Source organism: Zootoca vivipara, chromosome 12, assembly GCF_965207765.1.
Source record: "Zootoca vivipara chromosome 12, rZooViv2.hap1.1, whole genome shotgun sequence".
NCBI lineage: Eukaryota > Metazoa > Chordata > Lepidosauria > Squamata > Lacertidae > Zootoca > Zootoca vivipara.
In genome coordinates, this window is record NC_142595.1 from 46,934,085 (window position 1) to 47,004,905 (window position 70,821).

At 41.8% G+C, this 70,821-nt stretch overlaps 6 protein-coding genes across 6 annotated transcripts; 3 read left to right on the forward strand and 3 right to left on the reverse strand.

Annotated features, from left to right (window-relative positions):
• The first annotated feature begins 2,391 nt into the window (after positions 1 to 2,391).
• LOC148684125 (vomeronasal type-2 receptor 26-like) lies at positions 2,392 to 4,467 on the forward strand. The gene is made up of 3 exons (XM_088655559.1): positions 2,392 to 2,622; positions 3,218 to 3,344; positions 3,566 to 4,467. Exons 1-3 carry the CDS (start codon positions 2,392 to 2,394, stop codon positions 4,465 to 4,467), a joined length of 1,260 nt encoding a protein of 419 aa, XP_088511685.1.
• A 2,488-nt stretch (positions 4,468 to 6,955) lies between these two features.
• LOC118078103 (vomeronasal type-2 receptor 26-like) lies at positions 6,956 to 46,574 on the forward strand. Its single transcript, XM_035101827.3, has 9 exons — positions 6,956 to 7,098; positions 7,859 to 8,150; positions 8,851 to 9,705; positions 10,193 to 10,505; positions 41,674 to 41,848; positions 42,492 to 42,783; positions 44,571 to 44,801; positions 45,325 to 45,451; positions 45,673 to 46,574. Exons 1-9 carry the CDS (start codon positions 6,956 to 6,958, stop codon positions 46,572 to 46,574), a joined length of 3,330 nt encoding a protein of 1,109 aa, XP_034957718.3.
• Positions 21,821 to 26,653, forward strand: LOC148684126 (uncharacterized). The gene has a single exon (XM_088655088.1). The coding sequence runs from the start codon at positions 22,855 to 22,857 to the stop codon at positions 25,807 to 25,809; it is 2,955 nt and encodes a 984-aa protein (XP_088511214.1). The 5' UTR covers positions 21,821 to 22,854; the 3' UTR covers positions 25,810 to 26,653.
• Positions 31,616 to 35,691, reverse strand: LOC148684127 (vomeronasal type-2 receptor 26-like). The gene is made up of 4 exons (XM_088655089.1): positions 35,407 to 35,691; positions 33,389 to 33,619; positions 32,739 to 32,865; positions 31,616 to 32,517 (listed from the first exon to the last, which is right to left on the reverse strand). The coding sequence occupies exons 1-4, from the start codon at positions 35,566 to 35,568 to the stop codon at positions 31,616 to 31,618; spliced, it is 1,422 nt and encodes a 473-aa protein (XP_088511215.1). The 5' UTR covers positions 35,569 to 35,691.
• A 6,119-nt stretch (positions 46,575 to 52,693) lies between the features above and the next one.
• Positions 52,694 to 63,704, reverse strand: LOC118078104 (vomeronasal type-2 receptor 26-like). The gene is made up of 5 exons (XM_088656067.1): positions 63,414 to 63,704; positions 59,772 to 59,993; positions 58,075 to 58,201; positions 57,678 to 57,872; positions 52,694 to 53,404 (listed from the first exon to the last, which is right to left on the reverse strand). Exons 1-5 carry the CDS (start codon positions 63,702 to 63,704, stop codon positions 52,698 to 52,700), a joined length of 1,542 nt encoding a protein of 513 aa, XP_088512193.1. The 3' UTR covers positions 52,694 to 52,697.
• On the reverse strand, positions 61,514 to 62,439 carry LOC148684128 (vomeronasal type-2 receptor 26-like). Its single transcript, XM_088655784.1, has one exon. The coding sequence runs from the start codon at positions 62,366 to 62,368 to the stop codon at positions 61,514 to 61,516; it is 855 nt and encodes a 284-aa protein (XP_088511910.1). The 5' UTR covers positions 62,369 to 62,439.
• Positions 63,705 to 70,821: the final 7,117 nt, after the last annotated feature.

Genomic DNA, 70,821 nt, shown 5'->3' on the forward strand with positions numbered 1-70,821 from the left:
TGTTGTTTTCTGCTTTCTGGGAAAGCTCAAAGGACAAACAAGTGGTGTTTCAATACTATGCCTCAGATTTCCTGAATTATATTTGAGCTGAAGAGGGAGGTTTAAATTACAGTGGAACCTCGGTTTATGAACACCTCGGTTTACGAACGCCGCGGACCCATCTGGAACGGATTAATCCACTTTCCATTACTTTCAATGGGAAAGTTCGCTTCAGTTTATGAACGCTTCAGTTTATGAACAGACTTCCCGAACCAATTGTGTTCATAAACTGAGGTACAACTGTACCTCAGAAACCTTAAAATAAAATAATATAATTTTACTACAATCTAAATGAATCAGAGGAAGAAATGACGACTATTGTTGCATGCTCATTTAATGCATTGTAGAGTTCTCCTCTGAAATTATACATGCACTCTCCTTTCAGTTTGGTGACAAAGTTCTATCAGCACATCCTGGCCTTGGCATTTGCTGTGAAAGAGATAAATGAGAATCCCAGGATCTTGCCTAATGTCACACTTGGGTTCCATATATATGACAGCTACAACAATGCAAAGATGACCTACCATAGCACTCTTGAACTCCTCTTCAAATCTCGTAAGTTTGTCCCCAACTACAAATGTGGCACCCAAAAAAATCTCATAAGCATCATTGGGGGATTTGGCTTTGATACCTCTTTCCAAATGGCTGAGATCATAGGCCACTACAAGATCCCACAGGTAAGGTCTACCCATGCGGTTTTGGGATTCCCCCCCCCATGAAATTTTACTCTTGCCATTCTAGGAGTAATTTTGTTTTCCAAATCACAGAAGGGATATGACAGACATTGGACATGGGTTTTAAACCCTGCAGAGGTGCACTCCATGTGGAAATTACAATTCAAGCAGTTGAAGTTAATCGGTGTTATAGGCAGGTGCTTGTACTTGAAGACCTGCCAAGAAAACCTAATCGCACTAAGTGCTTGCAACTCCAATACAGGACTGCTTCCTAATAATAATTTTAAAAGAATGATGGATGAGAACTCACAGAAAGTGTATAATATTACCATAACTTGGATCCCACTCTCATAATATCATAATTGATTGCTTCAATGAGTATTTGTTGTATCAAAAGACCTATATACACAAAAAAATAATCTAAAACTAGTTCCACAGTATTTGTTAATTTCTTCCAGCTCATCTATGGCTCATTTCCTCCAGAGAAAAGTCTCTCGAGTCTTACCCGTTCCTTTTACTTCATGGTTCCCAACTCAGCTCTTCAGTACACTGGGATTATTAGACTTCTTAAACATTTTGGATGGACGTGGGTTGGGCTCCTTGTAGACGATGGAAGCAGTGGAGAATCCTTCTTGCATGACATAGGGATCTTGCTTAGACAGAATGGAATTTGTTCGGCTTTCATAGAGAGAATCCCAGAGGAATTTCGTTCAGATAGTATTGATGAAATGTATCAGACGTACTTGAGATTGTATGCACCGTTCACAGATAATACAGTCAGTACATTTATAATGTATGGAGAATCTGTGGTAATCGCATTGCTGACAACTGTTATAGTCATGCGAAATCCTGCAAATGAAGGACTTAGATCAATTAGAAAAGTGTGGATTATGACATCTGAGATTGATTTCATATTATTTGACTTTCAAAGGGGTTGGGACCTTCAACATTTCGAAGGTGCCATTTGCTTCACAATTCACTCAAATGATCCTCTGGGGTTCAAGGAATATCTTCAGAGTAGAAAACCTTATTGTAACTTGAGAGATGGATTTCTCATGGACTTCTGGGAGAAAGCATTTGCCTGTAAACTTCCAAAATCCCATGTCTCAATAGAAGGCAGTGAAACCTGCACTGGGGAAGAGACTCTGGAGAGCCTTCCTGGGCCTCAGTTTGAAATGCGGATGACAGCCCACAGCTACAGTATCTATAATGCTGTCTATGTTGTGGCCCATGCTCTTCATATAATGTACGCCTATCTATCCAACTACAAAACAATGGTGAGCAGCAAAAGGTTTGAACTTCCAGAAGTGCTGCCTTGGCAGGTAATGTGTGTGGACTGTATTCTTCCTGCTACTGTCTCCGAAATTTCCAATTGCCATAATGTAATATCCCACTTTTTTATATTTTGTATTTCTTAGATGATACTATCTAAACCATATCAGGTAGGAATGGTTGTTCTAGGTTTATTACTTTTGTGAACCCCACATAATTTTGGGTTGGTTACATTTTCCACTGAGCTGAAAGGAGGTTATATTTTTCTGCATACTTAATCCTTTTTGTTATCGGTGGAGGAATATAGAAGTTCATTCAGTCCTTTGGGTATCTAATGACATATATCTCCTGCAAAAGAAGCTCCATTAGTTTCTGGTCTCCTTGTATGTTCTTCTCTTTCCACTAGATGCACTCATATCTTCAAGACATTTCCTTTAATAACTCTGCTGGAGAGACGGTGTTCTTTAATGAAAAAGGGGAATGGGGTGGTGGATTTGACATAATGAACATGATCATGTTTCCAAACAATTCTTTCCTTCGGATGAAAGTTGGAAGGGTGGAGGATCCTAGAGCTCTGGAAGACAACGGATTCATGATCAATGAAGATCTCATTGTTTGGCACAGGAGCTTTCACAAGGTGTGGAATCTAGACATTTTTGGGGATGGAGAGTGAGGGAAGTGGCTTCACAGCTGGATGTGTTGATTGGTTTTCAAGCATAGCCTTTCATTGAATAGTTGTGCTGCATGTCTGTCCATGCTTTGAATGCAAAAGACGTAGACTGCTAGCTGATGTGGACAACAGTGCAATAGAAGATCAAATGGTGTGGCTGAATAGAAAGCATTATCCCAGGCAAAGGTCATGGGGCTGATTGACTGGCCTTTAAAAAAAGAAAAAAAGATGATTGGCACTTGCATGATGCAAAAATAAAAATAAAAACACACATCACCATTAATTTCCTCTGTAAGGGTAGTTGCTTCCCCTTTCTGTGTGCAATGAGAACTGACACCTAGGAAGGAAGGAAGGAAGGAAGGAAGGAAGGAAGGAAGGAAGGAAGGAAGGAAGGAAGGAAGGAAGGAAGGAAGGGAGAGAGGGAGGGAGGGAGGGAGGGAGACAATTTTGCTGCTGTTGTTAAACAAATGTAGTTGTTGTTGTTTAATTTGATGATTAGTGCTTGAACAATGTAAAAATAAAATATAAACTCCCCGTGCAATCCTTTCCTGTTTAAGAGCAGGTGCCTCCCCTTTCTCTGTGTAATGAACACTGCCAGCCTGGTTATCAGAAGAAAACGAAGGACGGAGAACAATTTTGCTGCTATGATTGCCTTCCATGTCCAGAAGGGAAGGTTTCAAAACAGATGGGTAAGTGATTTGTTGCCTCAATTTCCCCATTATGCAGGAGTCAGATGATTGGCAATTTGCAAGTGGTAAATAAGAACAGTGTGTAAATAAGTTTCTGCCTTCCGGGATTGCTCAAGAGGACTTTCAATAAAGTGGCAGTCTAATATGTATATCCAGATTAGGCAGTAAACTCCATTGCATCAAGCATGATCAACTTCTGCCTCTTTCCATGTTTCTTTCAGATATTGATGACTGTTTCAGATGCCCAGAGGAAGAGCATGCAAGCAAAGACAGAAATGATTGCATCCCTAAGACAATAATCTTTCTATCTTACCAAGAGCGTTTAGGGATTAGTTCAGCCGTGATTGCTGTTTCCTTTTCCCTGATCTCAGCCTGGGTGTTGGGAACTTTTATTAAGCACAGAGACACTCCTATAGTCAAAGCCAACAACCGGGACCTCACGTACATGCTGCTCATCTCCCTCCTGCTCTGCTTCCTCTCTACATTGCTCTTTCTTGGAAGACCTAACACAGTGACCTGCCTCCTCCGACAACCAACTTTTGGCATTGTCTTCTCAATGGCTGTTTCTTGTGTGTTGGCCAAAACCATCACCGTGGTTGTAGCTTTCATGGCTACCAAACCAGGGTCCAAGCTGAGGAAATGGGTTGGGAAAAAACTGAGCAACTCCATTGTCCTTTCCTGCACTGTTATCCAAGCAAGTCTTTGTACTGTATGGCTGACCACTGCTCCCTCATTCCCTGATTTAGACATGAACTCCGTAGCAGAGCAAATCATTGTGCAATGTAATGAAGGCTCTGTTGCAATGTTTTACTCCGTCCTGGGCTACTTGGGCCTCTTGGCTATTGCCAGCTTCATTGTGGCATTCTTAGCCCGCAAATTACCAGATATATTTAATGAAGCCAAGTTCATTACATTCAGCATGTTGCTCTTTTGCAGTGTTTGGTTGTCCTTTGTTCCAACCTATCTGAGCACCAAAGGGAAGGATATGGTAGTGGTGGAGATCTTCAGCATCCTGTCCTCCAGTGCTGGGTTATTGGGCTGCATCTTTGCCCCTAAATGCTACATCATAATGCTGAGGCCTCACATGAATTGCAGAGAGCAACTCATAACGAGAAAGAATTGAAGGATTTTGTTGTATTTTTGTAGCGGTGTAGGCGGTGAAGGTCCTGTGTGAGTGTCTGGAGGCAGTTGGAGGATGGATGGCGGCTAACAGATTGAGGTTGAATCCTGACAAGACAGCAATACTGTTTTGGGGGGACAGGGGGCGTTCAGGTGTGGCAGAAAAGTTTGTTTTTGCTAGGCAGTTTGGTTCAACAAGTATTTCCCCCCTGCCAGTAAATGGTGAAACGAATGGCAACTTATGATTGGCCAGGGTTTCCAGGAGAGGGAGCTGAAAAGGAGAGGATTTGGGGAGGCAGGATTTAGTTTGGATTGGAGTATGTTGAGATTGAGGTTGGGAGGATAGGTTAGGAGTCAGGTAGGGATATAGGGAGTGAGAGGAGAGAGAGTTGGTTCTGGGTAGAAACATCCACTCTGAGGAATATACCACAAGCTAAAGAAAGGAGTCTCTGAGCTTAGTGTGAAGGACAGTGTGTGGTTTCCTGTAAGAATAATTAGGCCAGGAATTAACCGGGGGGCTGAGGCTGAGCCAGGAGAAGTAGAAGCTGTGAGAATACAGTCTATTTTGGACCCATTCCAGTCAGGAGGGGAGAGATTCTTCACAAAAAGAGAAGACTCCCAAACCAGTGATCCCTTGGGTCTGTTACCTGAAGTACCCAAGAGTAGGGTTGTCTATGGGGTGTGTAACTGACAGGAAGTACCACCTTGTTTAAGAAGCAAAGAATTAAGTGCAACAACTGAGAAAGGACTGAAGTGAAATAACACTATAATCTGAAGTATCCTATGTTTTACCCACTCATGTTATAAACTTCCTTTGTTAAATAAAATATTTATTGTTTATTTGATCAAATCCTGCCTGAGACTCCAAATTATTAAGTTTTCCCTCACACAAGTCCCCCCACAAGTGGGGATTTTTGTGGAAAGTCATGGAAGTGGTGTTCTGTGAGGTGGGTGCGCTATATTTAAGTGAGGGAAGGTGTAATGGCGCCACGGGGAAAAATGTCATTGCTCCATCGCAGCAGGTGTGGGGGACTCCCGGGTCCTGAATGGGGCAACTGTGCCCCTGAAGGAGCAGGTTCGCAGTAGTGGGGTCATTTTGGATTCACATGTGTCCATGGAGGTGCAGGTCAATTCTATGTCCAGGGCAGCTGTATACCAGCTCCATCTGGTACGCAGGCTGAGACCCTACTTGCCCGCAGACTGTCTTGCCAGAGTTGCAATTTCAAAGACTGGCAATTTCAATGACTGGCAATGACTGGCAATTTCATTCTTTGTTTATTAATGTCTTATACCAACCAGCTAAATCAAACTGGGCTGACTTGTTATCATAAACTTTATCCAGCAGTGGTGGAAATGTAGTGAGCTGCTTCCCCGCTGATCTTCAGGCTTCATTCAGTGCAAAACACGAGATTTATAATCGCTACTAAGCATGACTCACCAGACACACACCTCAGTTGATGAGAAATGACAATTCCGTATTGTTGAGTTACAATATCTAATCAACTGAGGTACATCAGGTTTATACCTCCCCTTACAGTGATCACTCCCCCCCCCCTTTCTGCCCAGTGCTTCATTTCTGAGCTGCTATTTATGACTGAATGGGTAGAATACAAGTTTAACAGCAGAGAACCTGGACTTCTAGAGGATGGAGTCATGGCAAAAAAGACAGTGCCAGGGATCTCTAAGGCCAGAACAATATGGGCAAGGACTATCACACAGCTCCTTCCCACCTTATAATTGTCCTTGAAAAAGGATCCAGGGAACATCAGTGGGAAGGGAAATAAGGACAAGGTCAGAATCTAGGCAGAGGCCTATCCCATGTAGTATTCTGTTCTATGAGTGCCCAACCAGAGGGCCCTGGCAAGCCCACAAAGAGACCATGAGCACAACCACATTCTCCATATCCCCACTGTAACAAATCTGCCACTGTGCATGCTCCTAAAAACAACAATAGAGAATTACTGTGGTCAGATCTCCAACAAAGAAACAACATGTTTGCTTCCAAAAGTGTCAGTTAAGAGAATCAGCTCTTAAGAAGTAATTATTCCCCCTGTAATTAACCAGAAGACTATAATCTCTTCCCCTGGTGCAAATTCCAGCTGCTTTCTAGAAGTCAGGAGAAAGAAATAAAAAAGCCATTCTGAAAGTGGTTATGAATACACTTTAGCCAAATTGAGAGGTTGGGGTAGGGGGCCAAAGGCAGGCAACTTTCTGTCAGTTTGTTTTCTGACAGTTTCTGATATTCTTCGTCTGCTCAGCCACATTTGATATCAGAGTGCTGGAAATGTCAGCTACTAATCAAGGCACACATTTGCAATCCTTCAGATCCCAAAATTTTGCTTGTCAAAATCACTTCAATAGCGGCTACATTGCCAGGGCCCAGCACTGTCCACGATACCCTGATCTAAAAAGAAGCCTAGGATGCTGTGGTTCTTTCTGATGCTGCTTTTCTTGCTTCCGTAGTGGGCAAAGCAGACACTATGAAATGCCCAATGACTGATTCCCTCCCTGTTCTACATGAATGGTATGAGGCAGGTGACCTTCACATTGGTGGGATTGCTTCGCATATCATCTACCCTCTCTATGAAGTCTCCTTCAGAGAACAGACATCCCAGCAGCTCTTTGACACTGCATTGTAAGCATCCTTTCCCTATCTACATCTTCTTGGCTTGTGTGGCTCACAAAGAACAATGCAATGAATCACCAGAAAGCACAGGATTAATAAATCCAAGCAAGGGGAGCCACGATTCAGGAAAGGTTTTTTTTAAACGTTATTAATAAAAGTTTGGATTTGGGTGGGTCTGTGTCTAGGAAATAAGAACAGTTATGAAAATGTTTTTTCAATGGATACATATTAGTGCTAAAATGTTGTGGTGGGAAATATTTTGCAGTGTGCTGAGTTTTATATGTTTGTAAGCTAGAAAAAAAGAACTCGACAGATCTCCATGTTGGGTTCATAATATACATTGGCAAATGTGTCCAATTCATATTCTCCAAGTTTCTCCTGTTTTGAGTCTTAATATTAGTTTCCCCCAAATTTGCACATCAATCTAATTTTCTGATTAGTACTCATAACAATTAATCAGCACCCACATCAGAATTTTGTACAAAAAAATCCATACTATACACATTTTGACAGGAAGCTCAAAGTACAAACAAGTGGAGTTTCAAAACAATACCCTCAGATTTCCTGAATTATATTTGAGCTGAAGTGGGAGGTTTAAATCACCTCAGAAACCTGACAACCCCTGACAATTATTTTACCTGACAATGAAATAATATAATTTTTATTACAATCTAAATGAGTTGGAGGAAGAAATGACCACTAGTGTTGCATGTACATTTAATGCATTGCAGAGTTTTCCTCTGAAATTATAAATGGACTCTCCTTTCAGTTTGGTGACAAAGTTATATCAGCACATCCTGGCCTTAGCATTTGCTGTGAAAGAGATAAATGAGAATCCCAGGATCTTGCCGAATGTCACACTTGGGTTCCATATCTATGACAGCTACAACAATGCAAAGATGACCTACCATAGCACTCTTGAACTCCTCTTCAAATCCTCTAAGTTTGTCCCCAACTACAAATGTGACAGCCAAAAAAATCTCCTAAGCATCATTGGAGGATTGGGCTCTGATACCTCTTTCCAAATGGCTGAGATCATAGGCCACTACAAGATTCCACAGGTATGGTCTACCCATGCCGCTTTGGGATTCCCCCCCCCCCCGCTGAATTTTACTAGAATTTTATTCTAGGAGTAATTCTGTTTTCCAAAACATGGAAGGGATATAGCAGACATTGGACATCGGCTTTAAACCCTGCAGGGGTGCACTCCATGTAGAAATTACAATTCAAGCAGTTGAAATTAATGGGTGTTATAGGCAGGTGCTTGTACTTGAAGACCTGCCAAGAAAACCTAACCCCATTAAGTGCTTGCAACTCCAATGCAGAACTGCTTCTTAATAATAATTAAAAAAGAATGATGGGTGAGTTTACCATAACTTGGATGCCACTCTCATAAGATCAATTGATTGCTTCAAAACATATTTGTTCTATCAAAAGACCTATATACACAAAAAATAATCTATAACTAGTTCTACAGTATTTCTTAATTTCTTATAGGCAGGTGCTTGTACTTGAAGACCTGTCAAGAAAACCTAACCCCATTAAGTGCTTGCAATTCAAATACAGGACTGCTTCTTAATAATAATTTTAAAAAAATGATGGATGAGAACTCACAGAAAGTGTATAATATTACCATAACATGGATCCCACTCTCATAAGATCAATTGATTGCTTCAAAAAATGTTTGTTGTATCAAAAGACCTATATACAAAAAAATAATAATCTATAACTAGTTGTACAGTATTTCTTAATTTCTTCCAGCTCATCTATGGCTCATTTCCTCCAGAGAAAAGTCTCTCAAGTCTTACCCGTTCCTTTTACTGCATGGTTCCCAACTCATCTCTTCAGTACACCGGGATTATCAGAATTCTTAAACATTTTGGATGGACGTGGGTTGGGCTCCTTGTAGACGATGGAAGCAGTGGAGAATCCTTCTTGCATGACATAGGGATCTTGCTTAGGCAGAATGGAATTTGTTCAGCTTTCATGGAGAGAATCCCAGAGGAATTTCATTCAGATAGTATTGATGGAATGTATGAGACGTACTTGAGATTGTTCACAGATAATACAGTCAGTACATTTATAATGTATGGAGAATCTGAGGAAATCGCATTGCTGACAACTATTATAGTCATGCGAGATCCTGCAAATGATGGACTTAGATCAATTAAAAAAGTGTGGATTATGACATCTGAGATTGATTTCATATTATTTGACTTTCAAAGGGGTTGGGACCTTCAACATTTCGAAGGTGCCATTTGCTTCACAATTCACTCAAATGATCCTCTGGGGTTCAAGGAATATCTTCAGAGTAGAAAACCTTATTGTAACTTGAGAGATGGATTTCTCATGGACTTCTGGGAGAAAGCATTTGCCTGTAAACTTCCAAAATCCCATGTCTCAATAGAAGGCAGTGAAACCTGCACTGGGGAAGAGACTCTGGAGAGCCTTCCTGGGCCTCAGTTTGAAATGCAGATGACTGCCCACAGCTACAGTATCTATAATGCTGTCTATGTTGTGGCCCATGCTCTTCACGTCATGTACTCTTATCGATCCAACTATAGATCAATTATGAGCAGCAAAAGGTTTGAACTTCCAGAAGTGCAGCCTTGGCAGGTAATGTGTGAACTGTATTCTTCCTGTTAGTTTGGTTCAATCCATCCATTGGTAACTACTATTAAGCATCTATTAGTAACCACAGTTGTATCTTACTTCATGATGGCTTTTGGAATCCCCGTTCCTCCTGTAATTAAGACTGAAAGGAACTTTACCTGCTACTGTCTCATGAATTTTCTAATTGCCATAATGTAATATCGCACTTTTTTATATTTTCTATTTCTTAGACGATACTATCTAAATGATATCAGGTACGAATGGTTGTTCTAGGTTTATTACTTTTGTGAACCCCACATAATTTTGGGTTGGTTGCCTTTTCCATTGAGCTGAAGGAAGGTTATATTTTTGTGAATACTTAATCCTTTTTGTTACCAGTGGAGGAATATAGAAGTTCATTCAGTCCTTTGGGTATCTAGTAACATATATCTCCTGTAAAAGAAGCTCCATTAGTTTCTGGTCTCCTTGTATGTTCTTCTCTTTCCACTAGATGCACTCATATCTTCGAGACATTTCCTTTAATAACTCTGCTGGAGAGACGGTGTTCTTTAATGAAAAAGGGGAATGGGGTGGTGGATTTGACATAATGAACATGATCATGTTTCCAAACAATTCTTTCCTTCGGATGAAAGTTGGAAGGGTGGAGGATCCTAGAGCTCTGGAAGACAACGGATTCATGATCAATGAAGATCTCATTGTATGGCACAGGAGCTTTAACAAGGTGTGGAATCTAGACACTTTTGGGGGATGGAGAGTGAGGGAAGTGGCTTCACAGCTGGATGTGTCGATTGGATTCTGTCGCGGTCACTCTGACCTGCACATCACCCCCGGACGTTTGACGGTCTATTGGTGATGTGCCTACGACAAACAAATACATTCAATCACTCACACACCTCAGACCAGGATATCTTAAAATAAAACAAGATAGTTTATTTGAATGTTCTTATGCGTGATGGTTACGGTACAAGCTTAAACGGGTTCAAATAACAGATTGTTCCTATACCGGCCTAATACCTCTAAATCTGAATTACCGGCCTATTACCTCTAAAAATAACTAATATTATCTATCACTATTCTCATCACACTGTATCCTGTCTATCTCCCTGTTCAACAACCACCTCAATATTAACCAGCTCTTATCTTCACACCAACTCTAACCTGACTGACTTCAACCAACAACTCCCTTCAACAACCCCAACTGACTCCAGGGTTGGGGTTTTTATATTCCCCCAGAGCCCTCCCCCTTGGGTTCTTAGGGTTCTAACAGGGTTAACCCTCTACAGCCTGGCTAATTTTTAAACTGATCGCCACATACCTCCCCCCTTTTTAGGTTTGAATCAGGAGGGGAACTTCCTAATGTAAGTCACCTCCTGATCAAACAACACAATTTAAAAATACCTACATACATTGGAATCTACATTAACTATTCCTTACCCTTTTCTCTCTCTGTTTTTTTTTTAACCACATCAGAACAGCAAACTTTATCATGCAACATGCAATGGAATATCTTGGTTACATGCAATAGCATACAATTCAATCGACATGCAATATCACTTTAAAGATGCAATTGTGTTTTAGTCCTTCAGTAGTCTCTGGCTTACGCGATAAAACATCAGCCACAATGTTCAGAAAGTCTTTTGGATCTTCAGGACGACTTAAAGTCTTGTTTTTCCTCTGGAAGGTGGATCTCTCGATGGTGCAGCAACTGACTTAGATGCAAGGCAGCTTTCAGTCTTCTCGGGTTGTGCTGTAGTTTTCTTCGGTACCACAGGATGATATCGCGCTTGACCATGCTAGTGTAGAGATGACTTGCTTCTGCGATACATCTGGTTCCTTCGCTGACTGACTCACTCGGCTGCATTAGGCTGCCCTCTCTGACACTCCGATCTCTCTCATGGATAACATCACCGTCAATTAGACAGACTGGTGGTTGTACTTTGAGTTTGCATCTAGGCTTTCTCTCTCTCTTAACATCTTTAGGGATAGCAGTATTCTTGGCGTGCCCATTAGCTTCCCTGGGTTTCTTTTCAGACTCTAGTCTGTGCAAAGTTTTTATCTCGGTTACATTGAAACTGTTCTCAGAGATGCTTTTCTTACCTTTAACTGACCCTTTTGGTGTGGTCAGTTTTCTCTTGAGGGCACCATTTCGATTTTCATTTCTCTCAATCTTACTTAAACTAAATTCTTCTTCAACTTGGTTAACAATAGTAGGACTTCTATGAGCAAGTTTGATCTTTTGATGCCTATACTCCAGCTTCTCATTTGGCACTGATTCTAGCTTTCTAAATTTCTCAGGACTGCCTTTACATTGTGCGCATATGGCCTTGTGAATAACACTTAAACTGCTCTCTTTCACGCGTTTTGTTTTCACTGCCCCAGGAACATGGTGTGTGAAAGTTTCCCTATCCATACACTTCTTTTGCAAGAGTTCAGCCTTAGACAAATCTAGGATTGAATCTGAAAGACTAGTGTCTGTGTCTGACTTAAAATCATTTGTGCTACTCAAATTATCTTTTCCATATTCTGACGCTTCTACTTGGTTCAGATGGGGCTTGTTTCTCTTATTTGAGTCCTGAGGTACTGTATCAACAGAAACCTCGGATGACTGAGGGCTTCTATGGTGCACATCCTCTTTGTTGTGCTCATCTGCTATTGTTGGGACATCACAATTTCTTGATACAACAGATTTTGTTTTATTGGGGTTTGAGCTATAAACTGCACTCCAGTTCCCCACTGTCTTCTTTGTCTCCCCCTTTAACTTTTCCACTTTATTTGGTGCTGTCCCACTGTATAGTAATCCCCTTTTTACTATAAAAGGATCAGGGCTCTCAGGGGTTAACACTTTTTTACTTGCAGCTGCCTCAAAACAAGAATATAAACTTGTATCAGCCTTTTGGCTCTCAGCAAACTTTGAGGGTTGACTAGAAACTAAAGGAATTAAAACTGCTTCAGAATTTTCCTCAGTAACTGTTTCATCAGATAAGTCAGTGCTGGCTAAATGTTGCTGTTCTTGTGCTCTAGTTATTACCAGTGCACTCTGTACATGGTCTATAAGATCCCAACCAATTAATGCTGCTGCTGGGATTTCTGGTGACACAGCCACTTGCCATTGACCTGACCAATTCTTAAATCTTAGCTGTACCGAAGCGACTGGCAAGGTTACAGGAGTTGAAGAGATTCCCTTCAGCGTGATTGTTTTTCCTGGGATATAAGCTTTTTTATTAACAACCTCAGTGTGCAATACAGTCACTTGCGAGCACGAATCCTTCAGAGCTATAAAGTTTCTACCCTCAATCCATATTTCTTCCCCTGTTCGATTTAATAAATTCTCATCCTTCTGAATGAGATAACATTCCACAACTCTGGCTATTGGTACTGTCTCCCCTGGTTGCGGCCTATCCGTGTTTTGCGTCGTCGTGGCAACTTCAGCATTAGCAGAGGTCGACTCCAAGGCTCTGACACAATATGTCTGCTTGGGAGACCCGCTATTATATATCTTATGTTTTCCTGGTTCATTTCTGCAAAAGGCTTGCCTGTGACCTTTTTTTCCACAACTCCAACAAATGATTTCAGGCTTTTCACCCCCACCAAATTTCATACGTTTTTCCTCAGCCACCTCAGACATTGTGGGTGCCTCATGTGAGGTATTTGGTCCTGAGGGGAAATTTTTCTTTATTGGTTCTGAGGTAAATTTTGTTTGCACAACTATGCAATGAAAGGCTATGCTTGGAATCTGTGGCGATCAGTTTAAAAATTAGCCAGGCTGTAGAGGGTTAACCCTGTTAGAACCCTAAGAACCCAAGGGGGAGGGCTCTGGGGGAATATAAAAAACCCCAACCCTGGAGTCAGTTGTGGTTGTTGAAGGGAGTTCTTGGTTGAAGTCAGTCAGGTTAGAGTTGGTGTGAAGATAAGAGCTGGTTAATATTGAGGTGGTTGTTGAACAGGGAGATAGACAGGATACAGTGTGATGAGAATAGTGACAGATAATATTAGTTATTTTTAGAGGTAATAGGCCGGTAATTCAGATTTAGAGGTATTAGGCCGGTATAGGAACAATCTGTTATTTGAACCCGTTTAAGCTTGTACCGTAACCATCACGCATAAGAACATTCAAATAAACTATCTTGTTTTATTTTAAGATATCCTGGTCTGAGGTGTGTGAGTGATTGAATGTATTTGTTTGTCGTAGGCACATCACCAATAGACCGTCAAACGTCCGGGGGTGATGTGCAGGTCAGAGTGACCGCGACATAAACTGGCGGCAGAGCGGTGGGATAGATAGATCAATAGATAGATAGATCAAAATAAGAGTTAGGCATAAACTGGTGGCAGCGTCGTGTTTCGAATCCAACACCCACACGCCTATTTGTTGAGAGACTGACAATTTTGAGTTTCTGACAAGAAGTGTCAGGATTTAAGAAAGATTGGAAGTGGAAGAAATTAAGTAAGAGCCTACAATCCAGTAAGAAAGGAAGGGCATACACCTGGAAGGGGAGAGGGTTAATTCTGAGAGAAATTAACTGGCCCTAGGGTGTAGTGCAGGAGTTCCTAATTGCTGAGAGATTGTAGAGGAGACGGACTTACTTTAATTTCAAAACTATTTTGGCTGAGAGGGTTTTATTTGGAGAGGTTGATAAAGTACGCTGGAAAAGGTTAAGAGGGAACCTTAGGCGTGACTTTACACCTAATTTTGGAAAACCCAGCCGGAAGAAATAGTTTTAAAGAGACAATATTTTATTTCAACCAACTTTATTACACAACCAACATATAATAAAAAAATGCCACCAAAGAAAAGTAAACCAGCTATTAGCGAAACTTCTGTTGAAAGAACTCAGGAGGAAAATGGGTCTTTACAAATTGAAGAGTCTAGAGCGGAAACAGTTAGTGAAACCCCATCTGAAGGAAGGGTTCCACAAATGTCTGAGGAATTTGAGAGGTAGAAATTAGAGAAAATTGGGCATTTCATAGTGTCTGCTTTGCCCCCTACTGGAAGCAAGAAAAGCAGCATCAGAAAGAACCACAGCATTCTAGGCTTCTTTTTAGATCAGGGTATGGTGGACAGTGCTGGGTCCTGGCAATGTAGCAGCTATTGAAGTGATATTGACAAGCAAAATTTTGGGATCTGAAGGATTGCAAATGTGTGCCTTGATTAGTAGCTGAAATTGGCAGCACTCCAATATCAAATGTGGCTGAGCAGATGAAGAATATCAGAAACTGTCGGAAAACAAACTGACAGAAATTTGTCTGCCTTTGGCCCCTTACTCCCAAGCTCCCAATTTGGCTAAAGTGTATTTATAACCACTTTCAGAATGGCTTCTTGATTTCTTTCTCCTGACTTCTATAAAGCAGTTGGAATTTTCACTAGCGGAAGAGATTATAGTCTTCTGGTTAATTACTGGGCGAATAATTACTTCTTAAGAGCTAATTCTCTTGACTGACACTTTTGGTGCAAACTTGTTGTTTCTTTGTTGGAGATCTGACCACAGCAATTCTCTATTGTTGTTTTTAGGAGCATGCACAGTGGCAAATTTCTTACAGTGGGGATATGGAGAATGTGGTTGTGCTCATGATCTCTTTGTGGGCTTGTCAGGGCCCTCTGGTTGGGCACTCATAGAACAGAATACTTGATGGGATAGGCCTCTGCCTAGATTCTGACCTTGTCCTTATTTCCCTTCCCACTGATGTTCCCTGGATCCTTTTTCAAGGACAATTATAAGGTGGAAAGGAGCTGAGTGATAGTCCTTGCGGGATTTGTCATCTTTCCCCAGGGCCTGCAAGACAGAGCTGTTCCACCTGGCCTTTGGGTTGGACTTAGTCTGACCCCTGTGTTTCCCTCCCTCATGGCTTGGATTTGTGGACTACTTAAAATCAGGCTGCATTTTAAATTTTAATATTGTATTTTATTCTGTATTTTAATTAATTGCTTTTTATGTTTTATTGTAATTTTCTTGGTGTGAGCTGACCTGAGCCCGGTTTTGACTGGGGAGGGTGGGGTATAAATAATGTTGTTGTTGTTGTTGTTCTGGCCTTAGCGATCCCTGGCACTGTCTTTTTTGCCATGACTCCATCCTCTAGAAGTCCAGGTTCTCTGCTGTTAAACTTGTATTCTACTCATTCAGTCATAAATTGCAGCTCAGAAATGAAGCACTGGGCAGAAGGGGGGGGGGAGAGTGATCACAGTAAGGGGAGGTATAAACCTTATGTTCCTCAGTTGATTAGATATTGTAACTCAACAATACGAAATTGTCATTTCTCATCAACTGAGGGGTGTGTGTGTGTGTGTGTGTGTGTTGAGTCATGCTTAGTAGAGATTATAAATCTCGTGTTTTGAACTGAATGAAGCCTGAAGATCAGCGGGGAAGCAGCTCACTACGTTTCCACCACTGCTGGATAAAGTTTATGAGAACAAGTCAGCCCAGTTTGATTTAGCTGGTTGGTATAAGACATTAATAAACAAAGAATGAAATTGCCAGTCATTAGCCTATCAATAGAAGCCATCAACCATGCAGGTGACTGCCTAGCATAGAAGGAAAGGCCTCTCTGCCCAGAATTATAATTGCTCGGGGCAATCAGCCATTGTACAGCTCTGTAGCAGACAGAGAAATATGGTTCAGGTAATATCCCAGCAAATATCTCTCACACCACCAAGGTCCCTGGGAGATCACGTTTGGGGGCTGTGCACAATTTAGTGTCTGTTGAATATCACAATTTAATTTAGTGTCTGTTGAATATCAATATTCAATCTGTGCGAGCATTTCAGTTTTTTCATGCTCTTTAATTCACTCTTGCAGATTCTGTTCTAGGTATGCATTCTATCAGAGAACATAGGGTCACTTATGTTGGAACGTGGTCACTTTCCATTCATTCTAACAAAGTATTCAAAATGTGAACAGTGAAAGAGAGATTATAATGCGATTGATAGTTAAACGAACATGGTGGAAAATCTGATTATATTGAATTCTGTAAATTTTACCAGGACTCATGTGAAGGATATATTACAGGAAAGCTGCTCTGTGAGGAGCTATTTATTTATTTATACATACACACACACACACACCCTGCTCATCTGGCTGGGTTTCCCCAGCCACTCTGGGTGGCTCCAAACTGAATATTATTAATAAAACAGTGATAAAACATCAAACATAAAAAAATTCCCAAAACAGGGCTGCCTTCAGATGTCTTCTAAAAGTCAGATAGTTGTTTATTTCCTTGACATCAGACAGGATGGCATTCCACAGGGTGGGCGCCACTACTGAGAAGGCCCTCTGCCTGGTACCCTTCAGGCTGAGGTGGTTTCAGGCTTTAAAGGTCAGCACCAACACTTGGAATTGTCCTCAGAAATGTATTGGGATCCAATGTAGGCCTTTCTGGACTGATACTATATGGTCTTGGTCACCACTCCCAGTCACCAGTCTAGATTCTGGATTAGTTGTAGTTTCTGGGTCACCTTCAAAGATAGCCCCACGTATAGTACACTGCAGTAGTCCAAGTGGGAGATAACCAGAGCATGCACCACTCTGGGAAGACAGTCTGCGGGCAAGTAGGGTCTCAGCCTGCGTACCAGATGGAGCTGGTATACAGCTGCCCTGGACATAGAATTGACCTGCACCTCCATGGACAACTGTGAACCCAAAATGCGAACCTGCTCCTTCAGGGGCACAGTTGCCCCATTCAGGACCAGGGAGTCCCCTACACCTGTTGTGACGGAGCAATGGCATTTTCCCCCATGGCGCCATTGCGCCTTCCCTCACTTAAATATAGTGCACCCACCTCACAGAACACCACTTCCATGACTTCCCACAAAAATCCCCACTTGTTGGGGACTTGTGTGAGAGAAAACTTAATAATTTAGAGTCTCAGGCAGGATTTGATCAAATAAACAATATATATTTTATTTAACAAAGGAAGTTTATGACATGAGTGGGTAAAACATAGGATACTTCAGATTATAATGTTATTTTACTTCAGTCCTTTCTCAGTTGTTGCACTTAATTATTTGCTTCTTAAACAAGGTGGTACTTCTTGTCAGTTACACGCCCCTTAGAGAACCCTACTCCTGAGGTACTCCAGGTAACAGACCCAAGGGATCACTGGTTTGGGAGTCTTCTCCCCTCCTGGAGGGGAATCTCTCCCCTCCTGACTGGAATGGGTCCTAAACAGACTGTATTCTCACAGCTTCTACTTCTCCTGGCTCAGCCTCAGTCTCCCAGTTAATTCCTGGCCTAATTATTCTTACAGGAAACCACACACTGTCCTTCACACAAAGCTCAGAGACTCCTTACTCTAGCTTGTGATATATTCCTCAGAGTGGATGTTTCTACCCAGAACCAACTATCTCTCCTCTCTCTCCCTATCTCCCTACCTGACTCCTAACCTATCATCTCCCAAACTCAATCTCAACATACTCCAAACCAAACTAAATCCTGCCTCTCCAAATCCTCTCCTTTTCAACTCCCTCTCCTGGAAACCCCGGCCAATCATAAGTTGCCATTCGTTTCACCATTTACTGGCAGGAAAAAAAAACACTTGTTGAACCAACCTGCCTAGCAAAACCAAACTTTTCCGCCACACCTGAACGCCCCCTGTCCCCCCAAAACAGTATTGCTGTCTTGTCAGGATTCAACCTCAATCTGTTAGCCGCCATCCATCCTCCAACCGCCTCCAGACACTCACACAGGACCTTCACCGCCTACACTGGTTCTGATTTAAAAGAGAGGTAGAGCTGGGTATCATTCGCATACTTATGAACACCCAGCCCAAACCCCCTGATGATCTCTCCCAGTGGCTGCATGCAGATGTTAAAAAGCATGGAGGAGAAGACAGAACCCTGAGGCACCCCGCAAGTGAGAGCCCAGGCACATGAACACTCATCCCCCCCCCACTTTCTGAACATGGACCAGGAGGAAGGAGCGGAACCACTGTATGAGACTGCACCCAGCTCCCAAGCCCTCTAGACGGTCCAGAAGGATGTTATGGTCGATGGTGTCAAAGGCTGCTGAGAGATCCAGCAGAGCTAAGAAACAGCTCTCACCTTTGTCCCTAGCCCACCAGAGATCATCGACCAGTGCGACCAAGGCAGTTTCAGTCCCATTAAGAAGCCTGAATCCCGATTGGAAGAGATCCAAATGGTCTGCATCCTCCAGGCATGCCTGGAGTTGTTCAGCAACCACCCACTTAAAAACTTTGCAAAATCAATGCAGGGGATCTTGGGGTCCTTACCAGGCCCTGATGGTGAAGGTTAGATTGTAAACCACCTGAAAGAGTCTACTCCTGCTGTTTTCTGCAGATGCAATAGAGGCCGTGAAGATCGTCCTCTTCGCCTTTGCTATCACCACTTGGTAGCCTCGATGTTGAGCTCTAACCAGTGTCTGGTCCGATTCAGAATGAGTTTTCTACCACTAGAGTGCTAGTCATCTCAGGGATTGTTTCATCACACTAAGCTCTAGTGAATACCACAGGGCTGTATGCAGTTCACCAATTAGCACGTTAAAATCCACACAAAAAATAGGTACGGTGGGGAATTTATGACTGATCTGCTCCTGAAGATTCATCAATATTAACTGTTTATTTCTCCTATGGCATCAATTTTTGCACACACATTCCCAAGTGTGTGTGTGTGTGTGTGTAAAATACATTATTTGATTTTATGCAACTTCTGTACAAAACTGCAAATAAATTGGTGGCAGATCTGCATGAATTCTTTTTAAAGACAGTCACAATTTTGAAAAATTAAGCTGTGTTCTGTTTTGAGTAATGTTTCAGGAAGCATGAATAATTTTTATAATAAAATGCAAATTGAATTTAACTTCCTGTGCATCATTAGTTGCTTCCATATGAATTTAGGGCATCAAATGAAACTAAGCAGGGACTCTCCACATTACGTTTAAGTATCTATAATGTTACAGTGCTGGAGGAGACTCTTGAGAGTCCCGTGGACTGCAAGAAGATCAAACCTATCCATTCTTAAGGAAATCAGCCCTGAGTGCTCCCTGGAAGGACAGATCGTGAAGCTGAGGCTCCAATACTTAGGCCACCTCATGAGAAGAGAAGAATCCTTGGAAAAGACCCTGATGTTGGGAAAGATTGAGGGCACTAGGAGAAGGGGACGACAGAGGACAAGATGGTTGGACAGTGTTCTCGAAGCTACGAACATGAGTTTGACCAAACTGCGGGAGGCAGTACAAGACAGGAGTGCCTGGCGTGCTATGGTCCATGGGGTCACGAAGAGTCGGACACGACTAAACGACTAAACAACAACAATGTTTCAGTAGGCTCTTGCATCCTAAGCCACTTGCACACTACACATACAGAAATACATCAAAATCCTTCAATACTTTCTCCTTATGAGTTGCTCTCTGCTATTCATCTGAGGCCTCAGCATTATGATGTAGCATTTAGGGGCAAAGATGCAGCCCAATAACCCAGCACTGGAGGACAGGATGGAGAAGATCTCCACCACTACCATATACTTCCCTTTGGTGCTCAGATAGGTTGGAACAAAGGACAACCAAACACTGCAAAAGAGCAACATGCTGAATGTAATGAACTTGGCTTCATTAAACGTATCTGGTAATTTGCGGGCTAAGAATGCCACAATGAAGCTGGCAATAGCCAAGAGGCCCAAGAAACCTAGGACAGAGTAAAACATTGCAACAGAGCCTTCATTACATTGCACAATGATTTCCTCTGCTGCAGAGTTCATGTCTAAATCAGGGAATGAGGGAGCAGTGGTCAGCCATACAGTACAAAGACTTGCTTGGATAACAGTGCAGGAAAGGACAATGGAGTTGCTCAGTTTTTTCCCCACCCACTTCCTCAGCTTGGACCCTGGTTTGGTAGCCATGAAAGCTACAACCACGGTGATGGTTTTGGCCAACACACAAGAAACAGCCATTGAGAAGACAATGCCAAAAGTTGGTTGTCGGAGGAGGCAGGTCACTGTGTTAGGTCTTCCAAGAAAGAGCAATGTAGAGAGGAAGCAGAGCAGGAGGGAGATGAGTAGCGTGTACGTGAGGTCCTGGTTGTTGGCTTTGACTATAGGAGTGTCTCTGTGCTTAATAAAAGTTCCCAACACCCAGGCTGAGATCAGGGAAAAGGAAACAGCAATCACGGCTGAACTAATCCCTAAACGCTCTTGGTAAAATAGAAAGATTATTGTCTTAGGGATGCAATCATTTCTGTCTTTGCTTGCATGCTCTTCCTCTGGGCATCTGAAACAGTCGTCAATATCTGAAAGAAACATGGAAAGAGGCAGAATGTGATCATGCTTGATGCAATGGAGTTTACTGCCTAATCTGGATATACATATTAGACTGCCACTTTATTGAAAGTCCTCATGAGCAATCCCGGAAGGCAGAAACTTATTTACACACAGTTCTTATTTACCACTTGCAAATTGCCAATCATTTAACCAATGCATAATGGGGAAACTGAGGCAACAAATAACTTACCAATCCAGTTTGAAACCTTCCCTTCTGGACATGGAAGGCAATCATAGCAGCAAAATTGTTCTCCTTCCTTCGTTTTCTTCTGATAACCAGGCTGGCAGTGATCATTACACAGAGAAAGGGGAGGCACCTGCTCTTAAACAGGAAAGGATAGCACTGGGAGTTTTTTATTTTATTTTTACATTGTTCAAGCACTAATCATCAAATTAAACAACAACAACAACATTTGTTTAACAGCAGCAACAAAATTGTTTTCCTTCCTTCCTCCCTCCCTCCCTCCCTTCCTTCCTTCCTTCCTTCCTTCCTTCCTTCCTTCCTTCCTTCCTTCCTTCCTTCCTTCCTTCCTTCCTAGGTGTCAGTGCTCATTGCACACAGAAAGGGGAAGCAACTACCCTTACAGAGGAAAGAAATGGTGATGTGTGTTTTTATTTTAATTCTTGCATCATGCAAGTGCCAGTCATCTTTCTTTCTTTTTTAAAAGGCCAGTCAATCAGCCCCATGATCTTTTCCTGGGATGATGCTTTCAACCCAGCTACACCATTGGTTCTTCTATTGCACTGTTCTCCACATCAACTAGCAGTCTACGTCTTTTGCATTCAAAGCATGGCTGGTTTCACATTCATGCAGCACAACTATGCAATGAAAGGCTATGCTTGGAATCTGTGGCGATCAGTTTAAAAATTAGCCAGGCTGTAGAGGGTTAACCCTGTTAGAACCCTAAGAACCCAAGGGGGAGGGCTCTGGGGGAATATAAAAAACCCCAACCCTGGAGTCAGTTGTGGTTGTTGAAGGGAGTTCTTGGTTGAAGTCAGTCAGGTTAGAGTTGGTGTGAAGATAAGAGCTGGTTAATATTGAGGTGGTTGTTGAACAGGGAGATAGACAGGATACAGTGTGATGAGAATAGTGACAGATAATATTAGTTATTTTTAGAGGTAATAGGCCGGTAATTCAGATTTAGAGGTATTAGGCCGGTATAGGAACAATCTGTTATTTGAACCCGTTTAAGCTTGTACCGTAACCATCACGCATAAGAACATTCAAATAAACTATCTTGTTTTATTTTAAGATATCCTGGTCTGAGGTGTGTGAGTGATTGAATGTATTTGTTTGTCGTAGGCACATCACCAATAGACCGTCAAACGTCCGGGGGTGATGTGCAGGTCAGAGTGACCGCGACATAAACTGGCGGCAGAGCGGTGGGATAGATAGATCAATAGATAGATAGATCAAAATAAGAGTTAGGCATAAACTGGTGGCAGCGTCGTGTTTCGAATCCAACACCCACACGCCTATTTGTTGAGAGACTGACAATTTTGAGTTTCTGACAAGAAGTGTCAGGATTTAAGAAAGATTGGAAGTGGAAGAAATTAAGTAAGAGCCTACAATCCAGTAAGAAAGGAAGGGCATACACCTGGAAGGGGAGAGGGTTAATTCTGAGAGAAATTAACTGGCCCTAGGGTGTAGTGCAGGAGTTCCTAATTGCTGAGAGATTGTAGAGGAGACGGACTTACTTTAATTTCAAAACTATTTTGGCTGAGAGGGTTTTATTTGGAGAGGTTGATAAAGTACGCTGGAAAAGGTTAAGAGGGAACCTTAGGCGTGACTTTACACCTAATTTTGGAAAACCCAGCCGGAAGAAATAGTTTTAAAGAGACAATATTTTATTTCAACCAACTTTATTACACAACCAACATATAATAAAAAAATGCCACCAAAGAAAAGTAAACCAGCTATTAGCGAAACTTCTGTTGAAAGAACTCAGGAGGAAAATGGGTCTTTACAAATTGAAGAGTCTAGAGCGGAAACAGTTAGTGAAACCCCATCTGAAGGAAGGGTTCCACAAATGTCTGAGGAATTTGAGAGGTGGAAATTAGAGAAGGAATATCAGTTGAAAGAAACCGAAATGAGATTACGAGCTGAGAGGGAAAGAGAGAGAGAGGAAAGGGAATATCAATTGGAATTGAGAAAATTAGAATTAATAGCGCAGGAGAACCGGAACAACAGTAATAATACACTTACACAAACTACTAGTAAGGTAGATTTGAAGCGTTTTCCAGAATATAAAGACAAAGACAGTGCTGAGGCATTCCTCATTTCCTTTGAAAGGGCATGTGAAGATTTTAACATTAAAGAGGAGGAGAAAATGTCCATCTTGAGAGCTAGAATAAGTGGGGCTCTAACTGATATTTATTCACAAATGCCATTGGAACAGTCCAAAGATTTTAGTTCTTTTAAACAACTTGTTTTTTCGAGGTTTGGGATTACCTCAGAACGTTTAAGACAACAGTTTAGGAGCGCCAGTAAATTGCGAGAGGAGACTTTCGCCCAGCTGGGGGCTAAGTTAACAAATTATTTAAACAAATGGTTGGAACAAGAGGGTGCAGATTCTGTGGAGAAAATTAAGGAAGTTATTGCCTTAGAGCAGTTTTATGACACCATAAATACCCATTTAAAATATCTCATAAAAGAAAAGAAGCCTGCAACGATATGGGAAGCTGCTAGATTGGGAGATGAGATTAATGAAATAAGAGATCACGCATATGACAGTCCAAGAAAAAATGAAAAACATTGGGGAGAGTTAAATAAAAATAAAAAGCAGACTCCACAAACAAAATTTACCTCAGAACCAATAAAGAAAAATTTCCCCTCAGGACCAAATACCTCACATGAGGCACCCACAATGTCTGAGGTGGCTGAGGAAAAACGTATGAAATTTGGTGGGGGTGAAAAGCCTGAAATCATTTGTTGGAGTTGTGGAAAAAAAGGTCACAGGCAAGCCTTTTGCAGAAATGAACCAGGAAAACATAAGATATATAATAGCGGGTCTCCCAAGCAGACATATTGTGTCAGAGCCTTGGAGTCGACCTCTGCTAATGCTGAAGTTGCCACGACGACGCAAAACACGGATAGGCCGCAACCAGGGGAGACAGTACCAATAGCCAGAGTTGTGGAATGTTATCTCATTCAGAAGGATGAGAATTTATTAAATCGAACAGGGGAAGAAATATGGATTGAGGGTAGAAACTTTATAGCTCTGAAGGATTCGTGCTCGCAAGTGACTGTATTGCACACTGAGGTTGTTAATAAAAAAGCTTATATCCCAGGAAAAACAATCACGCTGAAGGGAATCTCTTCAACTCCTGTAACCTTGCCAGTCGCTTCGGTACAGCTAAGATTTAAGAATTGGTCAGGTCAATGGCAAGTGGCTGTGTCACCAGAAATCCCAGCAGCAGCATTAATTGGTTGGGATCTTATAGACCATGTACAGAGTGCACTGGTAATAACTAGAGCACAAGAACAGCAACATTTAGCCAGCACTGACTTATCTGATGAAACAGTTACTGAGGAAAATTCTGAAGCAGTTTTAATTCCTTTAGTTTCTAGTCAACCCTCAAAGTTTGCTGAGAGCCAAAAGGCTGATACAAGTTTATATTCTTGTTTTGAGGCAGCTGCAAGTAAAAAAGTGTTAACCCCTGAGAGCCCTGATCCTTTTATAGTAAAAAGGGGATTACTATACAGTGGGACAGCACCAAATAAAGTGGAAAAGTTAAAGGGGGAGACAAAGAAGACAGTGGGGAACTGGAGTGCAGTTTATAGCTCAAACCCCAATAAAACAAAATCTGTTGTATCAAGAAATTGTGATGTCCCAACAATAGCAGATGAGCACAACAAAGAGGATGTGCACCATAGAAGCCCTCAGTCATCCGAGGTTTCTGTTGATACAGTACCTCAGGACTCAAATAAGAGAAACAAGCCCCATCTGAACCAAGTAGAAGCGTCAGAATATGGAAAAGATAATTTGAGTAGCACAAATGATTTTAAGTCAGACACAGACACTAGTCTTTCAGATTCAATCCTAGATTTGTCTAAGGCTGAACTCTTGCAAAAGAAGTGTATGGATAGGGAAACTTTCACACACCATGTTCCTGGGGCAGTGAAAACAAAACGCGTGAAAGAGAGCAGTTTAAGTGTTATTCACAAGGCCATATGCGCACAATGTAAAGGCAGTCCTGAGAAATTTAGAAAGCTAGAATCAGTGCCAAATGAGAAGCTGGAGTATAGGCATCAAAAGATCAAACTTGCTCATAGAAGTCCTACTATTGTTAACCAAGTTGAAGAAGAATTTAGTTTAAGTAAGATTGAGAGAAATGAAAATCGAAATGGTGCCCTCAAGAGAAAACTGACCACACCAAAAGGGTCAGTTAAAGGTAAGAAAAGCATCTCTGAGAACAGTTTCAATGTAACCGAGATAAAAACTTTGCACAGACTAGAGTCTGAAAAGAAACCCAGGGAAGCTAATGGGCACGCCAAGAATACTGCTATCCCTAAAGATGTTAAGAGAGAGAGAAAGCCTAGATGCAAACTCAAAGTACAACCACCAGTCTGTCTAATTGACGGTGATGTTATCCATGAGAGAGATCGGAGTGTCAGAGAGGGCAGCCTAATGCAGCCGAGTGAGTCAGTCAGCGAAGGAACCAGATGTATCGCAGAAGCAAGTCATCTCTACACTAGCATGGTCAAGCGCGATATCATCCTGTGGTACCGAAGAAAACTACAGCACAACCCGAGAAGACTGAAAGCTGCCTTGCATCTAAGTCAGTTGCTGCACCATCGAGAGATCCACCTTCCAGAGGAAAAACAAGACTTTAAGTCGTCCTGAAGATCCAAAAGACTTTCTGAACATTGTGGCTGATGTTTTATCGCGTAAGCCAGAGACTACTGAAGGACTAAAACACAATTGCATCTTTAAAGTGATATTGCATGTCGATTGAATTGTATGCTATTGCATGTAACCAAGATATTCCATTGCATGTTGCATGATAAAGTTTGCTGTTCTGATGTGGTTAAAAAAAAAACAGAGAGAGAAAAGGGTAAGGAATAGTTAATGTAGATTCCAATGTATGTAGGTATTTTTAAATTGTGTTGTTTGATCAGGAGGTGACTTACATTAGGAAGTTCCCCTCCTGATTCAAACCTAAAAAGGGGGGAGGTATGTGGCGATCAGTTTAAAAATTAGCCAGGCTGTAGAGGGTTAACCCTGTTAGAACCCTAAGAACCCAAGGGGGAGGGCTCTGGGGGAATATAAAAACCCCAACCCTGGAGTCAGTTGGGGTTGTTGAAGGGAGTTGTTGGTTGAAGTCAGTCAGGTTAGAGTTGGTGTGAAGATAAGAGCTGGTTAATATTGAGGTGGTTGTTGAACAGGGAGATAGACAGGATACAGTGTGATGAGAATAGTGATAGATAATATTAGTTATTTTTAGAGGTAATAGGCCGGTAATTCAGATTTAGAGGTATTAGGCCGGTATAGGAACAATCTGTTATTTGAACCCGTTTAAGCTTGTACCGTAACCATCACGCATAAGAACATTCAAATAAACTATCTTGTTTTATTTTAAGATATCCTGGTCTGAGGTGTGTGAGTGATTGAATGTATTTGTTTGTCGTAGGCACATCACCAATAGACCGTCAAACGTCCGGGGGTGATGTGCAGGTCAGAGTGACCGCGACAGAATCCAATCGACACATCCAGCTGTGAAGCCACTTCCCTCACTCTCCATCCCCCAAAAGTGTCTAGATTCCACACCTTGTTAAAGCTCCTGTGCCATACAATGAGATCTTCATTGATCATGAATCCGTTGTCTTCCAGAGCTCTAGGATCCTCCACCCTTCCAACTTTCATCCGAAGGAAAGAATTGTTTGGAAACATAACTAGGGGGGGGTGCCTCCTCTCACCGCCCCTACTCCTCCATGGGAAACCCTTAGACCTTCCACTTTCAAACTCAAGCAACCATGAAGTGCACTTTTTACCTTCCAAATTTTATTTCAGAAGCCAATCCTCTGTCCTATTCTGGACCTTCTTTGCCCTTCCATTTTTGCCATCAATTCTCTGGAGAAATGCATTGCAAAATTCAGAAAGTGCAAACTTTGTCTATCAGAGCGAAATCTTAGGGACAAAGTTGCTCCTTCACACCCAAAACACAGCTTTGTCTAATACACTCCAAATTGGTGTCAAAGTTTTGTGCTCATTATGTGCAATCTTTTGTTGTGTGGACAGGCAGAGTCCCCCAAACCCCCAGGCGACCCCCTGAGTAGAATAAAGACGCAGGACAACGTACTATGAGATTCAAATTGGCCACAACTTTATTAAGATTCAGATGTAGGGAGACCTTGGCTCAGGCATTGGGTATTATCCTTCCCAGTCCTCAGCCGGGGTTCTGGGAGGCTTCGGGGTTATCCACATGTATGGGGGTTGGGGCTGGCTCTGAAGAACATATGTTCAAGCAGAGAGAGCCCGCCCCCTGTTCACCGCTGCTGGAAGGGGGACGTGATGACGCCTATTGGCATGATCAAGGCTTCCCCCAATACCCCAATCTTGTTGCCGCAAAGGGGGTGAGGTCTCCGCCTCACGCCCCTTCCTCTAGGAAAATCGCCAAAGAATTCCGCCCAAGGCCTGACACTGCCAAAGTTGTGATGTATTGCTATGGGAAAGGCGAAACCTGCCAATGCAGGAAAATTCCTTTCCGACCCTTCAACAGCGGCCTTGACGTAGCAGCGCCTGTGAACTGTAGAGAAAAGGTTAACCTGAAAAAGAACATGGATGAGGGTGTGGAGGGTGGGAGGAGCTCTGGAACCAACTGGTGCTTGGAGGTAAGATTCAAATTCTCTTGTGTGAGCCGGACAGTCATTCCCCTTACCTGGCCATCCCCTGGCAACACCTCCCCAGGCAGGATTGGACTTGGCTTGGGTAGGCGGAGACCCCAGGCATCCTACCTGGGAAGGCGGTGCCAGCCCCAAACTACCAGGGAGTCGCCCTCTGGGATCAGGGGGCTGTGCGCGACCACGCAAAAGTCGCCCCCCATTGATGTGTGGAGCGGTCATTACCAACCACACACTTTTTGCCGCTGCCCTGAACTGAGTAATTGGTACACTGTGGACCAAAACCCAAATCAGTGTCAAACTTTGGTAATAGTTTCAAACCCTTTTGTACAGCAAACCCCACTCCCAAAATATTAAGCAGGTCCCTTAGAATGGAAGGAGGGGCACGAGTGAATTGTTGTTCATACCTATGGTGAACAAAGTTAAATTAAGAAAGGATGAAAAAAGATAAATATCTTACTTTTCATAAGAATAATCTCATATTTATTTATACCCTTTATATCATTGATTATTTTACTATTTATTCTTGATTTATTTATATCAGGAATACAACAATTCTGTGCCAAAAGTTACCAAAGTATGAATATCGATAAAACTTTGCATATTTTGATTTGTATATATGGCACCTTATGAGAGGCCAAAATCTGACATCCTGAAGCCCTCATGCCAGCTGCTTTCCCAAACAATTTTACTATTTATACTCCACCCTTCTGACTGAGTTGCCCCAGCCATTCTCGGAGGCTTCCAACATATATAAAAGCATAACAAAACATTAAACATAAAACCTTCCCTATAAATGGCTGCCTTCAGAAGGCCCAGGATACCAAACCCTCCAATGTTTCCCCAGTGAAAATAGGGACTTCCAAAGGAAGGTAGTCAGCTATGAGTGAACACATATAATGGAAGGTGGCATGATCCCCAAGGATGTGTTATATGGAAAAGCTGGCCTCAGGCACTGGGCAAGTTGGCAGACCAACCCTCTGATACAAAGATGCCAGTAAAAGTGACCTGAAAGCTGGCAACATTAACCCTGCCATGTGAGAATCCCTTGAAAACAACTACAGTGCCTATAGACAGGTTGTGTAATCACAGCACTGGGAGGATCACAGAAAGAAACACCATGATGGATCCGCACCAGTGAAACCAGATGCCTTCATGTCCCCCCCCCCAGCTGAAATAAAACATGTCTCTCCCAGGAAGTGACATCTTCTCGGTCTCCTGGTGTAGGAAACAGCTCTTTCAGAGTATCAGGTCAATCGCCTGTTCACTCTTATATACACAGTGAATTCAATCACCAAGATTTATGCCTGGCTATCATCAATCACCACATAATTATCTCTATCGGCAATTCACCAACAGAAGATAGTCAGCTGGCCATGTTCCCTGCTCACCAGAAGTGAGACTATTTCAGTCTTTTCATGTCCTATATTTCTTCATTCGTTCCTGCAGATTCCATAAGAGGACATATGGTCAGTGATATTGAAAAATTACAGCTTTCCATTCATTCTAACACTTCAAAGGTGTTCACAAAAGTAAGTAATGAAGGAGAGACTAAAATGTGATCATTAGATCTTCCACCATGTTTGTTCAAATAAGTATATTGACTCTTAGAAATGTTTACAGGATTCCTGTCAAAGATATGTATTAGGTTGGAATACAAATTCCAGGAATTTCAGACCCTGTGCATTATATTTCTTAGCCAAAGAACAATGTGAGGCTAGGAAAACATATTCCAAGTTCTAAGTCTAAAGTCAGCAAAAAGCCTGTTGCAGTTGCACCAACATAGGCATTAGAATCCACACAGTCTGCTGGGACTTCGCCTGTTCCCCAGGAATTCTCAAAGATTATTGCCAGTGGTTCGGAAATCACCTCTGCCAGTTCTTTTAATACTCTTGGATGTAGTTCATCTGGCCCTGGAGACTTGAATACATCTAAACTAGCCAAGTATTCTTGTACTACCTCCTTACTTGTTCTGGGCTGTGTTTCCCCTGCTGAATCATCTGCTCCATATTCTTCAGGTCGTGCATTGTTTTCTTTTTTGGAGAAGACTGAGACAAAGAAGGTACTAAGGAGTTCTGCCCTTTCTCTGTCCCCTGTTCGCATTTCACCATCTTCTCCTCTAAGGGACCCCACTGTTTCCTTGTTCTTCCTTTTTGCTACAGACATACCCATTGTTGTGTATTGAGTCAAAGGATTTTATCTCTGTATTATTATTGTCTGTATTTGCATTAGGATAAAGTAACTGCCTTTTGGTTCCAGAGGGTACAGCTACTATTGGTTCATTTAAGCTGCTTTATTTGGATCCTCTGTCTTATTGGTTTCCTCCAAAAGGCAGCACTGTGATTGCTTGATATTGTTCCCTCCAAAATGTATCCCTTTCTAGCTAGTTCCCTGTCCCTATAAATGTAGCCTTCCTGCCCTCACAGTCAGTCTTGTTCACTTTAATAAAGAGCTGTTACTAGAGAACTGTCTCCAGCATATTATGTCAAGAGAGCTGAAATCACAAACCCCACGTCACAACACCCATAAAAGCCCTTTTTGTTGCTTTTAACCTCTCTAGCAAGCCTGAGTTCATTCTGTGCTTTAACTTTTCTGACTTTGTCTCTACATGTGCTGGCTGTTTGTTTGAATTCCTCTCTGGTGGCTTCATATAGATGTTAAAAAGCATGGGGGAGAGGACGGAATTCTGAGACTCCCCACAAGTGAGAGCCCAGGGGTCTGAACACTCATCCCTCAACACCACTTTCTGGACACGGCCCAGGAGAAAGGAGCGGAACCACTGTATGACAGTGCCCCCAGCTCCCAGCTCCTCTAGATGGTCCAGAAGGATGTCATGGTCAATGGCATCAAAGGCTGCTGAGAGATCCAGCAGAGCTAGGAAACAGCTTTCACCTTTGTCCCTAGCCCACCAGAGATCATCGACCAGTATGACCAAGGCAGTTTCAGTCCCATGATGAGGCCTGAATCCCGATTGGAAGAGATCCAAGTGGTTCTCATCCTCCAGGCATGGTTGGAGTTGTTCAGCAACCATCCACTTAAAAACTTTGCAAAATCAATGCAGGGGATCTTGGGGTCCTTACCAGGCCCTGATGGTGAAGGTTAGATTGTGAACCACCTGACAGAGTCTACTCCTGCTGTTTTCTGCAGATGCAATAGAGGCCGTGAAGATCGTCCTCTTCGCCTTTGCTATCACTACTTGGTAGCCTCGATGTTGAGCTCTAACCAGTGTCTGGTCTGATTAAGAATGAGTTTTCCACCACTAGAGCTCCAGTCGTCTCAGGGATTGTTTCATCACGCTAAGCACATTAAAATCCACACAAAGAATAGGTATGGTGGGGAATTTATGACTGATATGCTCCTGAAGATTCATCAATATTAACTGTTTATTTTTCCTATGGCATCAATTTTTGCACACATGTTCCCGTGTGTGTGTGTGTGTGTGTGTGTGTGTGTGTGTGTGTGTGTGTGTAAAAAACATTATTTGATTTTATGCAACTTCTGTACAAAACTGCAAATAAATTGGTGGCAGATCTGCATGATTTTTTTTTAGAAAGTCACAATTTTGAAAAAAAAAATAAGCTGTGTTCTGTTTTGAGTAATGTTTTAGGAAGCATGATTTTTTTAAAAAATAAAATGCAAATTGAATTGAATTTCCTGTGCATCATTAGTTGTTTCCAGATGAATTTAGGGCATCAAATGAAACTAAGCAGGGACTCTCCACATTAAGTTTAAGTATCTATAATGTTACAGTAGGCTTTTGCACCCTAATCCACTTGCACTCTACACATACAAAAATACAACAAAATCCTTCAATTCTTTCTCCTTATGAGTTGCTCTCTGCAATTCATGTGAGGCCTCAGCATTATGATGTAGCACTTAGGGGCAAAGATGCAGCCCAATAACCCAGCACTGGAGGACAGGATGGAGAAGATCTCCACCACTACCATATACTTCCCTTTGGTGCTCAGATAGGTTGGAACAAAGGACAACCAAACACTGCAAAAGAGCAACATGCTGAATGTAATGAACTTGGCTTCATTAAACGTATCTGGTAATTTGCGGGCTAAGAATGCCACAATGAAGCTGGCAATAGCCAAGAGGCCCAAGTAGCCCAGGACGGAGTAAAACATTGAAACGGAGCCTTCATTACATTGCACAATGATTTGCTCTGCTACGGAGTTCATGTCTAAATCAGGGAATGAGGGAGCAGTGGTCAGCCATACAGTACAAAGACTTGCTTGGATAACAGTGCAGGAAAGGACAATGGAGTTGCTCAGTTTTTTCCCCACCCACTTCCTCAGCTTGGACCCTGGTTTGGTAGCCATGAAAGCTACAACCACGGTGATGGTTTTGGCTAACACACAAGAAACAGCCATTGAGAAGACAATGCCAAAAGTCGGTTGTTGGAGGAGGCAGGTCACTGTGTTAGGTCTTCCAAGAAAGAGCAATGTAGAGAGGAAGCAGAGCAGGAGGGAGATGAGCAGCGTGTATGTGAGGTCCCGGTTGTTGGCTTTGACTATAGGAGTGTCTCTGTGCTGAATAAAAGTTCCCAACACCCAGGCTGAGGTCAGGGAAAAGGAAACAGCAATCATGGCTGAACTAGTCCCTAAACGCTCTTGGTAAGATAGAAAGGTTATTGTCTTAGGGATGCAATCATTTCTGTCTTTGCTTGCATGCTCTTCCTCTGGGCATCTGAAACAGTCATCAATATCTGAAAGAAACAGGGAAAGAGGCAGAAGTTGATCATGCTTGGTGCAATGGAGTTTACTGCCTAATCTGGATATACATATTAGACTGCCACTTTATTGAAAGTCCTCTTGAGCAATCCCGGAAGGCAGAAACTTATTTACACACAGTTCTTATTTACCACTTGCAAATTGCCAATCATTTGACCCCTGCATAATGGGGAAACTGAAGCAACAAATCACTTACCAATCTGGTTTGAAACCTTCCCTTCTGGACATGGAAGGCAATCATAGCAGCAAAATTGTTCTCCGTCCTTCGTTTTCTTCTGATAACCAGGCTGGCAGTGATCATTACACAGAGAAAGGGGAGGCACCTGCTCTTAAACAGGAAATGATTGCACTGGGAGTTTTTATTTTATTTTTACATTGTTCAAGCACTAATCATCAAATTAAACAACAACAACAACAACATTTGTTTAACCTCAGAAGCAAAATTGTCTTCCTTCCTTCCTTCCTAGGTGTCAGTGCTCATTGCACACAGAAATGGGAAGCAACTACCCTTACAGAGGAAAGAAATGGTGATGTGTGTTTTTATTTTTATTTTTGCATCATGCAAGTGCCAATCATCTTTTTTTCTTTTTTTAAAGGCCAGTCAATCAGCCCAATGACCTTTGCCTGGGATAATGCTTTCTATCCAGCCACACAATTGGATCTTCTATAGCATTGTTGTCCACATCAGCTAGCAGTCTACTTCTTTTGCATTCAAAGCATGGACAGTTTCACAGACATTCAGCACAACTATGCAATGAAAGGGAGTGCATTCGAATCCAATCAACACATCGAGCTGTGAAGCCTCTTCCCTCACACTCCATCCCCAAGAATGTCTAGATTCCATACCTTGTTAAAGCTTGTGTGCCAAACAATTCGATCTTCATTGATCATGAATTCATTGTCTTCCAGAGCTCTAGGATCCTCCACCCTTCCAACTTTCAACCGAAGGAAAGAATTGTTTGGAAACATGATCATGTTCATTATGTCAAATCCACCACCCCATTCCCCCTTTTCATTAAAGAACACTGTCTCTCCAGCTGAGTTATTAAAGGAAGTGTCTTGAAGATATGAGTGCATCTAGTGGAACGAGAAGAACATACAAGGAGACCAGAAACTAATGGAGCTTCTTTTGGAGAAGACATATGTTACTAGATACCCAAAGGACTGAATGAACTTCTATATTCCTCCACCGGTAACAAAAAGGATTACGTATTCACAAAAATATAACCTTCTTTCAGCTCACTGGAAAATGTAACCAACCCAAAATTATGTGGTGTTCACTAGAGGAATAAACCTAGAACAACCATTTCTACCTGATATGGTTAAGATAGTATCATCTAAGAAATAAAAAATATAAAAAGTGGGATATTACACTGTGGCAATTGGAAAATTCATGAGACAGTAGCAGGTAAAGTTCCTTTCAGTTTTAATAACAGGAGGAACGGGGAATCCAAAAGCCATCATGAAGTAAGATACAACTATGGTTACTAATAGATGCTTAATAGTGGTTACCAATGGATGGATTGAACCAAACTAACAGGAAGAATACAGTTCACACATTACCTGCCAAGGCTGCACTTCTGAAAGTTCAAACCTTTTGCTGCTCATAATTGATCTATAGTTGGATCGATATGAGTACATGACGTGAAGAGCATGGGCCACAACATAGACAGCATTATAGATACTGTAGCTGTGGGCTGTCATCCGCATTTCAAACTGAGGCCCAGGAAGGCTCTCCAGAGTCTCTTCCCCAGTGCAGGTTTCACTGCCTTCTATTGAGACATGGGATTTTGGAAGTTTACAGTCAAATGCTTTCTCCCAGAAGTCCATGAGAAATCCATCTCTCAAGTTACAATAAGGTTTTCTACTCTGAAGATATTCCTTGAACCCCAGAGGATCATTTGAGTGAATTGTGAAGCAAATGGCACCTTCGAAATGTTGAAGGTCCAAACCCCTATGAATGTCAAATAATATGAAATCAATTTCCGATGTCATAATCCACACTTTTCTAATTGATCTAAGTCCATCATTTGCAGGATCTCGCATGAATAAAACAGTTCTCAGCCATGCGATTACCACAGATTCTCCATACATTATAAATGTACTGACTGTATTATCTGTGAACGGTGCATACAATCTCAAGTACGTCTCATACATTTCATCAATACTATCTGAACGAAATTCTTCTGGGATTCTCTCTATGAAAGCCGAACAAATTCCATTCTGTCTAAGCAAGATCTCTATGTCATGCAAGAAGGATTCCCCACTGTTCCCATCGTCTGCAAAGAGCCCAACCCACGTCCATCCAAAATGTTTAAGAATTCTGATAATCCCGGTGTACTGAAGAGCTGAGTTGGGAACCATGCAGTAAAAGGAACGGGTAAGACTTGAGAGACCTTTCTCTGGAGGATATGAGCCATAGATGAGCTGGAAGAAATTAAGAAATACTGTAGAACTAGTTTTAGATAATTTTTTGTGTATATAGGTCTTTTGATACAACAAATACTCATTGAAGCAATCAGTTGATCTTATGAGAGTGGGATCCATGTTATGGTAATCTCACCCACCATTCTTTTTTAATTATTATTAAGAAGCAGTTCTGCATTGGAGTTGCAAGCACTTAATGGGGTTAGGTTTTCTTGGCAGGTCTTCAAGTACAAGCACCTGCCTATAACACCCATTAATTTCAACTGCTTGAATTGTAATTTCTACATGGAGTGCACCCATACAGGGTTTAAAACCCATGTCCAATGTCTGTCATATTCCTTCCATGTTTTGGAAAACAGAATTACTCCTAGAATAAAATTCTAGTAAAATTAAGCAGAGGGGGGGGGGAATCCCAAAGCCGCATGGGTAGACCATACCTGTGGAATCTTGTAGTGGCCTATGATCTCAGCCATTTGGAAAGAGGTATCAGAGCCCAATCCTCCAATGATGCTTAGGAGATTTTTTTGGCTGTCACATTTGTAGTTGGGGACAAACTTAGAGGATTTGAAGAGGAGTTCAAGAGTGCTATGGTAGGTCATCTTTGCATTGTTGTAGCTGTCATAGATATGGAACCCAAGTGTGACATTAGGCAAGATCCTGGGATTCTCATTTATCTCTTTCACAGCAAATGCCAAGGCCAGGATGTGCTGATAGAACTTTGTCACCAAACTGAAATGGAGAGTCCATTTATAATTTCAGAGGAGAACTCTGCAATGCATTAAATGTGCATGCAACACTAGTGGTCATTTCTTCCTCCGACTCAAATAGATTGTAATAAAAATCATATTATTTTATTGTCAGGTAAAATAATTGTCAGGGGTTGTCAGGTTTCTGAGGTGATTTAAACCTCCCTCTTCAGCTCAAATATAATTCAGGAAATCTGAGGCATAGTTTTGAAACACCACTTTGAGCTTTCCCAGAAAGCAGAAAACAACAAAGCACTGTTTTCATTTCTTGCTTCCTGCCAAATTGTATATAGTATTCAATATTTACTTTTTCGTACAAAAAGGTATCAGAAATTCTGGTGCGGATGCCGGTTAATTTTCATGTGGACTAATAAAAAAATCAGATTGATGTGCAATTTGGGGGAAACTAATATTAAGACTCAAAACAGGAGAAACTTGGAGAATATGAATTGGAAACAGACCCACTCAAATCTAAACTTTTAATAATAACATTTTAAAACCCCTTTGCCCCGAATCATGGCTCCCCTTGGTTGGATTGATTAATCCTGTGCTTTCTGGTGATTCATTGCATTGTTCAGATGAATAGCAGAGAGCAACTCATAAGGAGAAAGTATTGAAGGATTTTGATGTATTTCTGTATGTGTAGTGTGCAAGTGGCTTAGGATGCAAGAGCCTACTGAAACATTGTTGTTGTTTAGTCGTTTAGTCGTGTCCGACTCTTCGTGACCCCATGGACCATAGCACGCCAGGCACTCCTGTCTTGTACTGCCTCCCGCAGTTTGGTCAAACTCATGTTCGTAGCTTCGAGAACACTGTCCAACCATCTTGTCCTCTGTCGTCCCCTTCTCCTAGTGCCCTCAATCTTTCCCAACATCAGGGTCTTTTCCAAGGATTCTTCTCTTCTCATGAGGTGGCCTAAGTATTGGAGCCTCAGCTTCACGATCTGTCCTTCCAGGGAGCACTCAGGGCTGATTTCCTTAAGAATGGATAGGTTTGATCTTCTTGCAGTCCACGGGACTCTCAAGAGTCTCCTCCAGCACTGTAACATTATAGATACTTAAACGTAATGTGGAGAGTCCCTGCTTAGTTTCATTTGATGCCCTAAATTCATATGGAAGCAACTAATGATGCACAGGAAGTTAAATTCAATTTGCATTTTATTATAAAAATTATTCATGCTTCCTGAAACATTACTCAAAACAGAACACAGCTTAATTTTTCAAAATTGTGACTGTCTTTAAAAAGAATTCATGCAGATCTGCCACCAATTTATTTGCAGTTTTGTACAGAAGTTGCATAAAATCAAATAATGTATTTTACACACACACACACACACACTTGGGAATGTGTGTGCAAAAATTGATGCCATAGGAGAAATAAACAGTTAATATTGATGAATCTTCAGGAGCAGATCAGTCATAAATTCCCCACCGTACCTATTTTTTGTGTGGATTTTAACGTGCTAATTGGTGAACTGCATACAGCCCTGTGGTATTCACTAGAGCTTAGTGTGATGAAACAATCCCTGAGATGACTAGCACTCTAGTGGTAGAAAACTCATTCTGAATCGGACCAGACACTGGTTAGAGCTCAACATCGAGGCTACCAAGTGGTGATAGCAAAGGCGAAGAGGACGATCTTCACGGCCTCTATTGCATCTGCAGAAAACAGCAGGAGTAGACTCTTTCAGGTGGTTTACAATCTAACCTTCACCATCAGGGCCTGGTAAGGACCCCAAGATCCCCTGCATTGATTTTGCAAAGTTTTTAAGTGGGTGGTTGCTGAACAACTCCAGGCATGCCTGGAGGATGCAGACCATTTGGATCTCTTCCAATCGGGATTCAGGCTTCTTAATGGGACTGAAACTGCCTTGGTCGCACTGGTCGATGATCTCTGGTGGGCTAGGGACAAAGGTGAGAGCTGTTTCTTAGCTCTGCTGGATCTCTCAGCAGCCTTTGACACCATCGACCATAACATCCTTCTGGACCGTCTAGAGGGCTTGGGAGCTGGGTGCAGTCTCATACAGTGGTTCCGCTCCTTCCTCCTGGTCCATGTTCAGAAAGTGGGGGGGGGATGAGTGTTCATGTGCCTGGGCTCTCACTTGCGGGGTGCCTCAGGGTTCTGTCTTCTCCTCCATGCTTTTTAACATCTGCATGCAGCCACTGGGAGAGATCATCAGGGGGTTTGGGCTGGGTGTTCATAAGTATGCGAATGATACCCAGCTCTACCTCTCTTTTAAATCAGAACCAGTGTAGGCGGTGAAGGTCCTGTGTGAGTGTCTGGAGGCGGTTGGAGGATGGATGGCGGCTAACAGATTGAGGTTGAATCCTGACAAGACAGCAATACTGTTTTGGGGGGACAGGGGGCGTTCAGGTGTGGCGGAAAAGTTTGGTTTTGCTAGGCAGGTTGGTTCAACAAGTGTTTTTTTTTCCTGCCAGTAAATGGTGAAACGAATGGCAACTTATGATTGGCCGGGGTTTCCAGGAGAGGGAGTTGAAAAGGAGAGGATTTGGAGAGGCAGGATTTAGTTTGGTTTGGAGTATGTTGAGATTGAGTTTGGGAGATGATAGGTTAGGAGTCAGGTAGGGAGATAGGGAGAGAGAGGAGAGATAGTTGGTTCTGGGTAGAAACATCCACTCTGAGGAATATATCACAAGCTAGAGTAAGGAGTCTCTGAGCTTTGTGTGAAGGACAGTGTGTGGTTTCCTGTAAGAATAATTAGGCCAGGAATTAACTGGGAGACTGAGGCTGAGCCAGGAGAAGTAGAAGCTGTGAGAATACAGTCTGTTTAGGACCCATTCCAGTCAGGAGGGGAGAGATTCCCCTCCAGGAGGGGAGAAGACTCCCAAACCAGTGATCCCTTGGGTCTGTTACCTGGAGTACCTCAGGAGTAGGGTTCTCTAAGGGGCGTGTAACTGACAAGAAGTACCACCTTGTTTAAGAAGCAAATAATTAAGTGCAACAACTGAGAAAGGACTGAAGTAAAATAACATTATAATCTGAAGTATCCTATGTTTTACCCACTCATGTCATAAACTTCCTTTGTTAAATAAAATATATATTGTTTATTTGATCAAATCCTGCCTGAGACTCTAAATTATTAAGTTTTCTCTCACACAAGTCCCCAACAAGTGGGGATTTTTGTGGGAAGTCATGGAAGTGGTGTTCTGTGAGGTGGGTGCACTATATTTAAGTGAGGGAAGGCGCAATGGCGCCATGGGGGAAAATGCCATTGCTCCGTCACAACAGGTGTAGGGGACTCCCTGGTCCTGAATGGGGCAACTGTGCCCCTGAAGGAGCAGGTTCGCATTTTGGGTTCACAGTTGTCCATGGAGGTGCAGGTCAATTCTATGTCCAGGGCAGCTGTATACCAGCTCCATCTGGTACGCAGGCTGAGACCCTACTTGCCCGCAGACTGTCTTCCCAGAGTGGTGCATGCTCTGGTTATCTCCCACTTGGACTACTGCAGTGTACTATACGTGGGGCTATCTTTGAAGGTGACCCAGAAACTACAACTAATCCAGAATCTAGACTGGTGACTGGGAGTGGTGACCAAGACCATATAGTATCAGTCCAGAAAGGCCTACATTGGATCCCAATACATTTCTGAGGACAATTCCAAGTGTTGGTGCTGACCTTTAAAGCCTGAAACCACCTCAGCCTGAAGGGTACCAGGCAGAGGGCCTTCTCAGTAGTGGCGCCCACCCTGTGGAATGCCATCCTGTCTGATGTCAAGGAAATAAACAACTATCTGACTTTTAGAAGACATCTGAAGGCAGCCCTGTTTTGGGAATTTTTTTATGTTTGATGTTTTATCACTGTTTTATTAATAATATTCAGTTTGGAGCCACCCAGAGTGGCTGGGGAAACCCAGCCAGATGAGCAGGGTGTGTGTGTGTGTGTATGTATAAATAAATAAATAGCTCCTCACAGAGCAGCTTTCCTGTAATATATCCTTCACATGAGTCCTGGTAAAATTTACAGAATTCAATATAATCAGATTTTCCACCATGTTCGTTTAACTATCAATCGCATTATAATCTCTCTTTCACTGTTCACATTTTGAATACTTTGTTAGAATGAATGGAAAGTGACCACGTTCCAACATAAGTGACCCTATGTTCTCTGATAGAATGCATACCTAGAACAGAATCTGCAAGAGTGAATTAAAGAGCATGAAAAAACTGAAATGCTCGCACAGATTGAATATTGATATTCAACAGACACTAAATTAAATTGTGATATTCAACAGACACTAAATTGTGCACAGCCCCCAAACGTGATCTCCCAGGGACCTTGGTGGTGTGAGAGATATTTGCTGGGATATTACCTGAACCATATTTCTCTGTCTGCTACAGAGCTGTACAATGGCTGATTGCCCCGAGCAATTATAATTCTGGGCAGAGAGGCCTTTCCTTCTATGCTAGGCAGTCACCTGCATGGTTGATGGCTTCTATTGATAGGCTAATGACTGGCAATTTCATTCTTTGTTTATTAATGTCTTATACCAACCAGCTAAATCAAACTGGGCTGACTTGTTCTCATAAACTTTATCCAGCAGTGGTGGAAACGTAGTGAGCTGCTTCCCCGCTGATCTTCAGGCTTCATTCAGTTCAAAACACGAGATTTATAATCTCTACTAAGCATGACTCAACACACACACACACACACACACACCCCTCAGTTGATGAGAAATGACAATTTCGTATTGTTGAGTTACAATATCTAATCAACTGAGGAACATAAGGTTTATACCTCCCCTTACTGTGATCACTCTCCCCCCCCCCTTCTGCCCAGTGCTTCATTTCTGAGCTGCAATTTATGACTGAATGAGTAGAATACAAGTTTAACAGCAGAGAACCTGGACTTCTAGAGGATGGAGTCATGGCAAAAAAGACAGTGCCAGGGATCGCTAAGGCCAGAACAACAACAACAACAACATTATTTATACCCCACCCTCCCCAGTCAAAACCGGGCTCAGGTCAGCTCACACCAAGAAAATTACAATAAAACATAAAAAGCAATTAATTAAAATACAGAATAAAATACAATATTAAAATTTAAAATGCAGCCTGATTTTAAGTAGTCCACAAATCCAAGCCATGAGGGAGGGAAACACAGGGGTCAGACTAAGTCCAACCCAAAGGCCAGGTGGAACAGCTCTGTCTTGCAGGCCCTGGGGAAAGATGACAAATCCCGCAAGGACTATCACTCAGCTCCTTTCCACCTTATAATTGTCCTTGAAAAAGGATCCAGGGAACATCAGTGGGAAGGGAAATAAGGACAAGGTCAGAATCTAGGCAGAGGCCTATCCCATCAAGTATTCTGTTCTATGAGTGCCCAACCAGAGGGCCCTGACAAGCCCACAAAGAGATCATGAGCACAACCACATTCTCCATATCCCCACTGTAAGAAATTTGCCACTGTGCATGCTCCTAAAAACAACAATAGAGAATTGCTGTGGTCAGATCTCCAACAAAGAAACAACAAGTTTGCACCAAAAGTGTCAGTCAAGAGAATTAGCTCTTAAGAAGTAATTATTCGCCCAGTAATTAACCAGAAGACTATAATCTCTTCCGCTAGTGAAAATTCCAACTGCTTTATAGAAGTCAGGAGAAAGAAATCAAGAAGCCATTCTGAAAGTGGTTATAAATACACTTTAGCCAAATTGGGAGCTTGGGAGTAAGGGGCCAAAGGCAGACAAATTTCTGTCAGTTTGTTTTCCGACAGTTTCTGATATTCTTCATCTGCTCAGCCACATTTGATATTGGAGTGCTGCCAATTTCAGCTACTAATCAAGGCACACATTTGCAATCCTTCAGATCCCAAAATTTTGCTTGTCAATATCACTTCAATAGCTGCTACATTGCCAGGACCCAGCACTGTCCACCATACCCTGATCTAAAAAGAAGCCTAGAATGCTGTGGTTCTTTCTGATGCTGCTTTTCTTGCTTCCAGTAGGGGGCAAAGCAGACACTATGAAATGCCCAATGACCGATTCCCTCCCTGTTCTACATGAATGGTATGAGGCAGGTGACCTTCACATTGGTGGGATTGCTTCGCATATCATTTACCCTCTCTATGAAGTCTCCTTCAGAGAACAGCCATCACAGCAGCTCTTTGACACAGCATTGTAAGCATCCTTTCCCTGTCTACATCTTCTTGGCTTGTGTGGTTCACAAAGAACAATGCAATGAATCACCAGAAAGCACAGGATTAATCAATCCAACCAAGGGGAGCCATGATTCGGGGCAAAGGGGTTTTAAAATGTTATTATTAAAAGTTTAGATTTGAGTGGGTCTGTTTCCAATTCATATTCTCCAAGTTTCTCCTGTTTTGAGTCTTAATATTAGTTTCCCCCAAATTGCACATCAATCTGATTTTTTTATTAGTCCACATGAAAATTAACCGGCATCCGCACCAGAATTTCTGATACCTTTTTGTACGAAAAAGTAAATATTGAATACTATATACAATTTGGCAGGAAGCAAGAAATGAAAACAGTGCTTTGTTGTTTTCTGCTTTCTGGGAAAGCTCAAAGTGGTGTTTCAAAACTATGCCTCAGATTTCCTGAATTATATTTGAGCTGAAGAGGGAGGTTTAAATCACCTCAGAAACCTGACAACCCCTGACAATTATTTTACCTGACAATAAAATAATATGATTTTTATTACAATCTATTTGAGTCGGAGGAAGAAATGACCACTAGTGTTGCATGCACATTTAATGCATTGCAGAGTTCTCCTCTGAAATTATAAATGGACTCTCCATTTCAGTTTGGTGACAAAGTTCTATCAGCACATCCTGGCCTTGGCATTTGCTGTGAAAGAGATAAATGAGAATCCCAGGATCTTGCCTAATGTCACACTTGGGTTCCATATCTATGACAGCTACAACAATGCAAAGATGACCTACCATAGCACTCTTGAACTCCTCTTCAAATCCTCTAAGTTTGTCCCCAACTACAAATGTGACAGCCAAAAAAATCTCCTAAGCATCATTGGAGGATTGGGCTCTGATACCTCTTTCCAAATGGCTGAGATCATAGGCCACTACAAGATTCCACAGGTATGGTCTACCCATGCGGCTTTGGGATTCCCCCCCCCCTCTGCTTAATTTTACTAGAATTTTATTCTAGGAGTAATTCTGTTTTCCAAAACATGGAAGGAATATGACAGACATTGGACATGGGTTTTAAACCCTGTATGGGTGCACTCCATGTAGAAATTACAATTCAAGCAGTTGAAATTAATGGGTGTTATAGGCAGGTGCTTGTACTTGAAGACCTGCCAAGAAAACCTAACCCCATTAAGTGCTTGCAACTCCAATGCAGAACTGCTTCTTAATAATAATTAAAAAAGAATGGTGGGTGAGATTACCATAACATGGATCCCACTCTCATAAGATCAACTGATTGCTTCAATGAGTATTTGTTGTATCAAAAGACCTATATACACAAAAAATTATCTAAAACTAGTTCTACAGTATTTCTTAATTTCTTCCAGCTCATCTATGGCTCATATCCTCCAGAGAAAGGTCTCTCAAGTCTTACCCGTTCCTTTTACTGCATGGTTCCCAACTCAGCTCTTCAGTACACCGGGATTATCAGAATTCTTAAACATTTTGGATGGACGTGGGTTGGGCTCTTTGCAGACGATGGGAACAGTGGGGAATCCTTCTTGCATGACATAGAGATCTTGCTTAGACAGAATGGAATTTGTTCGGCTTTCATAGAGAGAATCCCAGAAGAATTTCGTTCAGATAGTATTGATGAAATGTATGAGACGTACTTGAGATTGTATGCACCGTTCACAGATAATACAGTCAGTACATTTATAATGTATGGAGAATCTGTGGTAATCGCATGGCTGAGAACTGTTTTATTCATGCGAGATCCTGCAAATGATGGACTTAGATCAATTAGAAAAGTGTGGATTATGACATCGGAAATTGATTTCATATTATTTGACATTCATAGGGGTTTGGACCTTCAACATTTCGAAGGTGCCATTTGCTTCACAATTCACTCAAATGATCCTCTGGGGTTCAAGGAATATCTTCAGAGTAGAAAACCTTATTGTAACTTGAGAGATGGATTTCTCATGGACTTCTGGGAGAAAGCATTTGACTGTAAACTTCCAAAATCCCATGTCTCAATAGAAGGCAGTGAAACCTGCACTGGGGAAGAGACTCTGGAGAGCCTTCCTGGGCCTCAGTTTGAAATGCGGATGACAGCCCACAGCTACAGTATCTATAATGCTGTCTATGTTGTGGCCCATGCTCTTCACGTCATGTACTCATATCGATCCAACTATAGATCAATTATGAGCAGCAAAAGGTTTGAACTTTCAGAAGTGCAGCCTTGGCAGGTAATGTGTGAACTGTATTCTTCCTGTTAGTTTGGTTCAATCCATCCATTGGTAACCACTATTAAGCATCTATTAGTAACCATAGTTGTATCTTACTTCATGATGGCTTTTGGATTCCCCGTTCCTCCTGTTATTAAAACTGAAAGGAACTTTACCTGCTACTGTCTCATGAATTTTCCAATTGCCACAGTGTAATATCCCACTTTTTATATTTTTTATTTCTTAGATGATACTATCTTAACCATATCAGGTAGAAATGGTTGTTCTAGGTTTATTCCTCTAGTGAACACCACATAATTTTGGGTTGGTTACATTTTCCAGTGAGCTGAAAGAAGGTTATATTTTTGTGAATACGTAATCCTTTTTGTTACCGGTGGAGGAATATAGAAGTTCATTCAGTCCTTTGGGTATCTAGTAACATATGTCTTCTCCAAAAGAAGCTCCATTAGTTTCTGGTCTCCTTGTATGTTCTTCTCGTTCCACTAGATGCACTCATATCTTCAAGACACTTCCTTTAATAACTCAGCTGGAGAGACAGTGTTCTTTAATGAAAAGGGGGAATGGGGTGGTGGATTTGACATAATGAACATGATCATGTTTCCAAACAATTCTTTCCTTCGGTTGAAAGTTGGAAGGGTGGAGGATCCTAGAGCTCTGGAAGACAATGAATTCATGATCAATGAAGATCGAATTGTTTGGCACACAAGCTTTAACAAGGTATGGAATCTAGACATTCTTGGGGATGGAGTGTGAGGGAAGAGGCTTCACAGCTCGATGTGTTGATTGGATTCGAATGCACTCCCTTTCATTGCATAGTTGTGCTGAATGTCTGTGAAACTGTCCATGCTTTGAATGCAAAAGAAGTAGACTGCTAGCTGATGTGGACAACAATGCTATAGAAGATCCAATTGTGTGGCTGGATAGAAAGCATTATCCCAGGCAAAGGTCATTGGGCTGATTGACTGGCCTTTAAAAAAAGAAAAAAAGATGATTGGCACTTGCATGATGCAAAAATAAAAATAAAAACACACATCACCATTTCTTTCCTCTGTAAGGGTAGTTGCTTCCCATTTCTGTGTGCAATGAGCACTGACACCTAGGAAGGAAGGAAGGAAGACAATTTTGCTTCTGAGGTTAAACAAATGTTGTTGTTGTTGTTGTTTAATTTGATGATTAGTGCTTGAACAATGTAAAAATAAAATAAAAACTCCCAGTGCAATCATTTCCTGTTTAAGAGCAGGTGCCTCCCCTTTCTCTGTGTAATGATCACTGCCAGCCTGGTTATCAGAAGAAAACGAAGGACGGAGAACAATTTTGCTGCTATGATTGCCTTCCATGTCCAGAAGGGAAGGTTTCAAACCAGATTGGTAAGTGATTTGTTGCTTCAGTTTCCCCATTATGCAGGGGTCAAATGATTGGCAATTTGCAAGTGGTAAATAAGAACTGTGTGTAAATAAGTTTCTGCCTTCCGGGATTGCTCAAGAGGACTTTCAATAAAGTGGCAGTCTAATATGTATATCCAGATTAGGCAGTAAACTCCATTGCACCAAGCATGATCAACTTCTGCCTCTTTCCCTGTTTCTTTCAGATATTGATGACTGTTTCAGATGCCCAGAGGAAGAGCATGCAAGCAAAGACAGAAATGATTGCATCCCTAAGACAATAACCTTTCTATCTTACCAAGAGCGTTTAGGGACTAGTTCAGCCATGATTGCTGTTTCCTTTTCCCTGACCTCAGCCTGGGTGTTGGGAACTTTTATTCAGCACAGAGACACTCCTATAGTCAAAGCCAACAACCGGGACCTCACATACACGCTGCTCATCTCCCTCCTGCTCTGCTTCCTCTCTACATTGCTCTTTCTTGGAAGACCTAACACAGTGACCTGCCTCCTCCAACAACCGACTTTTGGCATTGTCTTCTCAATGGCTGTTTCTTGTGTGTTAGCCAAAACCATCACCGTGGTTGTAGCTTTCATGGCTACCAAACCAGGGTCCAAGCTGAGGAAGTGGGTGGGGAAAAAACTGAGCAACTCCATTGTCCTTTCCTGCACTGTTATCCAAGCAAGTCTTTGTACTGTATGGCTGACCACTGCTCCCTCATTCCCTGATTTAGACATGAACTCCGTAGCAGAGCAAATCATTGTGCAATGTAATGAAGGCTCCGTTTCAATGTTTTACTCCGTCCTGGGCTACTTGGGCCTCTTGGCTATTGCCAGCTTCATTGTGGCATTCTTAGCCCGCAAATTACCAGATACGTTTAATGAAGCCAAGTTCATTACATTCAGCATGTTGCTCTTTTGCAGTGTTTGGTTGTCCTTTGTTCCAACCTATCTGAGCACCAAAGGGAAGTATATGGTAGTGGTGGAGATCTTCTCCATCCTGTCCTCCAGTGCTGGGTTATTGGGCTGCATCTTTGCCCCTAAGTGCTACATCATAATGCTGAGGCCTCACATGAATTGCAGAGAGCAACTCATAAGGAGAAAGAATTGAAGGATTTTGTTGTATTTTTGTATGTGTAGAGTGCAAGTGGATTAGGGTGCAAAAGCCTACTGTAACATTATAGATACTTAAACTTAATGTGGAGAGTCCCTGCTTAGTTTCATTTGATGCCCTAAATTCATCTGGAAACAACTAATGATGCACAGGAAATTCAATTCAATTTGCATTTTATTTTTTAAAAAAATCATGCTTCCTAAAACATTACTCAAAACAGAACACAGCTTATTTTTTTTTTCAAAATTGTGACTTTCTAAAAAAAAATCATGCAGATCTGCCACCAATTTATTTGCAGTTTTGTACAGAAGTTGCATAAAATCAAATAATGTTTTTTACACACACACACACACACACACACACACACACACACACGGGAACATGTGTGCAAAAATTGATGCCATAGGAAAAATAAACAGTTAATATTGATGAATCTTCAGGAGCATATCAGTCATAAATTCCCCACCATACCTATTCTTTGTGTGGATTTTAATGTGCTTAGCGTGATGAAACAATCCCTGAGACGACTGGAGCTCTAGTGGTGGAAAACTCATTCTTAATCAGACCAGACACTGGTTAGAGCTCAACATCGAGGCTACCAAGTAGTGATAGCAAAGGCGAAGAGGACGATCTTCACGGCCTCTATTGCATCTGCAGAAAACAGCAGGAGTAGACTCTGTCAGGTGGTTCACAATCTAACCTTCACCATCAGGGCCTGGTAAGGACCCCAAGATCCCCTGCATTGATTTTGCAAAGTTTTTAAGTGGGTGGTTGCTGAACAACTCCAACCATGCCTGGAGGATGAGAACCACTTGGATCTCTTCCAATCGGGATTCAGGCCTCATCATGGGACTGAAACTGCCTTGGTCATACTGGTCGATGATCTCTGGTGGGCTAGGGACAAAGGTGAAAGCTGTTTCCTAGCTCTGCTGGATCTCTCAGCAGCCTTTGATGCCATTGACCATGACATCCTTCTGGACCATCTAGAGGAGCTGGGAGCTGGGGGCACTGTCATACAGTGGTTCCGCTCCTTTCTCCTGGGCCGTGTCCAGAAAGTGGTGTTGAGGGATGAGTGTTCAGACCCCTGGGCTCTCACTTGTGGGGAGTCTCAGAATTCCGTCCTCTCCCCCATGCTTTTTAACATCTATATGAAGCCACCAGAGAGGAATTCAAACAAACAGCCAGCACATGTAGAGACAAAGTCAGAAAAGTTAAAGCACAGAATGAACTCAGGCTTGCTAGAGAGGTTAAAAGCAACAAAAAGGGCTTTTATGGGTGTTGTGACGTGGGGTTTGTGATTTCAGCTCTCTTGACATAATATGCTGGAGACAGTTCTCTAGTAACAGCTCTTTATTAAAGTGAACAAGACTGACTGTGAGGGCAGGAAGGCTACATTTATAGGGACAGGGAACTAGCTAGAAAGGGATACATTTTGGAGGGAACAATATCAAGCAATCACAGTGCTGCCTTTTGGAGGAAACCAATAAGACAGAGGATCCAAATAAAGCAGCTTAAATGAACCAATAGTAGCTGTACCCTCTGGAACCAAAAGGCAGTTACTTTATCCTAATGCAAATACAGACAATAATAATACAGAGATAAAATCCTTTGACTCAATACACAACAATGGGTATGTCTGTAGCAAAAAGGAAGAACAAGGAAACAGTGGGGTCCCTTAGAGGAGAAGATGGTGAAATGCGAACAGGGGACAGAGAAAGGGCAGAACTCCTTAGTACCTTCTTTGTCTCAGTCTTCTCCAAAAAAGAAAACAATGCACGACCTGAAGAATATGGAGCAGATGATTCAGCAGGGGAAACACAGCCCAGAACAAGTAAGGAGGTAGTACAAGAATACTTGGCTAGTTTAGATGTATTCAAGTCTCCAGGGCCAGATGAACTACATCCAAGAGTATTAAAAGAACTGGCAGAGGTGATTTCCGAACCACTGGCAATAATCTTTGAGAATTCCTGGGGAACAGGCGAAGTCCCAGCAGACTGTGTGGATTCTAATGCCTATGTTGGTGCAACTGCAACAGGCTTTTTGCTGACTTTAGACTTAGAACTTGGAATATGTTTTCCTAGCCTCACATTGTTCTTTGGCTAAGAAATATAATGCACAGGGTCTGAAATTCCTGGAATTTGTATTCCAACCTAATACATATCTTTGACAGGAATCCTGTAAACATTTCTAAGAGTCAATATACTTATTTGAACAAACATGGTGGAAGATCTAATGATCACATTTTAGTCTCTCCTTCATTACTTACTTTTGTGAACACCTTTGAAGTGTTAGAATGAATGGAAAGCTGTAATTTTTCAATATCACTGACCATATGTCCTCTTATGGAATCTGCAGGAACGAATGAAGAAATATAGGACATGAAAAGACTGAAATAGTCTCACTTCTGGTGAGCAGGGAACATGGCCAGCTGACTATCTTCTGTTGGTGAATTGCCGATAGAGATAATTATGTGGTGATTGATGATAGCCAGGCATAAATCTTGGTGATTGAATTCACTGTGTATATAAGAGTGAACAGGCGATTGACCTGATACTCTGAAAGAGCTGTTTCCTACACCAGGAGACCGAGAAGATGTCACTTCCTGGGAGAGACATGTTTTATTTCAGCTGGGGGGGGGGACATGAAGGCATCTGGTTTCACTGGTGCGGATCCATCATGGTGTTTCTTTCTGTGATCCTCCCAGTGCTGTGATTACACAACCTGTCTATAGGCACTGTAGTTGTTTTCAAGGGATTCTCACATGGCAGGGTTAATGTTGCCAGCTTTCAGGTCACTTTTACTGGCATCTTTGTATCAGAGGGTTGGTCTGCCAACTTGCCCAGTGCCTGAGGCCAGCTTTTCCATATAACACATCCTTGGGGATCATGCCACCTTCCATTATATGTGTTCACTCATAGCTGACTACCTTCCTTTGGAAGTCCCTATTTTCACTGGGGAAACATTGGAGGGTTTGGTATCCTGGGCCTTCTGAAGGCAGCCATTTATAGGGAAGGTTTTATGTTTAATGTTTTGTTATGCTTTTATATATGTTGGAAGCCTCCGAGAATGGCTGGGGCAACTCAGTCAGAAGGGTGGAGTATAAATAGTAAAATTGTTTGGGAAAGCAGCTGGCATGAGGGCTTCAGGATGTCAGATTTTGGCCTCTCATAAGGTGCCATATATACAAATCAAAATATGCAAAGTTTTATCGATATTCATACTTTGGTAACTTTTGGCACAGAATTGTTGTATTCCTGATATAAATAAATCAAGAATAAATAGTAAAATAATCAATGATATAAAGGGTATAAATAAATATGAGATTATTCTTATGAAAAGTAAGATATTTATCTTTTTTCATCCTTTCTTAATTTAACTTTGTTCACCATAGGTATGAACAACAATTCACTCGTGCCCCTCCTTCCATTCTAAGGGACCTGCTTAATATTTTGGGAGTGGGGTTTGCTGTACAAAAGGGTTTGAAACTATTACCAAAGTTTGACACTGATTTGGGTTTTGGTCCACAGTGTACCAATTACTCAGTTCAGGGCAGCGGCAAAAAGTGTGTGGTTGGTAATGACCGCTCCACACATCAATGGGGGGCGACTTTTGCGTGGTCGCGCACAGCCCCCTGATCCCAGAGGGCGACTCCCTGGTAGTTTGGGGCTGGCACCGCCTTCCCAGGTAGGATGCCTGGGGTCTCCGCCTACCCAAGCCAAGTCCAATCCTGCCTGGGGAGGTGTTGCCAGGGGATGGCCAGGTAAGGGGAATGACTGTCCGGCTCACACAAGAGAATTTGAATCTTACCTCCAAGCACCAGTTGGTTCCAGAGCTCCTCCCACCCTCCACACCCTCATCCATGTTCTTTTTCAGGTTAACCTTTTCTCTACAGTTCACAGGCGCTGCTACGTCAAGGCCGCTGTTGAAGGGTCGGAAAGGAATTTTCCTGCATTGGCAGGTTTCGCCTTTCCCATAGCAATACATCACAACTTTGGCAGTGTCAGGCCTTGGGCGGAATTCTTTGGCGATTTTCCTAGAGGAAGGGGCGTGAGGCGGAGACCTCACCCCCTTTGCGGCAACAAGATTGGGGTATTGGGGGAAGCCTTGATCATGCCAATAGGCGTCATCACGTCCCCCTTCCAGCAGCGGTGAACAGGGGGCGGGCTCTCTCTGCTTGAACATATGTTCTTCAGAGCCAGCCCCAACCCCCATACATGTGGATAACCCCGAAGCCTCCCAGAACCCCGGCTGAGGACTGGGAAGGATAATACCCAATGCCTGAGCCAAGGTCTCCCTACATCTGAATCTTAATAAAGTTGTGGCCAATTTGAATCTCATAGTACGTTGTCCTGCGTCTTTATTCTACTCAGGGGGTCGCCTGGGGGTTTGGGGGACTCTGCCTGTCCACACAACAAAAGATTGCACATAATGAGCACAAAACTTTGACACCAATTTGGAGTGTATTAGACAAAGCTGTGTTTTGGGTGTGAAGGAGCAACTTTGTCCCTAAGATTTCGCTCTGATAGACAAAGTTTGCACTTTCTGAATTTTGCAATGCATTTCTCCAGAGAATTGATGGCAAAAATGGAAGGGCAAAGAAGGTCCAGAATAGGACAGAGGATTGGCTTCTGAAATAAAATTTGGAAGGTAAAAAGTGCACTTCATGGTTGCTTGAGTTTGAAAGTGGAAGGTCTAAGGGTTTCCCATGGAGGAGTAGGGGCGGTGAGAGGAGGCACCCCCCCCTAGTTATGAACAAGTGCTCTGAGGAGTAGAAACAGCGACACTGGCACACAATTGGCCCCATCAATGATGATTCCATTAGGAACATATGCTAGACATGGACCCAACAGATTTCTAGGAGAGGCCTGGAAGAACTGGAGCAAATAGTCTGGGCCAGTAAGTGAAACAAACCTGGACCTCCATTTTCCAAAGGAGAATCAGAATCACTGCTGATTCTTCCCACAATCACTATGATCTCCCTCTCCACTAGACATCTGGGACAGCTGCAGAGATAGCCACATATTATTTTGCACAGTGAAATGAAAGAAGGGAGAGGGAGACATTTCCAACTGCTCTTTAACCTTAATACATTTGAAGTATTAATTCCCAGCTAATGGTCCATCAGCTGCGAACCTTAATTCAGCATCTGATGAATGTAATTTATTTCACGCTTAGCAAAGCAGCAATGAATCTATTTCACAAGGAGCTTTTTGCAAGTGGACAGAAGGCGGGGACATAAGTCATAAGAAACAGAGAACATTGTTAACAATACTCAGTACCACAGAATGTGGAGTATAGAGTTTTAATCCTTCCTGCCCCAATGTAATCTCAGTGAAAACCACTCGTCTGTGCCTGCTGCTATTGAATTCTATGATTCCCTCCTTATTTATTTATTGCTATTTATGTGAAAGCATTTATAAACCACTTAATAGTTTTAAATTTCTAAGTAGGATACAATATTAAAAAGCATTAAAACAAGCCACTTAAAAAGCACATAATTGAAGCAAATAATTCAAGAGTCTCAAAGCACATAAAACATAGTCCAATCTTATCGGTTAGGAAAAGATGAGACTTTGAAAAAGGTGAGACTTTGCAAGCTGTTTGAAATAACTGTTGACTGCTGCTTCATCTATGGGAGATACATGCCCTGTGATGTACTATAAAGTACAGTGTCATTAATTAAATTCCCCAAGCAATCTAAGTGACCTTCCAAGCCTATATGGGGTAGACAGCATTTAAGGTAACCTAGACCTAAGTTCAAGGTTTTATATGTTATATATTAAGCAGATTTGGAAAATGTTTAGTAGTGCATAAATCTCCAAGGTTCCATACAGTTCCTTATTTTGGTTATTCATGAGGATTGTGGCCTACATTATTCAAGAAGTTATGAAATAGAATTAAGATAAATACATCAGAAGAATAATCAGCCATCACGTAAGCATGTTATATTCTCAACCCTCCATCCATATGAATCTGTCATATTTGTTGTGTTCGTTTGTGACATGGGAGTAGAAATAGATTGGTCAGGATTGTATGCTACCTAAATCTGACTTCTTGAGTAGGTCCACCGTCTCATTGTCACATTGCACAAGAAATACATAAATTGTTTACTTAGATTCTTTAACTCTTTATTCTTATCAGTTGCTCCCTTGTATTCAGTTCAGGTCTCAACAAAATAATGTAGCATTTGGGGGAAAATATACAACCCAACAAGCCAGCACTGAAGGCCAAGATGGAGAAGATCTCCACAGCCACCATATATTTCCCTTTGGTACTCAGGTAGGTTGGAACAAATGACAACCAAACACTGCAGAACATCAACATGCTGAAGGTGATGAACTTGGCTTCATTAAAACTGTCTGGCAACTTCCTTGCCAGGAAAGCCACAGTGAAGCTGATGATGGCCAGAACTCCCATGTAGCCCAGAACAAGATAAAACATGGTGACCGACCCTTCGTTGCATTCTGCTATGATTTCTCCAATTAGGGACTGCGTGTCCAAATCTGGGAATGGGGGAGATGTTGCCAGCCACAGTGCACAAATGCCTGCTTGAATAAGAGAGCAGGTGAGAACAATGGAATTGGTCAACTTTTTCCCCACCCACATTCTCATTCTGGACCCCGGTTTGGTGGCCATGAAAGCAAGGACCACAATTATGGTCTTAGCCAATACACAAGAGATAGCCACTGAGAAGATAATGACAAAAGCCGATTGACGGAGAAAGCAGATCACCTTCCCAGGTTGGCCAAGGAATAGCAATGATGAGAGGAAGCAGAACAGGAGGGAAAAGAGGAGAATGTATGTAAGGTCCCGGTTGTTGGCTTTGACTATGGGGGTATCTTTGTTCTTTTTTTTTTTTAGCACTAATTTCCTTTTATTATTATTATTATTATTAATTCTTTATTACAAAACATTCCAGTATATACATGTATATTCTCAATAAAAATACAAATACAACCTTAATAGAAAACCATCTTTGCCAACTAATCAATAAATGAATAATAAAGAATCATGCCCCTCCCTTTCCCTCCCAGAACCCTACCCGTCCTCCGTCCTCACCCTCGCCATTAAGGAGTGGGATAGGAGGGTGGACCCATTAACTCCTTCTTGTATTTAATTTTATTTTCTTCCTCAAACTTCCCGCCTTCCCCGATGCATTTTATTCGTCTTAATTTTGAACGTCCATAACACAATATGCTTATCTATATCAAATATCAGATGCGTTCATATATCTTATCGCACCAATATTTTACTATCCAGACGTCTACTATCCCGCCACATTTAAGTTTCAATCCGGCAGTAAGACAGGTAGTATTCCTTTACAGTATTTTTCCACATATAATTTATATTTTCCCCACTTTACAGCAAAATTTTGTTTTGATTTACCTCGTATATTATTGGTCAGAATGGCCATTTCCGCTAATTCTTGTAACTTGCCCTGCCAATCACAAACTGTGGGGACCTCTATTTCTTTCCAACTCTTGGCGACCAGAATCCTGGCCGCCGCTGTTGCGTATAAGAATAATTCCTTCATTGGGTTCGGTATGTCATTCCCTATTATACTCAATAATAGCATTTCCGGTCTTTTTTGGAATGATATTCCTAGCATTTTTTTTATTTCTTCATATATTAGCCCCCAGAACTTTTTTATTTTCTCACAAGTCCACCACATGTGGTACAGAGTGCCCCTACTCCCCCCACACCTCCAGCACAGACTTGATAGGTTTTTGTAAATTTTTGAGAGTCTGGAGGGAGTGAGGTACCAACGATGTTGCATCTTTAACATATTTTCTCTAATAGCATAGCTAGCGGTAAAATTTATTTCTACTTTCCAAAGGTGTTCCCATTCCTCCATCATTATAGGCCGGCCAATATCTTGGGCCCATTTTATCATATTCACTTTGGTTGTCTCGTCCATTACTCCCCATTCTAACAGAAGCCTATACATTCTTGATATTATTTTTGTCTTATTATTTATCAAATCGCTCTCCAATCTTGATGGTTTTTTTTTGAAATCCTATTTCTTTGTCTTTTTTATACAACTCGTATGTTTGATGATATTCGATCCAAGTTGTGAAGTGAGTTTTCACTTCCTCGTATTTTTTAATTTTCTTTTGACCCTCAAATTCCGTCAATAAGGTGTTATATGTTGCCCAGCCCCTTTTCATATTTCTTCTTTTTACCGCTAGCGCTTCTACTGGGGATACCCAATTTGGTGTCTTTGGTTCTAGGAACCTCTTGTACTTTTCCCATACCTTAAATAACGAGTGTCTTATTATATGGTTTGTGAAAGCACCATGGACCCGTTTTTTCCCATATATTAGATAGGCGTGCCACCCAAAACGGGTGTTGTGCCCTTCCAGATCTAGCAATTTCGTATTGTCGAGGAGAATCCACTCCTTTAGCCTTTATTTTAACTAATATTTGATTACCTTGTAATAAATAAAGACAATAAAGTTAATTATGAGTTTAAAAATAGTTACATGGAATGTTAATGGCCTAAATGAAAAAACCAAAAGAAATAAGATTGCGCATGTACTAAAAAAGCAAAAACTGGATTTAATTTGTCTCCAGGAGACTCATGTCGCCAAAAAACATACGAGAATCTTGTCCAACAAAAGTTTGGGAATCGAGTTTATATCTTCAGTTGAAGCCAAAAAAAGAGGGGTGGTCATCTATGCCAAACCATACTTAGAACCTAAATTGATATATAAAGATATACAAGGCAGGGTGATTGTGATAGAAATAACGATACAAGGGGAGAGAATTATAGTAATTGGCATATATGCACCAAATGATAAAAAACATGAATTTTACAAAAATTTGGAGAATAAACTGATTGAAAATGTGGGAGAAAAAGTGATTCTATTGGGAGACCAAAATGGAGTTGTAGCACCGGAACTTGATAGATCTGGAAAAATTTCTAAGAAACATAAACAATTGAGACTTCCAACAACCTTTTTTAGGTTGTTGGAAACATTTAACTTAGAAGATGCGTGGAGACACCAAAATCCATTTACAAAGGAGTTCACATATTTTTCATATCCAAAAAAGACGGCGGGGAGAATCGATGCAATTTGGTTATCGAAAGATCTGACTTTAAAAATACTTAAAACAGAAATTCAACCCAAAACATTGTCTGATCATAATGCAGTTATGGCATTACTACAGTGGAACAGAAAAACAACAAGATGGAGATTGAATGAGTCTCTCCTAAAAGATGATAACATATTAGAAAAAGCCAGGGGGACCTTAAGAGAGTATTTCAAATTAAACAATACAGAAGGAATAGATATAAAAACTATTTGGGATGCAAGTAAAGCAGTCCTCAGAGGGTTTTTTATACAACAGAATTCGATTCAAAGGAAACAGAAAGAAAAAACAAGACAGGAGTTAATACAAAAAATCAGAGAAGCTGAGAAAGAATTATATAATAACCCAGATAAGGCAGAACTTAAAAGAAACGTCAAAGTACTGCAATCTCAGTACTCAACGATAATTTCTGAGGAAATAGAATGGAAATTAAAACTAATGAAGCAAAGAAATTTTGAATCTGCCAACAAGCCAGGGAGAGTCTTAGCTTGGCAGTTAAAGAAAAGGGAAAACGAGGCAATAATAAACAAATTGAAAATAAATGATAAAATGGTAACTGATCCAAAAGAAATTGAAAGTAAATTTGTGGAATACTATCAAGAATTGTACAAAGAGGGAACAGAAACCTCTGAGGAAATAAAGGAATATCTAAAGAAAAATGGCCTCCCAAAATTAAAAGAAGAACAACGAGAAATCTTGAGCGCCCCCATTACAATAAGTGAAGTTCAAAATGCCATTAAAAAATCTAAAGTAGGAAAGTCCCCAGGGCCGGATGGCCTCTCGGCATTATATTACAAAAATTTGAGGAGATACTCTCAGGACCCCTGCAAGAAATTATGAATAAGGCACAGATTCAGGGGGTGATGCCTAATTCATGGAGAGACAGTTACATCACGATTATACCAAAGCAAGGGAAAGACAAACAACAAATAACAAACTACAGGCCTATCGCTCTCTTGAATAATGATTATAAATTATATACATCCATCTTGGCACATAGAACAAAAAAGGTTTTTAAGGACATTATCCACGATGACCAGGCTGGCTTTCTTCCAGGCAGGCATATCCAAAACAACACAAGGATACTAATTAACATCTTGGAATACCTGGACTTACGCATTGATAAACCGGCTGCCATTATGGCAGTCGATGCGGAAAAAGCATTTGACCGGGTATCGTGGAAGTTTATAAATAGTATTTTATACCAAATGGATTTTGGGATACAATATAGAAATTGTGTACAAGCGATTTATATGGACCAAAAAGCTAAAATCTTGGTTAATGGTTCTCTATCACAAGAATGTGAAATACGAAAGGGGGTGAGACAAGGGTGTCCCCTCTCACCCTTGATCTTCATCTTGGTATTGGAAGTGTTATGTAACAAAATTAGAGAGGAAAAGAACATCACAGGAATACAGCTGGGAGAAAATACGTATAAATTGAGATCATTCGCGGATGATCTCATTATTACTACCGAACAGCCAGTGGAAAGTATACGGAAAACGATAGAAACCATTCAGGAATTTGGGAAAGTTTCAGGTTTTAAGTTAAATATAGACAAAACAAATCTATTAGTTAAAAATTTAACAAGAGTAGAACAACAAGAATTGGAGGAAGCGACACAATTAAAAATACACAATAAAATTAAATATTTAGGGATCTGGGTAACTTCAAAAAATATAAATCTCTTTGAAAATAATTATATAAAGATCTGGGGAGAGATTAAAAAGGATATGGAGATGTGGACCAAGCTACAATTGTCTTTTCTGGGGAGGATAGCGACAATAAAGCTGAATGTTTTACCTAGGCTCCTCTTTCTATTTCAAACGATTCCTATTATAAGAAAACTAGACTGCATAGAAAAGTGGCAAAAAGAGGTATCAAAATTTGTCTGGGCTGGAAAGAGACCCAGAATAAAGCATAAAGTCTTAATAGATATTAAAGAAAGAGGCGGATTTGGTCTACCGGACCTAAAAACGTATTATGAAGCCGCTTGCATGGCCTGGCTAAAGGGGGTATCTTTGTTCTTAATAAAAATTCCAATTACCAATACTGTAACAACAGAGAAAGACACAGCAACCAATCCTAAACTAATTCCTAAAGGATCTTCGTAGGACAGATAAGTTAATGTCTTCAACATACATTGATCTTGGTTCCTACTTGCATATTGATTGTCAGGGCATTTGTAGCAGTCTGCCATGTCTGAAAAACAAAATGGTGAGAAACATAGTGTGAATTCATTTGTGAATACAGGCCCCTTTCCATGAGAATCTTCAACATAGCAGTCTCTGGTTATGTTGAGTATCTGTCAGTCTTTAAGTTGTCATAAGTTTCTTTATTGTTTTTACTTCATAAATTGTATTTTCTGTGTTTGCTGGAAACATTAACGCACTAGAACACCTACCCTGTTGCCATGAAACCTTCCCTTCTGGACATGGAACACAATCATAGCAGCAGAATTTCTCCCCTTCCTTCTTCTTCTTCTGATAACCAGCATGGCAGGAATCACTACATACAGAAAGGGGCAACACCTATGCATAAAGGTTGAAAGAATTATGGGTGGAAGACTTTAGAGATCACTTTTGTTCATTGGCAAAACTAAAAAGATTCAAGCAATCACTTGAACATGATGCAGACAATTTGCCAGTGGTTCCCTGACTCTTAGTTTTATAGCCAACTGCTTGTTTGTGGAGAATCTGCACATCAGAGTAGACCAATGGCTTACTCAAATGACTTTTTTTATCCCACAAAAACAGGATGGGGAGGAAAATAAAAAAATTCCTTCAGTAGCACCTTAAAGACCAACTAAGTTTATATTTTGTTTTGAGCTTTCGTGTGCATGCACACTTCTTCAGATACACTAGAAACAGAAGTGTCAGACCCTATATATATACAGAGGGTGGTGGGGGTGGGTGATGGGCTGATGGGAGTGGTAAACCTGTAGATGGCTGTTAATGGCTGCTGATGGCTGCAATTAGTCCTGGGCTGAGATGGCTGTTAATGGCTGCTGATGGCTGCAATTAGTCCTGGGCTGAGGTGCTAAAGTAAGCTTGATGGATGGGGAGGAGTTCATTTGGGGGCTGGGGTGGAGTCCATTTTGCTCCACAGATTAAGTTTATTTGGATTCCTCACAGGGAGGGAGGCCTGGTAAATATGTACCACATATTCCTTGTATGGGTAACTTTAAGTTCTATACCATTATTGTGAAAAGTAGAAATATTAGGCATTCCATCTCTCTTTAACTCATGGGCATCCCGGAGGGGGGGGGGAAGGGGGGCAATGATGGCTCTATGAACCAACATTCATATGGACCACAATCCACATTCCTAACTTCCAGTTAAAAGACAGTGAGAAGAAGTTTCTAGCATTTTTAGAACCTCAGCTATAAAGCAAGGTATACAGCCACCATTATGTCATTTTTTCATAGAAACTAGCCCACCTCTCTGCTGTTCAGTGTTTCATTCCCCCACCCCCACCCCCACCCCACCCCAGAGAAAGGTACAGTGGAGTTTCTGCATACATGGCACTAACTGAAAACCATAGTAGTCTAGTGGTTAGAGCAAGACCAGAAATATCAGGATTCAATCCCCTACTTGGCTAAGAAAATCATTGTGTGACCTTGGGGCAACCTGTATCTCTCGGGCTAATGTACCTCAGAGGGTTTTTGTGAGGAAAAATGGAAGCAAGACCATATTGAATGTTTTCTTGTACAGTCATACCTCGGTTTAAGTACGCTTCGGTTTGAGTAACTCTCAGTTTAAGTACTCCGCGGACCCATCTAGAATGGATTAATCAACTTTCCATTACTTTCAATGGGAAAGCTCACTTCAGGTTAAGTACGCTTCAGGTTGAGTACTCCGCGGACCTGTCTGGAACAGATTAATCCACTTTCCATTACTTTCAATGGGAAAGTTCGCTTCAGGTTAAGTACACTTCAGGTTAAGTACAGACTTCCGGAACCAATTGTGTACTTAAACCGAGGTACCATTGTACTCCGTGGAGGAAAGACAGGACATAAATGAACTTAAATAATACAACCAATTTCAGAGCCTAACTTCTAACCATTAGGTCCCATGTTCTAGTATCAGTACATACACATACCTGATTGAAACATCTTTGCCAAGTAATCCTGTCCTCATTAAGGATGATATCCTGCCCTTTACTGGGATCTACTCTTCCAACTTTCACTTTTGTGAAGGAGTTGTTGGGAAATACGACCATCTTCATTATATCAAACCCTGTTACCATTTCCATTTTATTGTTGAAGCGCACTCTTTCTCCCGCTGAATTGTTAAAGGAGATGCCTTGAAGAAACTGATGAAGCTTGAAGAATGAGGAAAGAAAGAAAAAAAGATATCACCACTGTCACATTGAGCTTCATTTCCCTGCTGATGCAAGACTTTGTTTTTGTTTCTTTTGCAATTTCTTTTGCAATTTCCTTTTACAAATGCTTATTGGGGGGGGGGGATGCAATAATCAATGCAGTCAAACAGTATTTTTTAAAAAAAAATGCAAGCAAATTGTTCTTTCAATCTACAAGTGAAAAAACTAGATGTCAGGTTGAATTGTAGAGTTGACCCAAGGGTCATCTAGACCAAGTCCCTGTAATGCAGAGATCTCAACTAAAGCATCCACGAAAGGTGGCGATCCAACCTCTCCTTAAAAACCATCAAGGAAGGAGAATCCACAACTTCCTGAGGGAGTCATTCCCAGGATTCTGTTGAAGATGCCCTTGCTGTTAAAGTGATGTAAAGGTAAAGAGAACCCTGACCATTAGGTCCAGTTGTGACCGACTCTGGGATTGTGGCACTCATCTCGCGTTATTGGCCAAGGGAGCCAGCGTACAGCTTCCAGGTAATGTGGCCAGCATGACAAAGCCGCTTCTGGCGAACCAGAGCAGCACATATTTACCTTCCTGCTGTAGCGGTACCTATTTATCTACTTGCACTTTGATGTGCTTTCAAACTGCTACGTTGGCAGGAGCTGGGAACGAACAACAGGAGCTCACCCCGTCACGGGGATTTGAACCGCGGACCTTCTGATCGCCAAGCCCTAGGCTCTCTGATTTAACCCACAGCGCCACCCACGTCCCACGTTAAAGTGATGCAATACTGCTTTAAATGTGTGGTGTGAATGTGTCCCAGGCAGCAGCAGTGAAGAGGAGTTTAGGTGGTTAGCATTTTTCTTCTCCTGTGATTCTGGTTAAAATCACACACCCTCAAGCTGCTATGAGGCTAAATGCAGGTTCAGAGGGGCAATTTCCCCTCAATATTATGCCGAGAATGATTAGCTCCTTCTGCTCATACATCATTCTCTTTCTCCCCACACTTCAGCTCCTGTTAATGAGTGATCATGATCCTGCTCAGTACAAAATAAGCCACAGGTTCAGACATTGGTGTATGTGCTCAGATGATGAACCAATGGGGTGAAGCTACCATCTGTGGGTTCATGATTGAACACCTCTAAGTCAGAACCCCCCCTAAACGTAACAATAGTTGTTGCTCCTGTTAATGAATAGTATGTCAAGTGCAATTCCACTGTTATATAGTGGAACCTCTAGTTACAAACTTAATTCATTCCGGAGGTCCGTTCTTAACCTAAAACTGTTCTTAACTAGAGGTGTGCTTTCACTAATGGAACCTCTTGCTGCTGCTGCGCCACCGGCACACAATTTCCATTCTCATCCTGGGGCAAAGTTCTCAACTCGAGGTAACTCTTCCAGGTTAGTGGAGTTCGTAACCTGAAGCGTTCGTAACCTGAGGCGTTTGTAACTCGAGGTACCACAGAGTGGCGGGGGAGACCCGGCCAGATTGTTGTTGTTGTTGTTAGGGTGCTATTTTACTTTATAAAAATGCATTCATGGCAATAGAGCCGTTTTGGTGTGGAAACATTACCTGCCAGGGCTGAAGGCTTTTCCATTCAGTTTTTTTACCACCTGCTTTTGGATCGTGGTTGGATCTTGATGAGTACATGGTGTGCAAAGCTTGCGCCATGGCATGGACCGCATTGAAGATGCTGTAGCTGTGGCCAGTCATGCGAGTTTCAAAAACAGACCCCAAAAGGTTATCTAGCCTCTCGTCCCTGGTACAAACCTTTTTATCAACTTCTAACGGCACATTGCGATTCGGGAATGAGCACTGGAATGCTTGCTCCCAGAAATCCTTGAGGAAATCATCTCCTTCTTCCCAATAAAGTTTTATATTCTGAAGATATGCCTGGAACCCCAATGGTTCGTTTGAGTGAACCTCAAAAGAAATGGTGCCTTGGAAAAATTCAGAATCCCAACCCGTGATGAGGCCTATAACTGTAAAATCAATCTGGGCCGTCACGATCCACATCTTTCCAGAAGACGTGTTCTCCTGATATTCAGGATCAGTTAGAAACATCATAGTAGTCAGCCACATAATAGTGAGAGTTTCTCCATAGACAACGTAAGTGCTGATTCTGTGATCCGCGAAAGGTCGATATATATTTGTGGCTGTATCCATCATTTCAGTGATGTTAATCAACCGAGCTTGGCTTGGGATTCTCTGCGTGAAGGCTGAGCAGATTCCATTTTCAGAAAACAATGCCTCTAGGGCCTGCAAGAAATGGTCTCCGCTGTCATCATCCACAGCAAAGAGCCCAACCCAGGTCCACCCGAAATGCTGAAGCAGTCGGATAACCCCCATATATTGATGGGCTTCATTTGGGACCATGCGGTAAAAAGAGGAGACACTTTCCTCTGGAGGAAATGAGCCATATGTGAGCTATAAGGAAACACACCAGCATCTCAGAAATGACTTTAAAGTATTATATATGCAGGTTCCTTTTTATGAAAATAAAAGGCACTTGTGATTTAGGCTTCTACCTTTGGTTAAAAATAACCCTGTTGAAAATCAATGACCCTTCTGTTTCAAATGCTGATATATGGCACACTTTTATTTAAGTTAATCATGATTAAGAACTCTATTAGGTATCCCTATTATTATTTTTTCCACCAACTTTTGGGAGTAATTCTTATTTGGCTTCAGTATCTCCGCTTTCTCCAAGACTTTTCTTTTCCAAATCCGAAATCAATTCAATCACTTTCTGAGGCTGCATGGCAGAATAATTTTGTGCTCCCCATGAAATGGGATACTGCCAGTTTGCCGTTGCAGATTCTGAAACAATATGCTACAGCAACAAGCCGTGTTTCCACCAGACTTGTCTTAAGGGGTAGATCTATTAGGAAATAATATTGGGGGAACACTGGGTATTAAGAGTGCTAACATAAATCATATACCCCAGTTTCCCAGTGGCCCTTCAAAGTACGCTTCACGCAGAGTTTATAGAAAAACAAAATACGCAAACAGAAGTTGACTTGGCTAAAATACACCACCAAGAGTTTAAAGACCAACCTAGCATGAAACCCCTGACTAGCAGTATACCTGTTTAAAGTAAACAGAAGAAAAACAAAAGGTTGGCTTTCTCTAACAGAAAAACAAACTGACTCGGAAGAGACTTTAAACTAAAGATAAACGCTCTCTCTCCCAGCAACTTTACATACCCACATTCCAACCCTCCAAACCTCCCACCATACTCCCACACAACTACCACACAAAATGCTTTCCAACAGAGCCTTATATACATGGAGTGTAGAGCCCACACCTGTGAGCAATTAAACAGAAATTACCGGCACCTGATTTTCATAAACAGACAGTATTGACATTAGACAGGCTCAAAAGCAACTTTTTTAAATCAAGAAACCCAACAAGATCTTACCTGGGGAATCTTGTAGAGACTTAAGATGTCTGCCATATGGAAGGAAATATCAGAGCCAAGTCCCCCAATGATGCCAACGAGGCTTTTCTGGCTGCCACATTCATAGTTGGGGACAAATCTATGCAATTTGAACAGCAGATCCAGAGTTGTGCGATAGGCCACCCTCTCATTGTAGTAGCTGTCACAGACATGGAGCCCAAGTGTGACATTGGGCAAGATCCTCGGATTCTCGTTGATCTCATTTACAGTAAAAGCCAATGCTAGGACATGCTGGTAGAACTTTGTCACCATACTGAAAAGAGAAATCTATATATACACACAAATTTTCACAGACAATTTTTACAATCCAACAGCTCTGAGCAACTGAAATGTTCCAATTGAAATGTAATTTCTGCCATCACTTTCGTAAGGATTAAAAAAAGAAAAAAGAAATCATGATTGCTGAGAGCTATAGGGTGAAGCTGCAAAAAGGACAGAGGACAAATAAAAGGGCCATATAAGAAGAGACAACAGTGGGAAATATGTCTGAATTTGTGAAGCATAACTGGTAAGAGGCAGAATTTGGAAATCAACGAAAGTACTGTAAATATAGCACATAATGTAAAATGCTGGGTAGTCTGTAGCAAATCACCAGCTTTCTATGCATACCCTTAAACATTTTGTGAATCTTTTTACTTTTGTCCATTTACTGTATTTATTTTTCCTGATTTGAACTGTAAAATGGTAATTTTCTTGAGTTAAAATGAGAGTATCCCTAAATGTTTTTTAAATAAAAAATAAAAAGCACTGCCTAAAACTCAGAAGAGCTGCTTCCAACTGGGTGTACCAATAGAAGGCAGCTTCCTATATTCATATTTGATTATACAATTGTCTACACACAAATGTGTTTTGCCACTGAGCAACAATCCATCACTAGTAACAACAACAACTACTACTACTACTACAACAACAACTTATTTTTTATACCCTGCCCATCTGGCTGGGTTTCCCTAGCCACTCTGGGCGGCTTCCAACAGAAATATTAAAATACACTAATTTCTTAAAGATTAAAGGCTTCCCTAAACAGGGCTGCCTTCAGATGTCCTCCAAAAGTCTGGTAGTTATTTTTCTTTTTGACATCTGGTGGGAGGGTGTTCCACAGGGCCACTACCGAGAAAGCCCTCTGCCTAGTTCCCTGCAACTTGGCTTCTCACAACGAGGGAACTGCCAGAAGGCCCTCGGCACTGGACCTCCGTGTCCGGGCAGAGTGATGGAGGTGGAGACGCTCCTTCAGGTATACTGGACCGAGGCCATTTAGGGCTTTAAAGGTCAGCATCAACAATTTGAACTGTGCTCAGAAACATACTGGGAGCCAATGCAGGTCTTTCAAGACCAGTGTTATGTGGTCTCGGTGGCTGCTCCCAGTCACCAGTCTAGCTGCTGCATTCTGGATTAATTGTAGTTTCCGGGTCACCTTCAAAGGTAGCCCCACGTAGAGCGCATTGCAGTAGTAGTATGAAAGTGATGTTCTGAAACCTCCCAAAAGTATGTGCATTGTTCCATAATGTGCCCCCATAGTCATTAACATCTTGCGAGTGACCAATGTTCTGCAAAATAACTAAAAACCATGCCATATCACCCTTCTTTCATTTGGTAATGGTCATCTGAATACACTTTCCTCCTTCCATTGTAGCAAGCCCCCATTACCAGTGCTTTTAACTCAAACATCCTTTTAAATTTGCGCGTTTTAAAAATCACATTGCAGTTCGCTCACTCATTGGTTTTCAAATAGGAATTTTCACCAATGCCCTCACATTGACATATTTTGTAATCTCCTGCAGATATGGCATTTCAGTATGTGCATGTGTGTTTTGGGGTGTGGGGGTATGGAGGTGTTGCCTTTAATATCTCAGAAGTTTTAAGAAACAAATTATTAGAAGTTACATCTGACAATATGCAAATCATTGTATATTAAAGGAAAAAACTGCTTTCCATCGTCTACAACTGACATTTATTTATTACTATAGGGGTGTTCACACCTTATATTCAACAGGTGTGCAATCTGTGTACCTGCGTACAGAAATATTTGAGCTGTACACTCATACAGTTAATCACATGTAATGTTTTGTATGGAAGTGAGAGCTGGGCCATAAAGAAGGCTGATCGCCGAAGAATTGATGCTTTTGAATTATGGTGCTGGAGGAGACTCTTGAGAGTCCCATGGACTGCAAGAAGATAAAACCTATCCATTCTAAAGGAAATCAGCCCTGAGTGCTCACTGGAAGGACAGATCCTGAAGCTGAGGCTCCAATACTTTGGCCACCTCATGAGAAGAGAAGACTCCCTGGAAAAGACCCTGATGTTGGGAAAGATGGAGGGCACTAGGAGAAGGGGACGACAGAGGACGAGATGGTTGGACAGTGTTCTCGAAGCTACGAACATGAGTTTGACCAAACTGCGGGAGGCAGTGCAAGACAGGAGTGCCTGGCGTGCTCTGATCCATGGGGTCACAAAGAGTCGGACACGACCAAACAACAACAACAACAACATTTAATGAGTGTGCAGTAGGTGTACCTGTGTATACAATAGCTGAGCTGCCACAATTCAACAAGAATATATATTGTACAAGAGGACATTCCAGCATTACGGGGGCTAGACAAGATGGCCCTTGAGACATATCCCAACTCTACAATCGTATGATTCTGCGTTCTCTTTCACACAAACATTTGTACACGTGTAGAGACAGCTTGTACCTGTGTTCAATGTAACATATGAGCAAGCCTTATGGAAGGAGGAAATCCAGGTTTACTATAAGCAATTTACACTTGCACACCATCTATGAGCATGAACAAGGTGTGATGTGGATGCAAGCCACACATACAGTCTTTGAGGCCTCCTTCTTAAGTCTTTTGAGATGAAGTTTTCAAGCTCACACGAGACCGGAAGGAAAACAGAAAAGAGAAGAATTATTTACACTGGAATGTTAAAGTCCAACTCCTGAGAAGGGTGTTCCTTGAAGGAAACCTTTGGGAAAAAGTATATTATCTGAGAAACAATCCCACCAATGAAGAGACCACCGGACTGGTACCTCTCATGAGGAACAGGGAGGGGAGAACTTGCAAGACAATTCATGGTGGCTACTTTTGGAACCAGAAACAGTAGCATCACTAATATCACCATCCTGGTGGCTAAATTTATCTCTTGATTAGATTCTCACATGTCCACCTACAGTTTCATCACCGACATTAAACACCAGCAGATTCTACCAATATTCTTCAGAAAGAGTAACACATTGTCATTAACATTGGCAATATAAGAAATGTGGGAGGGAGAAACTGCCAGAGTTCAAACTGCCAGAGCCCTGCCTACCTCTGATCCCTAACCCAAGCTCTGAATGGCATAAAGGGAAGGTTTATAACCACTTTAAGACTTGTCAATGGATTGTTTTCCTACTACTTTCTGGAACACTGTTTCCCCTGTCATGAAGAATCAATTATTTCAAATAATTGCATGGAAGATAATACCCCTTGCAAAGTTTTGTCCCCAAGTGGCTACACTGGTAGTAAACATGTTTTTCTCCCTCTCATCTACTCAATAGTGAGACAACTATTAAGGGAGGTTCAAGGCATAGCTGCCAAGTCTCCCGTATTCCCCGGGAAATCCCTGTTTTCCCAGCTGTTTCCCGCTGGCAGCCCGGATTTTAAAAAAACCCGTAAATCCCCTGGATTCTTACCGGCCTGGGGAGGCTCCTTCTGCGCATGTCTGGAGTCTCTGGACATGCGCAGAAGCGATTTCTGGCGCTGCAGCCATTTGGGAAATGGGCAGAGCAGGCGTAGAAGCGACTTCCGGTGCTGCTCTGCCCAGTTCCAAAATGGCCGCAGCATGACTTCCGGTGCCACGCCACGCCGATCCCAGATTTTTCAATCTGGGAGTTGGCACCTATGGTTCAAGGAGACCACACTGAACCCACATCCAGGGGTGTAGGGTTGGTGGGCTGCTGGTGTGATGGCCCTGTGTGCATTTTTCTGGGGTGCCTGGCTGCCCTGCTGTGTCCTCCTCATGTCGCCCTTCCATCCCGCAGGGTGGCATGAGGAGGATGCAACAGACATGCGCCCTCCCTCCCTGAGCTCCTCTGTGAGGCTGGGATCATCCCGGCCTCGCAAAGCAGATCAGGACTGGCATCATGTCAGCGGTGAGGACTGGGCTGGAGCATCCCACCCCACCCACTTTAGTGTGCTTGTGAGTGCCATGAAGATTTGCTCCACCTCTGTCCACATCAACTCCAATGGGTGAGACTGGCCCTTGGATAAAGCCAACTTTGGTCTAGAACTAGCAATAACCCAATTGGCCTCCTCCTCTTCCTTTTTGTCCCCTGAGGCCATTATAAGATAGCACACTTCAGTTAAAGGTGAAATATATATAATTTTTTTAAAAAATGTCCAGTAGTACCTAGTGGTGTTCCCATCAATGAAAATAGACACATCCCCTCGATGCAATAAAAGTCTGTACACTCAACAATTTCTCAAGATGTGAGAGTCATGTCTTGCTCCAACTTTAAGAGTTTTTCATGTGGGCATAGCAACCCACTGGGACACACTGTTCTTACCCTGGTCTTGGACTCCGTAAGTGGAACATAAATGCTGCTGTGACTCATTATCTTATTCTGAGCCTGTACCTCTATTCTTTTTATTATTATTATTAAAGGTTTTCTTAGCTTACAAAGATATGTGCAATGTCTCTCATAACTATTCTGTCTCAGTAATGATCTCTCCCTTGCTCTCATGTGCTACTATAGAAGCAGACAGAGAAAGAAGTAGAAGGAAACTGACAAATTGTGTGCATGCTTCTAGGTAATGTGTATAAAAATGAGTATGCATAAAATAAATAGCCACACAGTTTTTGGAACCTGCTTAAAACATTTTTGTTTATGCAAGCTTAGATGTTGAGATAGAAATATGTCTTTTTAGCCTCTCGTAGTTTTAATTATTTTTGGAATATTTTTTCAAATGCTTGCTTTTAATAATCTTTTAATGATAATCATAATGTTTTTATTTTACAGTATTTGTAAACAGCCTAAAAGTTGTATTGCAAACAAGGGGTATACAAATTTTGTTAAATAAAACAATTCATTAAATAAACTAGCTTTTTGTCAGTCAAGGTAAGCCCCTTGGGCCAGAGTGCAAGGATTTGTGTGGTGAGAATTTTGATGGCTGAGATCGACGTGAAACGAACCTTCATAAACTGTTCTTCCCTTGTTTTTCAGAAGAGGGCAGCAGAGGTGTAATAATGACTGCATTGCCTAGGAGGGAAGTAAGGTGGTCAGTCAAAGGCTGTTTTGTGCTTTCAGCTGTGATGCTGATTGTTCCCCTCTAGCTTTTGGTTGAAACCTGATCTAAGAAATATTCATCCTCAATAGACTTACCCACAAAATGTTTCATTGTTATAAAACTTTCTAAGGGCCAAGCTGGGCTTTATAACTGCCAGGCATATGTATGTCTAAATTCAAGAAATATTCATTCCATGTCCAGAAATCAGCAAGACTGGCTGTCAAATTGGAAAACAGGGCAGCAATTGCCGCCATCCCTGAGGGCAGGGGGCAAGCAGAAATCTCTGCTGAATACCCATAATTCCTAGAGAGAAGCTTCCATGATAGCTTCTTCCAAAAGCATTTTCGCAGTGTTTTTAATATGTGCGTAGATTCCACCACTTTGTACATTCCCTTCATAGACCTGACAAAGGCCTTTGACTTTCTCAGCTGCAAAGGATTCCTCACACTGCTCAACAAGATGGGATGTCCCCCTGAGCTTCACAAGAGGGTAGTATCCTTCCACGAAAACACGTGTAGCACTGTCCACTATGAGGGTTCATAAACAGATGCCTTCCCTATCAAGAGTGGTGTGAAACAGTGCTGTGTTTTTGAATACCCGAGGAAGACTATCATCACAACCACAATGTAGATGTGCAAAAATCAACCACTCTTGTTTTAAAGAGATGCCAACACCCCGCTATTGGGGTATTCATTCACATAAGTAACAGCTGAAAAAGACAATAATAAATCCATGCATGAATTGAGTACAGCTTTTTCCCCAGACTGCACCTACATTGCAATTGTTTATAATATATTGAGTGTTATATCTCTTGTGTGCTTGCCATACTCAGCTCATTTTGGAGATAATAAAAAACAGATTGTTGTTGTTGTTGTTTAGTCGTTTAGTTGTGTCTGACTCTTTGTGACCCCATGGACCAGAGCACGCCAGGCACTCCTGTCTTCCACTGCCTCCCGCAGTTTGGTCAAACTCATGTTCCCAGCTTCGAGATCCCCTTCATGGATCAATGCCTTGTTGTGGTGAAGGGGCTTGAATAACTCAGAGAAGCTATGAGCTATGCCATGCAGGGCCACCCAAGATGGACAGGTCATAGTGGAGAGTTTTGACTAAACGTGATCCACCTGGAGAAGGAACTGGCAAGCCACTCCAGTATTTTGCCAAGAAAACTCCATGGACAAAGACAACAGGCATATAAAAACAGATAGATAATAATAAAAATATAATAATAAAAGTCATGGAAAAGTAACATTCATTTTGAGTACAAATATATGATTGTAAGAGAAAATATGGCTTTTTAAAATTTCCATTACCCTTCCCCAAATTTCTGTCTTCTGCTGCTAACTCCCAACACCCATAATTCCTTACAAATGGCCATAGTGTCAGATGAGAAGTGGAATTTAACATCAGCTAGAAGGCAACAGGTGAAGAAGGCTGGTTGGTTCTATCTGTTACAGTCGTACCTTGGAAGTCGAATGGAATCCGTTCGAGAAGTCTGTTCGACTTCCAAAATGTTTGGAAACCAAAGCATGGCTTCTGATTGGCTGCAGGAAGCTCCTGCAGCCAATCGGAAGCCGTGGAAGCCCCGTCAGACGTTTGCATTCGAAAGAATGTTCGCAAACCGAAAAACTCACTTCCTGGTTTGTGGTGTTCGGGAGCCAAAACGTCTAAATACCAAGGCGTTCGGGATCCAAGGTACAACTGTACATGCATACATTGACTACTTTCATAAAAGTATTCATAACGCATTCTGGCAATGGTGTTGGACACAGTCTCACTTGATTATTATCAACAGATATAGTGACCAAGTGTTTGCAACCTTTCAAATAATCTGTGGAATTTGTATGCACAAAGATATTGTTGCTGTTGTTTAGTCATTTAGTCGTGTCCAACTCTTTGTGACCCCATGGACCAGAGCACGCCAGGCACTCCTGTCTTGCACTGCCTCCTGCAGTTTGGTCAAACTCATGTTGGTGGCTTCGAGAACACTGTCCAACCATCTCGTCCTCTCTTGTCCCGTTCTCCTAGTACCCTCCATCTTTCCCAACATCAGGGTCTTTTCCAGGGAGTCTTCTCTTCTCACGAGGTGGCCAAAGTATTGGAGC

What these genes read in the sequence shown, in the direction of transcription:
- LOC118078104 (XM_088656067.1), bottom strand. Translation starts at nt 63,704, where the DNA reads ATGGTGACAAAGTTCTACCAGCATGTCCTAGCATTGGCTTTTACTGTA. An exon ending in GGCAAAGATGTTTCAATCAG is followed by an intron (nt 58,202 to 59,771) that starts GTATGTGTATGT and finishes CTTTATGCATAG; the next exon opens with GTGTTGCCCCTTTCTGTATG. An exon ending in GAAGGTTTCATGGCAACAGG is followed by an intron (nt 57,873 to 58,074) that starts GTAGGTGTTCTA and finishes TTTGTTTTTCAG; the next exon opens with ACATGGCAGACTGCTACAAA.
- LOC148684128 (XM_088655784.1), bottom strand. Translation starts at nt 62,368, where the DNA reads ATGGTCCCAAATGAAGCCCATCAATATATGGGGGTTATCCGACTGCTT.
- LOC148684126 (XM_088655088.1), top strand. Translation starts at nt 22,855, where the DNA reads ATGCCACCAAAGAAAAGTAAACCAGCTATTAGCGAAACTTCTGTTGAA.
- LOC148684127 (XM_088655089.1), bottom strand. Translation starts at nt 35,568, where the DNA reads ATGACCTACCATAGCACTCTTGAACTCCTCTTCAAATCCTCTAAGTTT. An exon ending in GGCACACAAGCTTTAACAAG is followed by an intron (nt 32,866 to 33,388) that starts GTATGGAATCTA and finishes GTTTAAGAGCAG; the next exon opens with GTGCCTCCCCTTTCTCTGTG. An exon ending in GAAGGTTTCAAACCAGATTG is followed by an intron (nt 32,518 to 32,738) that starts GTAAGTGATTTG and finishes TGTTTCTTTCAG; the next exon opens with ATATTGATGACTGTTTCAGA.
- LOC118078103 (XM_035101827.3), top strand. Translation starts at nt 6,956, where the DNA reads ATGACTGATTCCCTCCCTGTTCTACATGAATGGTATGAGGCAGGTGAC. An exon ending in GGCACACAAGCTTTAACAAG is followed by an intron (nt 44,802 to 45,324) that starts GTATGGAATCTA and finishes GTTTAAGAGCAG; the next exon opens with GTGCCTCCCCTTTCTCTGTG. An exon ending in GAAGGTTTCAAACCAGATTG is followed by an intron (nt 45,452 to 45,672) that starts GTAAGTGATTTG and finishes TGTTTCTTTCAG; the next exon opens with ATATTGATGACTGTTTCAGA.
- LOC148684125 (XM_088655559.1), top strand. Translation starts at nt 2,392, where the DNA reads ATGCACTCATATCTTCAAGACATTTCCTTTAATAACTCTGCTGGAGAG. An exon ending in GGCACAGGAGCTTTCACAAG is followed by an intron (nt 2,623 to 3,217) that starts GTGTGGAATCTA and finishes GTTTAAGAGCAG; the next exon opens with GTGCCTCCCCTTTCTCTGTG. An exon ending in GAAGGTTTCAAAACAGATGG is followed by an intron (nt 3,345 to 3,565) that starts GTAAGTGATTTG and finishes TGTTTCTTTCAG; the next exon opens with ATATTGATGACTGTTTCAGA.